At 45.2% G+C, this 72,089-nt stretch overlaps 1 protein-coding gene across 1 annotated transcript; it reads left to right on the forward strand.

The window, feature by feature from the left end:
* Positions 1–38,734: 38,734 nt before the first annotated feature.
* On the forward strand, positions 38,735–47,745 carry galr2b (galanin receptor 2b). Its single transcript, XM_041207182.1, has 3 exons — positions 38,735–38,815; positions 44,733–45,124; positions 46,995–47,745. Exons 2-3 carry the CDS (start codon positions 44,757–44,759, stop codon positions 47,743–47,745), a joined length of 1,119 nt encoding a protein of 372 aa, XP_041063116.1. The 5' UTR covers positions 38,735–38,815; positions 44,733–44,756.
* The last annotated feature ends 24,344 nt before the right edge of the window (positions 47,746–72,089 follow it).

Raw genomic sequence — 72,089 nt, forward strand, 5'->3', positions numbered from 1 at the left:
ACAACATGGATGTAAAAATGCATGTTGCCAGAGCAACTTGGACTCCCTGAGAGAACTGTAACGCACACCACCATATCCTTCATTATCTTAAAAATTTTCTTTAAAAATGAGCACCTCCCCATTCCCTCATCTTACTCCTACCTAGACTTGAATGAAATAGTTTACTTTGTCCCTCATGGTATCACAGAATTTCATTGTTCCACCATTATCAGTCATGCCTTCAGCTACCTAGATCCTAATCTCAGCAATTCCCTTATTCAACCTTTCTTCCTCTTTCTATTCCTTTAAGACACTCCTTAAAAACTTTGACTAAGTTTTTGGCCACCTGCCTCCAGATGTCCCTGTGAGGCTTGGTGTAAAACTTTGCTTCAAATCACACCAATGAAGCACTTTTGGGACATTTTATGACATTAAAGACGCTGCGGAGTTCAATTTGTTGGTTGATGAGTCAAATTTTCTGAAATTCATGCTGTTAGTTAGTGGTTTGTGGTTTTTAACCAGTTCTCTGAATATCACAAACCAATAGCATTAGAAGGCTGTGAAATGACCATGACATATATATTGTGCTGCTAAGGGTTTGCAGTGCAGTTTGATACAATATACACTATGGGGCACTCTGCCACCACTTTGACTGCTTAATTTCCCCCCTCTGCAAGTTACACCACAACAGTGCATGAACAGTTGCTGCTGATTTAGTTTATGGTCTTTCAACCATCAAATAATATGCAATAATTGAGAATACTTTTAAGGGCTGACATCACCTGTGTAGTGTTGTTAACCAAGGATTGGAATCTGTTTATAAGGGTGATATAATTTGAAATATGTTGCCATCCACAAGCCTTCCTGCCCCTGGACTTAATCAGGGTGGAGGCAGGAAGGCACAAAGGTCTCTACCCGTTACCCTCCCACCCAATTTAAATGCTCCCCCCACCCACCACCACCAAGCTCACCTCAGGGGAGGGTATTAAATTGCAGCCAAGATTTCAACTTATTGACCTTTCATCAAAACCAGTTTTAAGCAGATGCAGAGGCAGGGCAAGTGTGGGAGGGGGAGGAAAGGTCCAGATGTTATGATATGGGAGCTGATGTGTGCCAGCTGGACCAAACCCACGGGGAAACTTGGCCACAACAGTTTTTGCCATTTGTAATTATTGAGAGATTTGCGCACTGAATTCAGAAGTAGTGAATCTTTAGAGATTAAAAAAAATTAAATGAAACATTTATTAACAAAAGAAAAAAAAGCTGAAAAATAAACACACACACGGGGGGGGGAGAATTTTCTCCCTGTCGGGCGGGCTGGTCGGAATTGGGCGTGGGTGGGTGAGGAGCTGATCGCCGCCCGTGATTGGTTCCGCGCCGCCATTTTACCTGGACGGGCCAATTAAGGTCCGCCCAGTGTGACACATGGCCGGTAGCGCTCAGCGCTATTTGTGCGTGCATGGGAAAGAGGAAGAGTCGGGACCTGCGCTCTTTCGCGCATGCACAGAAATCTCCCTGAGGCACAGAACTGCCTCGGGGAGATTAAGTACATATTGAGACTTTTCAATAAAGAAGCACTAAAATTATTTACACATGTCTCCTCATGTGGCAGTGTCACGTGAGCTGGGACATGTTTATGAAATGCGAAAAAAATGAGCTATTAATTTAATAAAAGCCTTCAGGAAACCTCATCCCGCCCGTGGATGAGGTTTCCTGAAAAACGCTTGGGCCTGGGCTCTTTGCCTGCCCGCCAATCTTAAGGTTGGATGGGCAGCCCTGCTAATTATCTGAATTGGTTTTTTATTGGCCTTAACAGGCCTTTGACAGTCCGGCGCTTGTGCAGCTGCATCCAGTGCGTGCCTGCCGAATGAAAGATCTGAATGACGAGCAGTAACATTGGGCAGTAACATGGACATTGGCCCATCCCCGCACACTGACATGAAAACTCTGACCATGATTACAGTTACATGGTTATTCAGTCTTAACGGTTGCCAAAGCTCTTAATTAAACAGGCTGCCAACTACACACCCCCTCTAAGGCAACAGTCCAAAATAGATTTTAGATTTAAATAAAAAAATCCAGCAAGGTTACTACAGCACCCACTCGACAGTGGAATCCCAAAGGCTTTTAGCACAACTTCATTTACTGGTCACAGCAGACTTCTGCAAAAAATGGCTAGAGGCTTTTCCCCAAGGGTGCATTACATGGTGTACTTTTCAAGGTGTTACTTGGCCACACGCGTGCCTGCCCGCGGGATGTAAAATCCTGGCCTATGTTTCTCTCTCTCTCTAAGTCTGTAAATCCCATTGTTCCACATGTCTTGGGAAATTTATTTTCCGCATGGTATATAGTCGTCAATGTGGTGCTTTTCCCTTTTGGAAAAGATAAACATCGGCCGGAACTTCATTGTCGGCGTGCGGGGCCCCGCATAAAGTGACGCGCAGTGACCTTGGGCGAGGGTCCTGACATCACCGCGCGCCATCGTGATATTTCGGAGGGCGGGCACGTGATGATCTCCGAAGCTCGCCCGCCATTAATTAAACGGGCCACTTAGGGCCCTTGAGGCACCAGTTGATGGCGATTTTTCGGGGCCCGTGTGATCTTCAGGTTGTCACCCGGGTGCAACGGTCAGGCAGGTAGGACACACTTGTATAAACCTCATCCGCGGGCGGGATAAGAAGGGTGAGTGGGGCTGCGAGTGTTATTCGTCAGACATTTAGCAATTAAACTTACTGCCACCTGCCTGTGTGAGCAGGAATACTTCAGAACAGCTGTTTGGACAGCCTTCAGGTCAGAACTCTGAGTAAACATCATTTCTGGGGCCTTGCTGGTTTCAGGAAGCCTTCCCTTAGCCAGGGAATGGGAGTTGTGCTCTCCACTGGAGGCAGCTCCTCTGAGGAGGACAGGAGAGCCAGAAGGGGGAGGAGGCCAGGAGTCCACATTCAGCCTCCAGGGGAGCCACCTGTCGGAGGAGAGGCCCAGGCACAAGGGGCGCAGGGTCAACAGGAAGTCCAAGGTGGAAGGGGCCACAGAAGACGCCACTATCCTGCTGCCAGGGTTTACAGGCGGCGAAGCAGCTATCTCAATATGTCTGAGGTGCAGTGCCGAAGGAGGCTCCGTCTCTCAAGGGAGACAGTGACCTCCATTTGTCAGAGGATTGGCCCTGATATCTGCACCAACTGCATGGATGAGCAGCCCATGCCAGTGGTGTTGAACTTCTGGCTGCCCTCAACTTCTATGCCTCCGGCTCTTTCCAGGGATCTTTGCAGAGTCTCCCAATCAACTGTCCACACTTGTGTCAAGCAGGTGACAGACGCTCTGTTCAGACGGGCATTGACTTTCATCCACTACCACTGGGATGAGGCCAGCCAGACAAAGCCAGAGGCTTCGCAGCCATTGCTGGCTTCCCCCGTGTCCAGGGTGCTATAGACTGTACACATGTGGCTATCAAGGCACCAGCAGGTGAGCCCGGTGCCCTTGTCAACAGGAAGGGCTTCCACTCCATGAACGTGCAGATAGTGTGTGATCACAGGATGCAGATTCTACAAGTCTGTGCAAGGTACCCAGGCAGCTCCCACGACGCCTACATCCTCAGACACTCCCAGGTGCCGGGACTCTTCAGTGCTCCAGCCCAGCTGGATGGATGGCTGCTGGGTGACAAGGGCTATCCCCTCAGAAGGTGGCTCATGATGTCTCTCCGCCATCCAAGAGCAGAAGCTGAGCAGCGGTACAATAGGAGCCACGGCTCCACAAGGGCCGTGGTAGAGAGAACCGTTGCTCTTCTCAAGATGCACTTCCGATCCCCGGACCGTTCAGGGGGCGCACTCCAGTACCCCCCAGACCATGTCTCGGTGATAGTGGTTGCATGCTGCACTCTCCACAATCTGGCGCTGGAAAGGGGGGACGCAGTAGAGGAAGAAGATGTAGATGCAGATGCTCTGGCTGCAGACGATGAGTCCAGTAGTGAGTCTGAGGATGAGCACGCACAGGAGAATGCTGTGGGGATAGACGCTGACCCGGGCATCCTTCAGAGAAGCAGGGACACTCGGGAGGCTTTAATCCAATGATCCTTCAGCCAGCCCACCACAAAATGGACCTCCAACACACGAGTGCAAAATCTGCCTGGGTAGGAATATTAACTACGTGCCTCGTCAGTAAAGCTGAATGTCAAACAAATCACTCAATACATCATGAGTTCCTTTCCAATCACCCTGAGCCACATGCAGATTAAAATTTAATGATTCAACAAAATGAAGCAGAAAATAAAATGAATGCAAAGTTGTTCAGCATCAAACTGCGTGGTCATCAACTAATAGTTTCATAAACTTGGCTTCCATTCTATTTTTTAATATTGCTGAAGAAAGACACACGTTATTGAAGCTTTTCATTTGCACTCATCAGGACAATTCACAGGAATATCAAATGTGAAGGGAGCAATAATTTATACTGAACAAGAACAAAAATACCTGGAAAAACTCAGCAGGTCTGGCAGCCTCTGCGGAGAGGAACACAGTCAACATTTCGAGTCCAAATGACCCTTCAACAGAACTAAGTAAAAATAGAAGAGAGGTGAAATATAATCTGGTTTAAAGGGGGGCGGGGGGTGGTGGGACAGGAGCTGCATAGAGGGCCAGTGATAGGTGGAGATAACCAAAAGCTGTCACAGACAAAAGGACAAAGAGGTGTTGAAGGTGGTGATATTATCTAAAGGAATGTGCTTATTAAGGGTAGAAAGCAGGACAAGCAAGGTACAGATAGCCCTAGTGGGGGTGGGGTGGGGGGAAGGGATCGAAATAGGCTAAAAGGTAGAGATAAAACAACGGATGGAAATACACTTAAAAATAATGGAAATAGGTGGAAAAAGAAAAATCTATATAAATTATTGGACAAAACAAAAAGGAGGGGGAAAATCAGAAAGGGGGTGGGGATGGAGGAGAGAGCTCATGATCTAAAGTTGTTGAACTCAATATTCAGTCCGGAAGGCTGTAAAGTGCCTAGTCGGAAGATGAGGTGCTGTTCCTCCAGTTTGCGTTGAGCTTCACTGGAACATTGCAGCAGGCCAAGGACGGACATGTGGGCATGAGAGCAGGGTGGAGTGTTGAAATGGCAAGTGACAGGGAGGTCTGGGTAATACTTATGGGCAGACATATCTGTACCTTGCTCGTCCTGCTTTCTACCCTTAATTAGCACATTCCTTTAGATAATATCACCACCTTCAACACCTCTTTGTCCTTTTGTCTGTGACATCTTTTGGTTATCTCCATCTTTCACTGGCCCTCTATCCAGCTCTACTTGTCCCACCCCCTCTTAAACCAGCTTATATTTCACCTCTCTTCTATTTTTACTTAGTTCTGTTGAAGGGTCATTTGGACTCGAAACATTAACTGTATCTCTCTCTGCAGATGCTGTCAGACCTGCTGAGTTTTTCCAGGTATTTTCGTTTTTGTTTTGTATTTCCAGCATCCGCAGTTTTTTGATTTTACAATAATTTATACTACATCAGAAGAGAGTGCAGTATAAATTATTATTCCCTTTACATTTGGTATCTTGCGATCATATTGTCCTGATGAGTGCAAGACAAAAAGCTTCGCCAAGTGTCTTTTTTCAGCAATACTCAAGCTCAATATTTCTAAATGACTGTTCCATTTAAAAAAAAAAATCATGGGATGTGGCTGGGCATCAATGGCATGGGCAGCATTTTTTGCCCACCACTAATTGTCCTTGGAAAGGTAAGGTTGAGCCACCTTCTTGAACTGCTGCAGTCCATCGAAATTCTAAGGTTTTATCGGGGATCTAATTGAGAAGAGTAAAATGACAAAGAGAGCAGAGAGAAACTATCTCCTCTGGTGGAGGAATTCAGAATGGGGGACGCGATCCCGAAATTAGACCTAGGCCATTCAGGGGCAAAATCAGGAAGTGTGTCCCCACATAATGGAGAGAGGAAAGCTGGAATTCTCTCCCACAAAAGGCTAATGGATATTGGACCAAATGAAAGTTCCATGACTGAGGTCAAAAGATTTTTTGGCAGGTAAGGGCAATAAGGGAAATGAAGTAAAAGCTGATAAATGGAGTTAAACTACAGATTGGCCTTGAAATAGTAGAATGGTGAAGCAGGCACTCGGGAGTGAATGGCCTATTCCTGCTCCGATGTAAAGGCCTTTTCCAAATTTTTGAAGTAATGAACGGTGTGATTTCCTGAGAAATGGTTGCACGTGCGAAGCTCCATTGCTGTACAGCTTTCCATTTGCAACAGAATCGCCGTCATGTTCCTGGGTTGTAATTTTGGAAATTGATTGGACAGTCAGCCAAGCGCAAGGGCTCACTCTTCCATCTGTTTGCTCACCTTCAGGTATCTTCCTCTGCGGATCTCAGGGCGTGACCGGGGAGAGTCTGCTGAGATTGCTTAGGCAGACCTGTGTAGCAATTGGAGTGATGTACAGCCCTCCTCAGAGGCTGAGCGTGTGCAGGATCCTTGGACTAATTCCAGCTCCCAACATTAAACAATTCATTTCTAAGAATTCTTTAATGGGATGTGGGGGTGTCACTGGCTAGGCCAGCATTTATTGCCCAATCCCTCACTGCCCCTGTTCTGAGGGCATTTAAAGAGTCAATCACATTGCTGTGGATCTGGAGTCACATGTAGGCCAGACCAGGTAAGGATGGCAGATTTCCTTCCCGAAAGGACATTAGTGAACCAGGTGGGTTTTTATGTCAGTCAGCTATGGTTTCATCAGACTTTTAATTCCAGGTTTTTATTGAATTCAAGTTTCACCATCTGTCATGGTTGGATTTGAACACAGAGTCCCGAAATCATTACCCTGGGTGTGTGGAATACTGGTCCAGTGACAATACCACTATGCCACCAGCCTCCCCCATCATTCTTTTCCTGGAGGTTACAAAAGTAATAATTAGCACCAAACTACCAGCCTTTTATTTTTGCTATGCAACTGTATTACTGCAAATTTCTAACTGCCTGAAGCAAAGCCTGTTATACAAAACCTAAGAGGGTGAAGTGTCTCATGCACTGCATTTTCTGGAGTCTGCGTAGGCAATGGCTTTGAATTCTTGTCAATAATTAATTCCCGTTTCCTCGAGCAGAATCTAAACTCCAGCAAAAAAACAATTGGGTTTGGTTTGTGTCTGGAGTTAAAATCCCCAAAATTTGGAAGCCGCATGGAACCTTCTGGAGTCCGGTTTTCACAGAGGCGGGGTCAGGGCCTGGTCAGCAACCCACTCGCAGGAAGAAGGTTGGTCATTTAACTACGATACTGAGGCTTCATTTTGACAGTGATTCTATTTTTAACCACAGGGAGTGGGTCCTTTCCCAGCCTCAGGAGACTTAGCGGCTTAAAAGATGTGAGATGGGCTGAATCCATGTGGTGAGCGCTTTTACAGAACTGCCAAGAGGAGCAGGCGTGTTTTGTCCAGACCCAACAAGCTATCAAGTAAAAATTCCCAATATGTGCTCGCTCCACCGGCTAGCATCGAACCACACCCCCATTTCACCCCCCGGCCCTCCTACCCACCACTGACCACCATCAAATCCTCGCCCATAATTGCTCAGCACCCTCCACCCCTCCAAACCATCATAGAACCTTCCTGGACCCCCACGGGACCCCTGTAATCCAGATCCCTTGCAATCCAGCCATTCCAGCATAATCTGGGTCCCATCCCATGGTCTCCCACTCTTCCTGTACGCAATAGGCTTCCTACCCAAAATACACCCAGCCTGTCAATCAGGCTGCCTGGGGGTGGGAATCCCACTTAAAGGAGACCCGCAGTTAAAATCTGCACAACAATTGGGGACGATTTCTTGACTCTGCAACACAGCAACCCCACCCTGCCCCACCCCACCCCCAATTTATGCAGTACTCACCTCTAGGTGAAAATTCAGGCTCTGGAGTCCACTTTCTATTCAAAGTGGGTATTGTTTCTCAAAGTCGATATAATGATAAAATTCAAGGGAGGATTTGAAAGACGTAACCCATTTAATGTCCTAAGACTCCTCCGTAAAATATTTTTAACAAAGTATTTGTTCAACTGTGGCAGTCAGAACCTCACATTTGATGTGTCATCAGATGTATGTTTACTGCACAAAGGCACAGGCAGTCTGTTCTCATCTATTTATTGTTTTAATCGCATTGCTCAATCCATTATGGCTGCATTTAATTCAACGAAATAAAAGTGAAGTCATGCTAAATAATAATTGTGCTCATATCTTTTCAAGATAGTGGCCAGAAAGGTGACAAATGGATGATTCGAGATGTACGTTGATAAAAAGCTGCTGATGTTGACAGTCTTTTAAGCACCCTGGCATTCTTTCTCGCTTTTATTCTGACTGTGGATGTTTCTCGTGGAGCACAGTTACAGCCTTTTCCCACGTTATTGTGACGATCAGGTTCACTTATATACATACAATGCGCCTCCACTGCTGGGCTTATCTGACCAACACTTGATCCCATTTGCAGGTTTCACAATAAGGGAGCAGTGCGAAGGTGTTAACATTCACGTTGGAAGGTGAATGTTTATTGGTGCAGGCTCATGCCAACATTTCTTTCTCCTTATTGTTTCATGGGATGTGGGCATTGCTGGCAAGGCCAGCATTTGTTGCCCATCCCTAATTGCCCTCGAACTGAGTGGCTCACTAGGCCATTTCAGAGGGGCAGTCACTTGTAGGCCAGACCAGGTAAAGATGGTAAGGAGGCCAGATTTCCTTCCTTAAAGGACCATAGTGAACCAGATTTTTTTTTAACAACAATCGATGATACTGTCACCAGCTTTATAAATTAAATTTAAATTCCACCAGCTGCTGTGGTGGGATTTGAACCTGTGTCCCCACAGAATTAGCCTGGGCCTCTGGATTACTAGTCCAGTGACATTATCATTACCCCGTCATCTCCCCTGAATGAGGGTCAGGTGCATTTGTGTTCTTTTTATCAGACTTGGTTCAGGGTGATGAGGTACCATTGTGCAAACAGTGATTTAAAATGTATAATTTTAATCGAAAATGAATAATGCGCATATTACAGCATCATAGGGTCATTATGACACAGAAGGAGGCTATTCAGCCCATCGAGTTTGTTCCACCATTCAATGAGATCATGGCTGACCTGATAATCCTCAACTCCACTTCCCTGTCTTTTCCCCATAACCCTTGATTCCCTTACTGATTAAAAATCTGTCCATTTCAGCCTTGAATATACTTAAGGACCCAGCATCTACAGCCCTTTGCGGGAAAGAATTCCACAGATCCTCCTCATCTCTGATTTAAATGGGTGAGCCCTTACTCTGAAATTATGTCCCCTGGTCCTAGGCTCTCCCACAAGGGGAAACAACCTCTCAGCATCTACCCTGTCAAGCCCCTTAAGATTCTTACAAGTTTCAATAAGGTCACCTCTCATTTTTCTAAACTCCAATGAGTAGAGGCCCAACCTACTCAACCTCTCTTCATAAGAAAATCACTCCATACCCGGAATCAACCAGTGAACCTTCTCTGGACTGCCTCCAATGCCAGTATATCTTTCCTTAGATAAGGGGACCACAACTGTTCACAGTATTCTAGGTATAGTCTAATTAGTGCCTTATATAGTTTTAGCAAGACTTCCCTATTTTTATACTCCATTCCCTTTGAAATAAAGGCCAACATTCCATTTGCCTTCCCTATTACCTGCTGAACTTGTATGTTGGGTTTTTGGGATTCATGCATGAGGACCCCCAAATCCCTCTGTGCTGCAGTTTTCTGCAGTCTTTCTCCATGTAAATAATATTCAGCTCCTCTATTCTTTCTGCCAAAGTGTATAACCTCACAATTTTCCACGTTATAGTCCATCTGCCAAGTTTTTGCCCACTCATTTAACCTGTCTATGTCCCTCTAGACTCATTGTGCCATCCTCACCACTTGCCTTCCCATCTATTTTTGTGTCATCTGCAAACTTGATGAAAGTACATTAACTTCCCTCATCCAAGGCATTAATATATATTGTAAATAATTGTGGCCCCAGCACTGATCCCTGTGGCACCCCACTACTTAGAGGTTGCCACCCTGAAAGTACCCCCCTTATCCCAACGCTTTGTCTCCTATAGTTAGCCAATCCTCTATCCATGCTAATATACTACCACCAACATCATGGGCTCTTATCTTATTAAGTAGCCTTATCTGTGGAACCTTATCAAACAGCTTTTGGAAATCCAAATATATTACATCTACTGGTTCCCCTTTATCTGTCCTACTTGTTACCTCTTCAAAGAATTCTAATAAATTTGTCAGCATGACTTCCCCTTCATGAAGCCATTCTGACTCTGCTTGATTATATTATACATTTCTAAATGCTTTGCTATTACATCCTTTATAATAACTCCAACATTTTCCTAACAATGGATATTAAGCCAATTGCCCTATAGTTACTTGTTTTTGTCTTCCTCCCTTTTTCAATAAGGATGTTACATTGGGCAGTTTTCCAATCTTCTGGAACTTTTCCATAATCTATGGATTCTTGTAAGAGTACTAACAGTGCATCCACTATCTCTGTAGCTACTCCCTTTAATATCCTAGGATGTAACCTATCAGATCCAGGGGACTTATTGGCCTTTAGCCCCATTAGTTTCCCTAGTATTTTTTCTCTACTCCCCCACCCCTTTTCCCCTTGATTATTTAGTATTTTTGGAATGCTACTACTGTCTTCTATCACGAAGATTGATGCAAAGTATTTATTCAACTCCTTTGCCATTTCCTGGTTCCCCATTATTAATTCCCCAGCCTTATTCTCTGAGGGGCCTATGTTCACTTTGGCTTCTCTCTTCCTTTTTATATATTTAAAGAAGCTCTTATTGTCTGTTTTTATATTACTTGCCAGTTTACCCTCAAAGTTTAATTTCTCCCTCTTTATTTTTTTATCATCTTTTGTTGGTTTTTAAAACTTTCCCAATCCTCTGCTCACCATAATCTCTGCAACATTGTATGTTTTTTCTTTTAATTTGATACTATCCTTAACTTCCTTGGTTAACCATGGTTGGATTATCCCCTTCCTAGAATCCTTCTTCCTCACTGGGATATATCTTTGTTGTGAGTCATGAACTACTTTCTTAAATGTCTGTCATTGTTCATCAACCTTTTTTTCTGTGAAGCTCCTTTCCCAGTCCACTCAAGCCAACTCCACGCTCGTTCCTTTGTAATTACCCTTATTTAAGTTTAGCACAGTTGTTTCCGGCCCAAGTTTCTCACTCTCAAACTGAATGCTAAATTCTACCATGTTATGGTCACTGTTTCCTAGGGGATCTTTTTCTCTGAGATCATTTATTAAACCTGCCTCATTACACATTACCAGATCCAAAATAGCCTGATCCCTGGTTGGATCCACAACATATTGTTCTAGGAAACTGTCCCTTCTATGAACTCTATGGATTCCTGCTCATGACTACCTCTGCCAATTTGATTTCCCCAATCTATTTGAAGATTAATATCACATGCCCTCATTATCTCCTGATTTATTCTCTGTTCTACAGTATAGCTACTATTAGGGGGCCTATAGACTACTCCCACTAGTGTCTTCTGCCCCTTGTTATTTCTTACTTCTACCCATATGGATTCTCCATCCTCTGATTCAAGATCATTTCTTGCTATCATACTTATTCCATCTCGTACTAACAAAGCTACCCCACCACCCTTTCCTTCCTGCCTGTTCTTTCGAAAAGTCACATACCCCTGAATATTTAGTTCCCAGCTTTGATCTCCTTGTAACCACCTGTAATGGATATAAGATCATACCCATTAACCTCTATTTGTGCCTTGAATTCATTTATTTTGTTCCAAATACTACGTGCATTTAAGTTAAAAAGCCATTAATTTTGCCTTTTTACCATTTTTTCCACCTTTGACCCTATTTGCTGCTTTAGTTTATGTTTGTACACTCTGTCCTTTCCTGTCACACTCTGGGTATCATTACCTAAATAGCTGCCCTGCAATGCTGCCATATCATTTTGCTTTGTAAGCCTACGTATCCCCTTTCCAGAATCCCACAAACTGAAATCCATTCCTCCCACACCAATCTATGCATTTAACTCCTTGACTTTATTTACCCTAAGCCAATTTGCCTGTGGCTCAAGTAATAATCCTGAGATTATTACCTTGGAGGTTCTGCTTTTTAATTTAGACCCTAACTGTTCAAATTCTTTCAGCAGAGCTTCCTTTCTAGTCCTATCAATGTCGTTGGTACCAAAGTGGACGACGGCAACTGGATCCCTCTCCTCCCACTTCAAGTTCTTCTCCAGCCGAGGAGATGTCCTTAACCCTGGCACTGGGCAGGCAACACAGCCTTCGGAACTCATGCTCCCAGCTGCAAAGAACAGCATCTATCCCCCTAATTATACTGTCTCCTACCAATACTATATTGCTATTTCCTCCCCCCACTTTAATGGCTTCCTGTACCATGGTGTCATGGTCAGTTTGCTCATTCTCCCTGCAGTCCCTGCTCTCGTCCACACAGCTTGCAAGAACCTTGTAATTATTGGACAATTGCAGGGGCTTAGGCTACCTCCTGGGTCCCCATACCTGCCTCACCTGCAAATCACACCCTCCTGTCCCTGATCACAGACCAAATTTGAATTACCTAATCTGAGGGCTGTGACCACCTCCTGGAGCAAAGTGTCCAGGTAACTTTCCCCCTCCCTGATGTGGTGCAATGTCTGCAGCTCGGACTCCAGCTCCTTAACTCAGATCTGAAGTTCCTTGAGTGCAAACACTTGGTGCAGATATGTTCACTCTGGATCACCTTGGTGTCCAGCAGCTCCCACATGCTGCAGCAGCAACACATCACCTGTCCTGCCATCGCTATCGTATTTTAATTAATTAATTACCCAATTAACTAATTAATTACTCTAGTATACTTGCTCTTTGCACTTGAAGATTCCCCCCTTCTTTACACTTCATTGTAATGCATTTTTTTCACACACCAGTACCGATCTTATGCTTAACAAACTATTTTTAAGAAAGAGAAAATAAAGACTAGAGATCTGAATGCAAACTAAAGTCCTTAATTTTTACTTTAAAGACCAGAAATACTCACCAATCCTACACACCAATCAGATGCTTTCCCTGCTCTTTTTTAAAATGAAGTCTCCACACTCTCCCCGCTCGTTTTTTTTTTAAATAGAGTCTTCACACTCTCAACTTGCCTGCCAATTTAGGTAGCATTGATTGCTCATCCCTAGTTGCCCTTGAGAAGGTGGTGGTGAGTTGCCTTCTTGAACCGTTGCAGTCCATGTGGTGTAGGTACACCCACAGTGCTGTTAGGGAGGGAGTTCCAGGATTTTGACCCAGTGACAGTGAAGGAACGGCGATATATTTCCAAGTCAGGATGGTGAGTGAGTTGGAGGGGAACTTCAAGGTGATGGTGTTCCCATGTATCTGCTGCCCATACCTTTCTAGGTGGTAGAGATCACGGGTTTGGAAGGTGCTGTCTAAGAAGCCTTTGTGAGTTGCTGCAGTGCACCAGGTAGATAGTACACAGCAACACATCACCTGTCCTGCCATCGCTATCGTATTTTAATTAATTAATTAACTAATTAATTACTCTAGTATACTTGCTCTTTGCACTTGAAGATTCCCCCCTTCTTTACACTTCATTGTAATGCATTTTTTCACACACCAGTACCGATCTTATGCTTAACAAACTATTTTTAAGAAAGAGAAAATAAAGACTAGAGATCTGAATGCAAACTAAAGACCTTAATAACACTGTGCATTGGTGGTGGAGAGACTGAATGGTTCAGTTGGTGAATAGGGTGCCAATCAAACACTGCTTTTCCTGGATGGTGTCCAGCTTCTTGAGTGTTGTGGGAGCTGCACTCATCCAGACAAGTGGGGAGTATTCCATCACACTCCTGACTTGTGCCTTGTTGATGGTGGACAGGCTTTGGGGAGTCAGGAGGTGAGTTACCCCCAACAGAATTGCCACCCTCTTACCTAGTACTCATATGGCTGGTCCTGTTCAGTTTCTGGCTAATGGTAACCCCAGGATGTTGATGGTGGGGGATTCAGCAATGGTGATGCAATTGAACGTCAAGGAGAGATGGTTAGATTCTCTCTTGCTAGAGATGGCCATTGTGTGATGCGAATGTTACTTGCCATTTATCAACTGAAGGGACTATTTGGGGGCCAGATAGCTGTTCCCTGGTGTTCTATTCATGGGCCAACTGCTGTTCCTTCCACATATCAGGCAGCTGACTGACAGCGTGCACACAAGGCTCAGGAATTAAAATTAGTGGGGGGGTGGATGGGAGAAGGTGGGTTTGAATGTTCCTAGGCCTCCATCTTCCCGATCTCCACATCGAATAGAAATCAACAATAAGATCCCTTTTAAGGAGTAAGTATTAACATTCATCTTCCACCATCATGCTCATTGATAAAATTGCATCCTTTTTTATGCAGAGGGTGGTTAAGGTCTGGAATGCACCTCCTGAGAAGTGTGATGGGGCAGATTCAATCGAGGCCTTTGGAAGAGAATTGAATAATTATTTAGAAAAGAAAACACTTGCAGGAACCTGGAGAAAATTTGGGGGAGTGGCGTTAGGTGAATTGTTCTTGCACAGAGCAGGCACAGATATGATGGGTCGAATAGCCTCCTTCCGGCCTGTGATGACTCTGAGTTCGATGAGTCTCCTGCCCTGAGGCTGATGGGATATTGGCAGAGTGGCCACGGGGCCAATGTTTCGAACTAAAGAATGGAAAGACAGAAATAAACAGCATGTCAAAGCGAGCAATGATTTAGTATTAACTTAATTTTCTTAGAAGAGGTTTTAATTGTGAACATTTAAGAACCACAATAGATAATGGTACATTATGGCCAGGATTTTTTAGTCAGGGTGAGGGGGGTAGGCTTGGCACGCCAGCGAGTAAAATGACCCACGATGATGTCAGGCGTGCATCCCGACATCATTGCGCTGTCTCGCGATGTTTTGTTCGGCAGGCACGCACTGGAGTCGGCTGCGCACCCGCCGATATTTAAGAGACCTTTTAAGGCCATTAATGAAGTAATTAATGTCATGGTTGGCGGGCAGGCGAAAAGGCCAAGCGGCCTCTACATCTTTTAAGAAATCCTCATCCACGAGCGGGATAAGGTTTCCTGAAGCTTTTACAACGTAACTAAAAAGTTTCTACGAAAAATAAAAACGTGCCCCATCTCATGTGACACTGTCATACAAGGGGGGACATGTTTCATTACATTTTCATTGTTTTTATTTATTTGTTTGACGATCGCTTCGCTATCCCTGAGGCAGCTTCATGTCTTGGGGAGATTGAAGCGCTCTTTCACGCGCATGTGAGAAGGAACGCTGGACCCGACTCTCCCTCCTCCCCCCCCCCCCACCCCGGCCAGCACAGCGCTACTGCTCGTGTATTACGCCGGGTGGGCCTTAATTGCCCAGCCTGCGAAAAGCGGCAGCGAGGAGCCGATCGCAGGGGGCAGTTAGCTCCACAACCTCCCCTGCCAATCCTGCCCGAGGCAGGTAAAGTTCTGCCCTAAGTCCTTTAAATGATAGATTGCACTGTTTAGGAGTGGTTAGAGTCACACCTTTGACAATAGTACTAAAGCGCTTTTTCTTGCTTTTATTGTCATACACTCACAGAGCTTCACAAAATCTCAAAACAATATTCTCTTCTCACATTATTGACTGGGGAAAAATAAAATTAAATTACTGTGACCATTTCTATCTTAAAAGACAAAGAATAAAATGAATCTCCTTGAAATGTGATTTATTCTTGTAAACCCATCCTGGCTACGAAAATAGGTTTTGACAACACAAGTGCATTTTTAAAAATTTATTCACCGGATGTGGGCGTCACTGACTGGGCCAGCATTTATTTCCCATCCCTAACTGCCCTTGAGAAGGTGTCAGTGAGCTGCCTTCTTGAACCACAGCAGCCGCTGCATGTGACAATTGATATAGAAACAGCCTCCATACTTTTGCTTCCGCAACTGTAGCCAAAGGCAATATTGATCTGAGGTGTTATCAAAGGGACCTCCTTGCTTGTTCAATGTTCAGAATAAAAACGTTTCAAACTCAGGAAGACCAATGAATGTCCTGGTGAAAACTTTGTTTTGTTTCAATGGGGTTGATAATTGACAATGGCACCCAAATTGCTGCATCATATTGGGTCCTCTCCACTTCACGTTACTGGTTACTGTGGCCTGAGGCTTGAGGCCTAATTGGCACCAGATGAGCATATTGCGGCATTGTGCAGTTTAAAAATGCTGTCAGTGCTTAGAGCTTTGACAGAAAATGCTCTGGCATCAGATGCTATGCAAATTAGGGAAGTCCCATGTGTGTCTGAAATGTCTGAACATCACACCAGATATATAGCGTCTGTTTGAAAGGGGTACAGGCCCCATGTCCACATGTAGGCACATGGGGACACATCTGTCAAGTAAGTATCTGCCACTACAGACTAGCTTGCCCAAGGATTTTTTCATGCCGCACATCTTATGTATTAATTTCTTCCACTGTTTTTCCAATTTTCCAGGTTTAATAGGAGGGGATGAGAGGAGACAGGAGGCAGGTATGTTGAAGCATTCTCTGTATCTGGTTGATTCATTACGTAAGAACATAACAAATAGGAGCAGGAGTAGGCCATTCAGCCCACATGAGCTGTCTGTCTATGTGGAATTTTGTTGCCAAATAAGAAAAATTGTGACATTTACATTTAAATAAAATATAGTCGATTGCAGGTTTCTACAAATGGAGGAATGGGGATCTAATTGTGGAAATGCGAAATGTGCTATCTATCACTGAGTGGTTGGAGCGAATAGCATAGGTGCATTCAAGGAGAAGCTTAGATAAGCACGAGGGAGGAAGAGTATGGTTAGATGGCGATGGTGGTGTAGTAATGTCACTGGACTGATAATCAGGCTAATGGTCTGGGGACATGGACTCAGGTCTCACCATGGCAGCTGGTGGAAATTGAATTTCGTTAATAATCCTGGAACTATTAAAACTAGCCTCAGTAATAGTGACCGTGAAGCTAATTGTCATAAAAACACATCTGGTTCACTAATGCCCTTTAGGGAAGGAAATCTGTTGTCCTTACCTGGTCTGGCCCACATGTGACTCCAGATCCACATCAATGTGGTTGATCTAAAGTGCCCTCTGAAATGGCCCAGCAAGCCACTCAGTTCAAGGGCAATGAAGAATGGGCAACAAATACTGGCCTTTCCACTGGTGACCACACTCTATAAAAGAATAAAAACAAAGTTGAACGATAGTGGGAGGAGCCTCCTGTGGAACATGAACGTTGGAGTAGAGCAGTCTTGCTGTAACTTCTATGGCCAGGATATTGGTGAAGTTTCCCTAACCTGCCATCTGAGGAGTTGGTGAGAAATATATTCCTGCCCATACTACTGCCCCATGGCCATTTAAAGTTCCAACGGGCATTAATTGGCAGGAGGTGGGACTTCAACCCCTCAGTCAGGAGGAAGTTCCGCCTCAGACAGCTGCCAGCCAATCTGGTTCCTTCAGCACCAGATGCTGCAGTGGACAGGACTAGGGCTGTGAGAAGTCCAGGACCAGATAAGTTTTGGGGGTCTCAGGCCAGGAAGGGTCGGTGGGGCTGGGGGTGGGTAGACAGGGGTTGGGGGTGTCCGTGGGGAGGCCGGGCAGTAGAAGGAACCCCCCCCCCAGTGGGGTCAGACCTTTTGGGGGAGCATCCAATGTTAAGAGGAGGCTGCTGATGGAGGCACACCCACCCCACTTCCCACCAGAAGCCTGAACAGGGTTAATTTTTGGGCTTCCCCTCATCCTCTCCCTGAACATCTCCCCACAATCTGAAAATTGAGGCTGGGTGGGAAATGGCCCTTAAGTGGTCAATAATCGGCCCTCTGAGAAATTTTACAGTCACCCTCCTGCTTACAAACCCACCAGCAGAGAAACATAATATTCTGCCCCATGTAATTGTCCGGCATCAGAAAAGATGAAGCTAGAAAATCTGACGTTGGCCGCCAAGAATGTTGTGCTTTAAATACTTGAAAGGAAATAAGTTTACAGGGCTATGGGGAAAAAGCAGGTGGGTGGCTCTACCAAAGAGCTGGTGCAGCCACAATGGGCCTCAGTGCTCTCTTCTCATGCAGTATAAATTGTTGTTCCCTTTGAGGTTTGGTATTCCTGCGATTCTGTCCTGATGAGTGCAAGGTGAAAAGCTTAAACAGCGTGTCTCTTTCTTCAGCAATACTTAATATATGTAGCTTTTTAAAATTAATTTTCTCCCAGCAAAAGGCAACTGAGAGTAAAAGAAAGTAAATGCAATGATTCTACCAAAGAGCACAATCTAAGCAAAAGTCAGAAAACACATAACCAAAGAGGTGATTGAAGGCTTTGGCTTTGAGGAGATTTTTAAAGGTGAAAGTGGAGGGGAGAGGAGGCAGTGTTTGGAAGGGAGTTCCAGTGAGAAGGACCGAGATCAGTGAAGGGCCAATGACATTCAATGGAAGGGTGAAGGGAGCTTTAGACACACAAAAGGTCAAAGTTAGGCATCAAAGGGAGGGGATATATTGCTGGAGGAGATTCCAGAGGTACAGTGGGACACAGCAATGGAGAATGAAGGTGAGGATGTTGAAATTTACTGTGCCGGGGAATAGGGAGTAGGTCACTAAGGACTAGGTGATGGATCAGCAGAAAGTAGTTCTGTCCAAGCTTATCAACATAATCATCACCTGTAGATACAATAGGGATGATGCATAGATACTGGCAAATGGGCAAGGTGCAAAGAATAGCAAAGGCTGATAAAACAGTTAGTAAGAGCTACAGAAAGATAGGTTGAAGAGAAAATTGAAAGGCAAATAAAAATCAATACAAAAAATTATAATTACATTAGGGTAAAGGAAACTGGTCAGAAGCAGTGTGGACCCCTTGAAAACTGATAACCTTGATGTTATCAATGAATATAAGGGAATGGCAGACAATGCTAAATAATTACTTAGCTTCAGTATTTACAATTGAGGCAGAGGTCAGCATGCCAGACATCCCAAGGAAGCTAATGTTGAATGAGGGATAGAGATTCAATTGAATTAACATATAGTCATTTGGCGGTACAGAACTTGAGTATTGCTGAAAAAAGACATGTTGTTGAAGCTGTTCGTAATTCGCAAGAATACCAAATGTAAAGGGAACACAAATTTATACTTCATGGAGAAGAGAGTGATAATTGGTTGGCAAGTGGACTCAGATTGGTAGAGACATTGCTATGGAAAATTAACATAAGCAAGATAATGGTAATGGAGAGATTAATAGCCCCAAAGCTTGACAAGTTCCTAGGACTGGATGGTTTCTTTGACAGGATTTTAAAGAGGAGGCGAGAACGTTGCAGGTGCCCTAACTATAAACTTCCAGGAACAGCCCTTTAGATTGGGAGGTTGCCCGTGGCACTCTTGCATTTGAGAAAGATGAGAGAGGAAAACCAGTGACCAGTTAGCCTAACATCTGTTATTGCTAGATTCTGGCATTTCATTTTCATTCCTTTACCCTGTTTCAATTTTCTTATCCAAAACTGTATCTGAACCTAATATTAAATGCCAATTGTGGCAACAGAACAGTTTCTCTCTCAATCACAGCTGTTGAGGTTATTAATCATACATTAACTGGCTAGACTGAGGGATTTCTATTTCCATCCAATTTGTTTTTCTGAATTTTAAGACATCTCTTGAAATCCACTCGGGAAGCTCAGGTCCCATAGGAACTCTGATTCCACAGGATTTTGTTATGGGAACAAGTATTTGTCAGAGCAGCTATTACCACAGAATGGTTACAACACAAAAAGAGTCCATTCGGCCCATTGTTTCTATGCTGGCTCTCCAAACGAGCAATTTACAATATTAATTCGAATGCTTTGCATTGGTTGCTGCTTGATTGGAACAAGTAACTACATGGAGATGGGAATTTACTCAAAAGCTACCACAAGAGCTCCAATAAAATTTCAAGGTTTTTTAAAATTAATTATTCATGGGACGTGGGTGTTCCTGACTCAGCCAACATTTATTACCCTTCCTCAATTGCCCTCTTTCAGAGGGCATTTAAGAATCAACCACATCGCTGTGGGCCTGGAATCACATGTAGGGCAGACCAGGTAAGCACAACAGATTTCCTTCCCTAACAGACATTAGTGAACCAGATGGGTTTTTTATGACAATTGGCAATAGCTTCACAGTCATCATTAGACTTTTAATTCCAGGTTTTTAATTGGATTCAAATTCCACTATATTACAATGAGGGCCCCACGTGGTGGGATTTGAACACAGGTCCCCAGAGCGTTACCCCTGGGTTTCTGGAGTTAATGTTTCGAGTCTGTATGACCCTTCTTCAGAGCTGAAAAAGAGCCATGCAGACTCGAAACGTTAACTCTGTTTCTCTCTCCATAGATGCTGCCAGACCTGCTGAGTTTTTCCAGCATTTTCTGTTTTTATTTCAGATTTCCATTATCTGTGGTGTTTTGCTTTCACCTGATAAAAGATCATCGACATGGAACATTAACACTGTTTCCCTCTCCACAGATACTGCATGACCTGCTGAGTATTATTTCCAGCGTTTTATGTTGTTTTTTTTTAAATTTAATTTGAGATTTTTAGCATCTGCAGTATTTTGCTTTTGTACCTAAAATGTCGTCTTCTGCTCTGAAAGAGATTATGCTACGCAAAATGTGGCCTGTCCTTTTAAGGCCATAAAACATTATTGCTAAAGTTACTGGCATCCTGAGTATTATGACACAGCCAATGGTAAATACCGAGCTGTTCAAATCCCAGAGGGAAACTTGAAACAACTGTCATAACCCTATTTTTGCAATTTGTATGTTTAGCGATGCAGGCTTTGAAATCAGTAGTAATAAGACCACCAAGTCTCAAGAGGTTTTTTTATAAAACTAAACTAAACATTTATTAATACCAGAAAGATTGTAAGCACATACATATGTCTACAAAATTACTACTATAATAACTACAAAAATCCCCTAATTAATCTGACTCCTAGTTACACATCCTTTCAGGCAACAGTAAAGCACTTAGGGTGGAATTTTCCATGCCCGCTAGCAGCAGGCATGATAGGTGGTATGTGCGGACAATATGGCATGATCAGTTTCACAATGGTGGGAAGGCAGGTTGCGATCGTCTGCTCAGCCCGCCAATGGCGGGCTGCAGTTCCCGCTAACAATCGGCTGGGAACTCATAGTAATAAATCAGCATATTGTTAAAAGGCCATTCTACCAGGCTCTTGCACCCCTGCCGGATCATCCGACCACACCAGCGGGAAAGCACGTCGAGGTGTTTGACAATAGCACACAGGCGACATGAACTTGGCGGCCTTCACTTTGGGGGAACAGGTGAGTGAACAGCATCGTTCTGCTGAGCTTGCCAGTGTTGCCTGTTGCTTGGCAGGCTTCAGACGCGCAGGAGGGCCAAGGTGAAGTGTCGCCCTGCCATGGAGGCGACTGTTGTCAGGGGTGGGGGGAGTCCAGGGGTAACTGCTGCTCAGGTTCAGAGGCGACTGTTGTCAGTGGGGGTGGGAGTGGGGCGGCAACAGCTACCCAAGAAATCGAGGTGGGGGCAGGGTAGGTGAGGGAAGTGGCCACGCAGTAGGGACACCTGTGTAGCTGACCATTCCTCTGCAACTGAGATAGTTCAGGCACAGACACAGTGATATGATTGGGGTCGGGATCATAGATTGCCCACCCATGCAAGCAACGAGGAGGCACCAAAGTGCCACCTGGTGATACCCACGGTCTATAGATGCCACCTGTCATTTCTGCAGATGACCAAGAACCAGTGTCATTGACGACTGTGCATGTCTAGGGGCCTGGTCACTCACACCTACCACTTACTGTAGGACTTGGTGCCAAGGGGACATGGAGGGCATCCACTGCCAGTGGCTGTGAAAGTGACTGCAATGCTCAATTTCTACACCAGTGGTTCTTTTCAGGGCTCCACAGGTGACCTCTGTGGGATATCACAAGCCTGCACCCACAAATGCATCCATGAGGTCACGGATGCCATCTTCTCGAGGGCACACAACTTGTGCATTTCGACTGGTACCGGCACAGCCAGGATGCAAGGGCCATTGGATTCTCCCAGATCTCAGGATCCCCACAGGTGCAGGGTGCAATTGACTGCACCCATGTGGCGCTCAGGTCTCCATCGCTACACATGGTGGACTATATCAACCACAAGGGATTCCACTCACTGAATGTGTAGCTAGTGTGCGACCATTAGAAATGCATCCTGCAGGTGTGCGCACGGTTTCCGGGGACTATGTACGACTCCTACATCCTCAGTCGGTCACAGATCCCTGGAGTCTTCCAGGGTCCACAAATGCTGCAGAGATGGCTCCTCGGGGACAAGGGGCCATGGTTGATGCCACCCATGTGACGGCCTCAGGCTGTAGCAGAGCAACAGTATAATGAGTCTCAGGTTGCAGCTCACAACTTGGTGGAGCAAACCATCGGGATGCTGAAGATGAGGTTCCGGTGCCTAGACCAGTCTGGTGAAGCCCAGCAATACAGTCCACAGAGAGTGTCACACATCGTTGTTGTCTGCTGTGCCCTTTACAACCTGGCGCTGCAATGGGGAGACGAGCTGGCTGAGGAGGAGATGGAGGAACTGGAGCTCTCCTCCATTGAGGAGGACACTGACAGGGATGTGGGTGAGGAGGTCCTTGGAGGCAACGATGACGGGGACGAGGGACACGCACCTTGGGAGGCCCTCATAGCTGCTAGATTTGTGGAGGATGATGATGACATGCAGTGAGGTGACCCCCATAGACCCTCACATCACATTTGTGAACATTTGACTCCAGTCTGGCTTATAGCAGCATGATTAATCTCTGTGAGAATGCTCCTGTCATGGAGACGCAGTGGAGGCTGTAATAGTCGCTCGATTGCAGGAGGATGATGACAACATGCAGTGAGGACACTCCATAAATATTCACACAGCCTCTGAGAATGCCTGATTCTTGTCTGGCTGAGGGCAGTTCACTTGCGCTCTGTGATCAGGGTCATATCATAGAGACGCAGTCATGAAGCTTTAGAAGCATCTAAAGCTTTATCCACATTCAGCACCTGAGTCCTTCAGGAGCTGGAGCACAGCATCACTGGTCACAGATGCTGAAGAGATGGGGGTCAGCCCCCTGTAAAGGTGCTGAGAGCACACAGAGAGAATGATGGAACTCTGTGGTGCCTGCCCACTACATTCTGGCAGCAATGACCAGCACCATCGAGGTGCAGGCATCAGTAATGTGTCCAGGGAGTGTGAGGCTGGACCATTACTTTGGTCTGAAGGCTGCACAAAGCACAGGGAAAAGGCCCTGGACTGAGACACCTGCCTTTATCTTGTGCAGAAAGGTTTCACATCTGAGTGACAAGAACACTGCTCATCGGAACAAGGAGCCACAGGCAGGGAGACATTCTTGGGAGTCTATTGACAATAGTGAACAATATGTACAAGTGATTAACATCCGTGAACAGGCTGTTCAACTAATTCTCCTTAACTTTCCTAACCCAGCTGCCACATCTTGTTGCTCTCTGGACATCCACAGCGGAGGTGGAGACAGCCTGCTGACTGCGATGTCCTGTCTGTGTTGACCTTGGCCGGTGTCCTCTGGAGGGCCGAAACCAGGAGGGCCCCGGCCTGCTTTCAGGGTCCTGCTGTGTGGCAGTGGCACCCTCCTCGGCCTGTGGAGCTGGAGCTGCTGAGGTCACAAGAAGAGGGGAGTCGGATGGGCTGGTCACTCTCGGAGTCACCCAGATGGATGGGCCTGGAGTGTGTACCTGGCTGATCCTCCTCCCTATGGGTACCTGGGAGCCCCTGGTTGACTCCTTGAGGAGCAGGGGTAGCTGGAGTGAGATTGAGCTGCCCAGCACCCCTCTCGCATACACACTGTTGGAGACCAACTATGGTGTCAGCGATAGAGTTGAGCCTGTGCAGCAGTGCGGGAGCGAAGTCCTGGACCAGGGTCTCCATGTTGGCCACCATCCTACCAGTGTTGATCTTGGTGTGCTGACATGCCGGCGCTATCACCTGAAGGCGGATGGACTCCTCCATCGTGTCCTGCAATCTGAGGAGTGCAGTGAACATCCCTTCCTGATGTTCCTGAGCTTGCCTTTGACATGACCAAGTCCAGAGGCTCCTCATCTGGATCGGACTTACCAACGTTCTGGCCTCCAGCAGTCCTCTGAACGCTGGAAACCTGTGAAGTCCCTGCTGCTGCCAGCTGTGCTCGCCAGATTGTGATCTCAGGGCTATTCTAAAGCTAGGACCCACTAAGATGTGTGTCTCTGCGCTGGTGGAGGGTGTGGGTGAGCGCTGTGACAGGTCTCCAAGGAGGGTACCTCCAGATTCCTCTCCAGAGGTTTCTTTGGGGTTTGATTGGAGGCCCTGGGTCATGGACTCTGTCAGCTATTTGGCAGATGTGCCTGTGAAAGCAGGGAGAGATAATTAGTACATGGCAGTGGCCTGTGAAAGAGGACACATCACTCACAGCATGGTTGTCTGATGGATGTTGCACTGTTGGATCCTCACTTGGTAGAGCAGCGCCAACCTCACTGTCAGCACAGGACCAGTTCAGATCGTGGTCGGCCAGCTGGGTGGCTCTGTTTTCAAAGTCATGAGGACCTTGATTTCAGGCATTCCATCACCGGTCTGCGACCTCACCCTCTTGTTGTGTGCCAGCTTGTCCTGCATGGATAGAGATGGAGAAAGAATAAGCAAGACACCTACCAGGCCAGATGATAAGTATGCCTGGCCGGTGTGGGTGCTGATTGGGCCCATTGATGGGATGAGGACAATGACGATGAGTGTGAGAGAGTGAATGGTGATGTCCTTTGAACTGGCAGTGAGTGAGCGAGGGCCCTGTGGATGTGTGATGGGTTTGTGAGTTGAGAGTGATGAGGAGTGACTCACCCTGACGGAACGGAGGGGATCATTCATCCTCTTGTGGCACTGGGTGGCTGTCCTCTTCTGAAGGGCATTGGTGCTGACCACCGCTGCCACCGCTCCCAGGCTGGATTGGTCACGTTGCTGCCCATCCTGTGGCCAGAGCGGGGGGGGGGTACAGGACATCCCAGTGGGCATCCACAGCATCCAGCAGTCGCTCAAGGGATCTGTCATTGAAGTGGTGGGGGGGGGAGCTGTGTTGGCCATGTCTTCTGTGCAGCAGTGGTGAGCTGGAAACAGTGAGCGCTGTGCTTGACTTTAAACATGGCGCCCAGCATGATGCGGCATCGGGGCGATGACAGTCCGCCCACCATGGTAATGGCGTGTTTCCCAGGAATGCATCAGTAATGAGGCGGTTTTGGGATGATACAGCGTGAAAACCCACCATCACGGCCAGCGGGTAAAACGTCTTTGCCCCGCCTGCTACCTCACTTAGAGCAAATCTGGAAAACTTCCGCCCATAGATTTAAACTGACCCCTGGCCAAGCACACTCTGGACAGCCACATTCTTTCAGCTCGGGGTCCTTGCAGACAGCGACTTGAGGCTTACAGGCTAGAAGGCTTTAGGTCTTAGAAACCCTCTCCTTTTTACCAATAGCCTTCTCTTCCTTTATACGTATTTTCCTCTTTGAATGCAAATTCTTATTGTGCCATTATGACTTTTGAAATTTACCTCCTCCAATAATAAGACACTTTCATAATACCCACTTTATTAGTGATCCTTGGGAAAAATAAGCAAACACACTGTTTCTGAGCTTCACTTGATTAGGTGTATTATTTCACTCCCTGTCTTTGAATCCAAGCTGCAATAGTTTGCTTAGAGAAAAATGCAAATTGCCCCCATGTTTACCTAATTAATATTTAAAACCATTCCCCTTCCATACATCAAAGCCTCTAAACCAGCTGGCTTTAATCCAGTTAAAACACACACACATAGACATGGACAGCACTAAACTCTATTTTGAAATAATTTCCAATAACATTATAGATATTATTAATCTTCTTGACATCCTCTCCTTATTGAAAAATGAACTGTCATAATTCTAAAAGATGGCTTCATTTTTATTAACCCATCTTACACTATCTCCTATACTTATCTATATACTTACACTATTACATTAGCAGATGCATGCACAATGTATACACAAATCTCCTTGGTATCAGCAGAAATCATGCAAGTTCAGTGTCCAGGTTTGAAATGTCCAATCTTCCCTTTAAGATTCAAACTCTGGATAAAGCATCTGCAATCAGATTTTCTCTACCAGCAACATGTGTAATCTGTAGATTAAATGGTTGCAGTAATAATAAACTCCATCTGAATAGCCTTGCACTTCTATCTCGAAATTTCTCCAGAAATTTTACAGGATTGTGTCCTGTATCAACGATTGTTTCTGACGAATTGTTTGCCACATAGATTTCAAAATACTGCAATGCTAACACCAAACCCAACGCCTCCTTTTCGATCGTTGAATATCTTCTCTGTTGTGTATTCAGCTTCCATGAAAAATACCCAACGGTTTTTCAATTCCAGTGTCTTCCTGTAACAGTACGGCCCCAATGCCTATATCGCTTGCACCAATGCTTGGTGTAATTGGGTACTGCCAACACTGGTGTCATAGTTAATACAGTTTTAAATCTGTTAAACGCCTCCTGACACTCCTGTGCCCATTGAAGCTTCTTGTTCTTTTTTAATAGTTCAGTCAGTGGAGCAACCACTTGGCTAAAATTTGGTACAAATTTCTGGTAAAACCCACTCACGCCCAGAAATCTCAAAACTTCCCGTTTTGTTGCAGGCACTGGGAAATCCAGGAAATCCTTGACTTTCACATCTCTTGGAGCCACCTTACCATGCCCAATAGCATGGCCCAGATTCGTAACTTGCGCTTTTGCAAATTCACTTTTAGCCTGGTTCATCACCAAATTAGCTTCTTGTAATCGGATAAATAATTCTTCCAGATGTTGTAAATGCTCCTCCTACGTCTGACTGAAAATTATTAAGTCATCAATATAAACAGCACGATTGCTCAGACCTGCAATTACTTTGTTTGCCAGTCTTTTAAATGACGCAGGTGCATTTTTCATACCAAATGGCATGGCTTTAAACTGATATAGTCCATCTGGTGTCACAAAAACCAATATCTCCTTTGCTCTCCCTGATAACAATACTTGCCAATACCGGTTTCGGTGCCAGCACAATAGGTGAACTCCAGTTACTGCAACTAGACTCAATGATATCATTTTGAAGCATGAATTCAATTTCTTTCTGCACATGTGATAACTTTGCCAGATTTAATCTATAAGAATGTTGCCTTATTGAAGATGAAACTTCTACACATAACTCATATATAGCTAAATTTGTCATTCCCAGCTTATTCCCAAAAATAGCTTTTTGTGACCGCAATAGCTTCTCCAAATCACTTTGACACTTGTCTGGAAGGTAACTCAATATTACATTTAAATTAAGTTCCCCCTCATTATCCAATTTGATTAGAGGAAAATCAATTTCAGAATGCTGCATTTCTACTTCTTCCTCATAATCTACCACCACTAACACCACCTTTTGGCCGTCTTCCCTGTCAAAGTATGTTTTAAGCATACTTACATGACACACCCTCTGCTTCTTTTTCCTGTCGGGAGTGTTTATTAAGTAATCTACTTCACTCAGTTTCCTTTCAATCCTGTAAGGCCCACTAAACCTTGCCTTCAATGAATCACTCAGCACTGTTAACTGAACCGGCACTTTCTCCCCAGCAACCAAACCGCCTGCCTTCACTTTCATCACTTGCTGTGATCTCTTTAAACGTTTCCCAGCCAACGCGCATGCTCTGTCCAACCCTTCTCTGAAATTTGATACATAATCCAGGAGAGAAGTGACGGCGACTCCCAGCAGAGCCTTTGCCTCCACCAGTGACTACAGGGGCAGTCGGCTGAGGGGCCGACCCACACATGGCCTCAGCAACTACCAGCTGAAGCCGCAGAGTCCAAAGGGAACCAGGTGGCAGCCCCAATGCAGACGCTACTCAACAACAGGGAGCCACCTCTACACTCTTCTTCCATCCACAGGACGGCTCTCCCTCAACCCCAGAGGCCAGAAAAGGTGAAAGAAGAAGAGGAAGGAACACAACTGCCAGCGGACGGACACCACTCCTGCCCGCCCAGAAAGAAACAAACGCCACTCATGGTGCCAAACCACTTCCGCGGCACATCCAGCCGAGGCGGGCGCGGTGCAGCCCTTGCACATCCAGCCACGCCGGCGCCCAGCTCCAACCAACGATCCACCACCAAGATCAACAGCCCCGGATCCTGACACGTCCGACAGGATGGCAAATGGGCCATGCCAGGGGTAACAAGACCTCTAGATGGGCTCAAAATCCGAATTCAGAGACTTAAAGGGAGATATGGGGGCAGATGAACTTTGCTAATGCGTGCTGTTCAGGTTGTCAATGTTAGTCACAAAGTAGTTTCGAGTTGGAGTAGTTATAGTTGTGGCACTGAGGTCAACTACACCAGCACCAGCCGTGTGACAACACAAGATTTGAATCAAATTGTAAGTAACTATTGTCAGTCTACGTCCAGGGGATAAAGACTTAGGGGGAGGTGTAGTAAAAGGATCTGGAACATGGTTAACCTGGGATTGAGTACAGGACCGAGTGATGTAAGAAGGCACATGACCTAGAGTTTAGGTCAGTAGTGTAGAGCTAGGTAGCAACATGTAAGGATGTGCCAGGAAGTCCTCTCCACACCTGTACCCTCCACTGTCAATATGTACATAGTTCAATAAGGTTAATAAAGACCTCTTGGTAACTTCCACAAGACTGCTTAATGGCGTCTAAGCAACTCTCACCAGGGGTAGCGACAACTGAACAAAACAGGGGAGGGGACAGGAGGGGGGGATGGAGGAGAGAGGGGGAGGGAGAGAGAGGGAGAGGGGATTCAGAAGGGAGAGGAGGAAGGGGAGGGAGGAGAAGGAGGGAGGGGAGGGGGTAGACAGAGGGGGAAGGAAGGGAGAGGGGGAGAGAGGAGGGTGGGGAAGGGGGAGAGAGGGGATAAAAGGGTGAGGAGGAGGCGGAGGGAGGAGAAGGTGGGAGGGCAGGGAAAAGAGAGAGGGGGAAGGAGGGGAGGGGGTGGGGGAGGGAGGAGAGGGGGTGAATGTGACTGAGTGAAAGTGATGACAAACTGACTGAAAATACCAAGAACCGGGGTGTGTAAATGGGGTCTGAGCAGGTCTGCACTTTTCTACAGAAAAGTTTGCCAGTTGGAGGTCAGAAGAGAATATCACAGCTTTTAAATCCTAGTCATTTGGCAGAGATTATTGGGATTGGTGGGGAATACATTACAATGTGACACTGGTGTAAATTTTGAGTCGAAAAGAATTATGTGACTGGAAGGCGTATTCAGTAGAAATCACACATCTGTGTGTGTAGGTGTGTGTATGTGTGTGTGTGTATGTATGTGTATGTGAGTGTGCATATGTGTGTGTGCGTATATGTGTATGTCTGTGTGTGTATGTGTGTGTATGTGTGTGTGTGTATTTGTGTGTGTATGTTTGTGTATGTGTGTGTGTATGTGCGTGTGTATGTGTGTGTGTGTGTATGTCTGTATGTGTATGTGTGTGTGGATTTGTATATGTGTGTGTGTATGTGTGTGTCTGTGTGTATGTGCGTGTGTATGTGTGTGCGTGTGTATGTCTGTATATGTATGTGTGCGTGTATTTGTATGTGTGTGTGTGCGTGTGTGTGTCTGTGTGTGTATGTGTGTGTATATGTGTGTGTGTGTATGTGTGTGTGCGTGTGTATGTCTGTATGTGTATGTGTGTGTGGATTTGTATATGTGTGTGTCTGTGTGTGTATGTGTGTGTGTATGTGTGTGCGTGTGTATGTGTGTGTGTGTATGTGTGTGTGTGTGTATATGTGTGTGTGCATGTGTATGTGTGTGTGGGTGTGTGTGCGTGTGTGTGTCTGTGTGTATGTGCGTGTGTATGTGTGTGCGTGTGTATGTCTGTATATGTATGTGTGCGTGTATTTGTATGTGTGTGTGTGTGCGTGCGTGTGTCTGTGTGTGTATGTGTGTGTTTATGTGTGTGTGTGTATGTGTGTGTGCGTGTGTATGTCTGTATGTGTATGTGTGTGTGGATTTGTATATGTGTGTGTGTCTGTGTGTGTATGTGTGTGTGTATGTGTGTGCGTGTGTATGTGTGTGCGTGTATGTGTGTGCATGTGTATGTGTGTGTGGGTGTGTGTGCGTGTGTGTGTCTGTGTGTGTATATGTGTGTGTGCATGTATATGTGTGTGTGGGTGTGTGTGTGGGTGTGTGTCTGTGTGTGTATATGTGTGTGTGCATGTATATGTGTGTGTGGGTGTGTGTGTGTGTGTGTGTCTGTGTGTGTATGTGTGTGTGTGTGTGTGTATATGTGTGTGTGCATGTGTATGTGTGTGTGGGGGGTGGGGTGTGTGAGGATGGGGATGGATGTGTGTGTGTGGGGGGGATGTGTGTGTGGGGGGTGTATGTGGGGGGAAGTGGGGGTGTGGGGGTGTGTGTGGGGGTGGGTGTGTGTGTGGGGGTGTGTGTGGGGGGGATGTGGAGGTGGTGGTGTGTGTGGGGGGGTGTGCGTGTGTGGGGGTGTGTGTGTGGGGATGTGGGGGTGGTGGTGTGTGTGGGGGGGGTGTGTGTGTGGGGGGGTGTTTGTGGGGGGGATGTGGAGGTGGTGGTGTGTGTGTGGAGGGAGATGTGTGGGGGGTGGGGACCCACAACACGGAGACAGAGCGGTGTCAGAGGATAGATGAGAAAGTGTCTGGTCTGTAAGATGCTCCTGCTGTTCCCCTCCCAGCTCCTGACTATGAAATCACCTTCGTCAAGTTGCCCCATCCCGAATTAGCGGGGAACGGGTGGGGGGGGGGTAGAAAGTGTCAGGGGCATACCTGCGAGCTGACAGACAGGCCAGCGAGAATAAATATGTGGGAGTGGGTGCGGAGAAGACAAAATTAAAGAGAAATGAACAAAATTGAGAGGGGGAAGAGCAAAGGAAAAGTACAAAGAAAAGGAGGGTAACTATAGCTGAATGAGAAATATCCAGCGGGGATAAGAGCAGAGTGCAGAGGAAGAAACCTGCAGCTGTCGGTATCTAAAACCCTCTTAAGGTAGAGGGTGAGATGAAGAGAAGAAACGATAAGTAAGATCAGATATCATCATCATTTTGTAGTTTGATATTTTACAGGCTTTTGTCCTGTTTCTCTTTAACTGGACATAATTTGAGGTGGCGGCTGTAACAGTTGGTGTGGTTCAAAGATGAGTGTGTGTGTGAGAGAGGCTGAGGGTATGTGTGTGTGAGGCGTGTGTGAGTGTGAGGATGTGTGAGTGTATGAATGTGGGCATGAGAGCGTGCGTGAGGGTGTTTGTTAGTGTGAGGATGTGTGTGTGAATGTGAAGTTGTGTGTGAGGGTGTGTGTGTGTGTGTGAGGGTGTGTGGGCGGGTATATGTAAGTGCATATGAATGTGTGTGAGGGTGTGTTTAAGAGAGGGTGAACGTGAGGGCATGTGTGTGTGAGGGTGTGTGTGAGGGTGTCTGTATGTGTGAGGGTATGTGTGAGATTGTGTGCGCGCGAGGGTGCTTGTGGGAAGGGTTCTGAAGGTGTGTGTGAGGATGTGTACGCGGGTGTGTGCATGTGTGTGAGAGAAAGAAAGGGTGTGTGTGGGTGTGTGTGTTTATGAGGGTATCTGTGAGAGAGAGGATGTGTGTGAGTGTGTACGTGTGTGTGAGGATGTCTGTGAGTGTGTGCGTGAGAGGAAGAGGGTGTGTGTGTGTGTGTGTGTGAGGATGTCTGTGTGTGTGAGAGAGTCTGTGTGAGAGTGGTTGTGAAGGTGTGTGTGAGGTTGTCTGTGTGAGTGTGTGTGTGAGAGAGAGGGGTTGTGAAGGTGTGTATGTGAGGATGTGCGTGTGTGTATGAGGATGTATGTGCAAGAGAGAGGGGCTGTGAAGGTGTGTGAGGATGTGTGTGTGTGTGAGGGGTTGTGAAGGAGTGTGTGAGGATGTGTGTGGGTGAGGATGTGTATGTGTGAGGATGTGTGTGTGAGGGGTTGTGAAGGCGTGTGTGAGGATGTGTGTGTGTGTGTGAGGGGTTGTGAAGGTGTGTGTGAGAATGTATGTGTGTGTGAGGGGTTGTGAAGGTGTGTGTGAGGATGTGTGTGTGTGTGTGAGGGGTTGTGAAGGTGTGTGTGAGAATGTGTGTGTGTGTGAGGGGTTGTGAAGGTGTGTGTGAGGATGTGTGTGTGTGTGAGGGGTTGTGAAGGTGTGTGTGAGAATGTGTGTGTGTGAGGGGTTGTGAAGGTGTGTGTGAGAATGTGTGTGTGTGAGGGGTTGTGAAGGTGTGTGTGAGGATGTATGTGTGTGTGAGGGGTTGTGAAGGTGTGTGAGGATGTGTGTGTATGTGTGAGGGGTTGTGAAGGTGTGTGTGAGGATGTGTGTGTGTGAGGGGTTGTGAGGGTGTGTGTGAGGATGTGTGTGTGAGGGGTTGTGAAGGTGTGTGTGAGGATGTGTGTGTGTGTGAGGGGTTGTGAAGGTGTGTGTGAGGATGTGTGTGTGTGAGGATGTGTGTGTGTGTGAGGGGTTGTGAAGGTGTGTGTGAGGATGTGTGTGTGTATGTGTGGGGGGTTGTGAAGGTGTGTGTGAGGATGTGTGTGTGTGAGGGGTTGTGAAGGTGTGTGAGGATGTGTGTTTGTCAGGGGTTGTGAAGGTGTGTGTGAGGATGTATGTGTGTGAGGATGTGTGTGTGAGGGGTTGTGAAGGTGTGTGTGTGTTTGTGTGTGTGTGTGAGGATGTGTGTGTGTGTGTGTGAGGGGTTGTGAAGGTGTGTATGAGGATGTGTGTGTGAGGGGTTGTGAAGGTGTGTGTGAGAATGTGTGTGTGTGTGAGGGGTTGTGAAGGTGTGTGTGAGGATGTGTGTGTGTGTGAGGGGTTGTGAAGGTGTGTGTGAGGATGTAAGTGTGTGTGTGAGGGGTTGTGAAGGTGTGTGTGAGGATGTGTGTGTGAGGGGTTGTGAAGGTGTGTGTGAGAATGTGTGTGTGTGAGAATGTGTGTGTGTGTGAGGGGTTGTGAAGGTGTGTGTGAGGATGTGTGTGTGTGAGGGGTTGTGAAGGTGTGTGTGAGAATGTGTGTGTGTGTGAGGGGTTGTGAAGGTGTGTGTGAGAATGTGTGTGTGTGTGTGTGTGAGGGGTTGTGAAGGTGTGTGTGAGGATGTGTGTGTGTGTGAGGGGTTGTGAAGGTGTGTGTGAGAATGTGTGTGTGTGTGAGGGGTTGTGAAGGTGTGTGTGAGGATGTGTGTGTGTATGTGTGAGGGGTTGTGAAGGTGTGTGTGAGGATGTGTGTGTGTGTGTGAGGGGTTGTGAAGGTGTGTGTGAGGATGTGTGTGTGTGTGTGAGGGGTTGTGAAGGTGTGTGAGGATGTGTGTTTGTCAGGGGTTGTGAAGGTGTGTGTGAGGATGTGTGTGTGTGTGTGAGGGGTTGTGAAGGTGTGTGAGGATGTGTGTTTGTCAGGGGTTGTGAAGGTGTGTGTGAGGATGTGTGTGTGAGGATGTATGTGTGTGTGTGAGCGGTTGTGAAGGTGTGTGTGAGGATGTGTGTGTGTGAGGGGTTGTGAAGGTGTGTGTGAGGATGTATGTGTGTGAGGATGTATGTGTGTGTGAGGGGTTGTGAAGGTGTGTGTGAGGATGTGTGTGTGTGAGGATGTGTGTGTGTGTGTGTGTGTGTGAGGGGTTGTGAAGGTGTGTGTGAGGATGTATGTGTGTGTGTGAGGGGTTGTGAAGGTGTGTGTGAGGATGTGTGTGTGAGGGGTTGTGAAGGTGTGTGTGAGGATGTGTGTGTGTGTGTGAGGGGTTGTGAAGGTGTGTGTGAGAATGTGTGTGTGTGTGAGGGGTTGTGAAGGTGTGTGTGAGGGGTTGTGAAGGTGTGTGTGAGGATGTGTGTGTGTGTGAGGGGTTGTGAAGGTGTGTGTGAGGATGTGTGTGTGTGTGTGAGGGGTTGTGAAGGTGTGTGTGAGGGGTTGTGAAGGTGTGTGTGAGGATGTGTATGTGTGAGGGGTTGTGAAGGTGTGTGTGAGGATGTGTGTGTGTGAGGATGTGTGTGTGTGAGGGGTTGTGACGGTGTGTGTGAGGATGTGTGTGTGTGAGGGGTTGTGACGGTGTGTGTGAGGATGTGTGTGTGTGAGGGGTTGTGAATGTGTGTGAGGATGTATGTGTGTTTGTGAGGGGTTGTGAAGGTGTTTGTGAGGATGTGTGTGTGTGTGAGGGGTTGTGAAGGTGTGTGTGAGGATGTGTGTGTGTGTAAGGGGTTGTGAAGTTGTGTGTGAGGATGTATGTGTGTGAGGATGTGTGTGTGAGGGGTTGTGAAGGCATGTGTGAGGAGGTGTGTGTGTGAGAATGTGTATGTGTGTGAGGCGTTGTGAAGCTGTGTGTGAGGATGTGTGTGTGTGTGAGGGGTTGTGAAGGTGTGTGAGGATGTGTGTGAGGGGTTGTGAAGGTGTATGTGAGAATGTGTGTGTGTGGGGTTGTGAAGGTCTGTGTGAGGATGTGTGTGTGTGTGTGTGTGAGGGGTTGTGAAGGTGTGTGAGGATGTGTGTGTGTGTGAGGGGTTGTGAAGGTGTATGTGAGGATGTGTGTGTGTGTGTGAGGGGTTGTGAAGGTATGTGTGAGGATGTGTGTGTGTGAGGATGTGTGTGTGTGTGAGGGGTTGTGAAGGTGTGTGTGAGAATGTGTGTGTGTAAGGGGTTGTGAAGGTGTGTGTGAGGATGTATGTGTGTGTGTGAGGGGTTGTGAAGGTGTGTGTGAGGATGTGTGTGTGTGTGAGGGGTTGTGAAGGTGTGTGTGAGGATGTATGTGTGTGTGTGAGGGGTTGTGAAGGTGTGTGTGAGGATTTGTGTGTGAGGGGTTGTGAAGGTGTGTGTGAGAATGTGTGTGTGTGAGAATGTGTGTGTGTGTGAGGGGTTGTGAAGGTGTGTGTGAGAATGTATGTGTGTGAGGGGTTGTGAAGGTGTGTGTGAGGATGTGTGTGTGTGTGAGGGGTTGTGAAGGTGTGTGTGAGGATGTGTGTGTGAGGGGTTGTGAAGGTGTGTGTGAGGATGTGTGTGTGAGGGGTTGTGAAGGTGTGTGTGAGGATGTGTGTGTGAGGGGTTGTGAAGGTATGTGTGAGGATGTGTGTGTGTGTGAGGGGTTGTGAAGGTGTGTGTGAGGATGTGTGTGTGTGTGAGGGGTTGTGAAGGTGTGTGTGAGGATGTGTGTGTGAGGGGTTGTGAAGGTGTGTGTGAGCATGTCTGTTTGAGGGTGTGTGTGTGTGTTTATATGTGAGGCAGAATGTATGAATGTGGAGACTGCGCATTGTACCTTAGATCTGAGAAGCGAGTGGAAATGTGAACAGACAGTAAGATCAACCCTCCAACACACACCGTTTGAGCAGCACTTTGGGAGCTGGATCTTAAGAAGGGAAGAGAAGGAACGCCACAGACTCCCGCATCCGAATTCAGCAAGAATGGGACAATCAGATCGGAAATTCTCTGTTTAACTTGAACTAAAGTACCCCGAGATATCCAGTTATATTTAAAACGCATCGGTACGTGTGGTTTATAGTATCGAACATATCTAGTAATGTGATCATGTTGTAATGTCCATTGAAAATAGTAAATCTGTGTGAACTATAAATGTATAGAATTGTTGTGATCGCAGATTCTTATAATGCCGGTAATTTAGTGGTGTTTGGTGTGGTAGTGTTTGGTATATATTTAGTGGTGTTTGGTGTGGTAGTGTTTGGTGTATATTTAGTGGTGTTTGGTGTGGTAGTGTTTGGTGTATATTTAGTGGTGTTTGGTGTGGTAGTGTTTGGTGTATATTTAGTAGTGTTTGGTGTGGTTGTGTTTGGTGTATATTTAGTGTTGTTTGGTGTGGTAGTGTTGTTTGGTGTATATTTAGTGGTGTTTGGTGTGGTAGTGTTTGGTGTATATTTAGTGGTGTTTGGTGTGGTAGTGTTCGGTGTATATTTAGTGGTGTTTGGTGTGGTAGTGTTGTTTGGTGTATATTTAGTGGTGTTTGGTGTGGTAGTGTTTGGTGTATATATAGTGGTGTTTGGTGTGGTGGTGTTGTTTGGTGTATATTTAGTGGTGTTTGGTGTGGTAGTGTTTGGTGTATATTTAGTGGTGTTTGGTGTGGTAGTGTTTGGTGTATATTTAGTGGTGTTTGGTGTGGTAGTGTTTGGTGTATATTTAGTGGTGTTTGGTGTGGTAGTGTTGTTTGCTGTATATTTAGTGGTGTTTGGTGTGGTAGTGTTTGGTGTATATTTAGTGGTGTTTGGTGTGGTAGTGTTCGGTGTATATTTAGTGGTGTTTGGTGTGGTAGTGTTGTTTGGTGTATAGTTAGTGGTGTTTGGTGTGGTAGTGTTTGGTGTATATTGAGTGGTGTTTGGTGTGGTGGTGTTGTTTGGTGTATATTTAGTGGTGTTTGGTGTGGTAGTGTTGTTTGGTGTATATTTAGTGGTGTTTGGTGTGGTAGTGTTTGGTGTATATTTAGTGGTGTTTGGTGTGGTGGTGTTGTTTGGTGTATATTTAGTGGTGTTTGGTGTGGTAGTGTTTGGTGTATATTTAGTGGTGTTTGGTGTGGTAGTGTTTGGTATATATTTAGTGGTGGTTGGTGTGGTAGTGTTGTTCGGTGTATACTTAGTGGTGTTTGGTGTGGTAGTGTTGTTTGGTGTATATTTAGTGGTGTTTGGTGTGGTAGTGTTTGGTGTATATTTAGTGGTGTTTGGTGTGGTAGTGTTCGGTGTATATTTAGTGGTGTTTGGTGTGGTAGTGTTGTTTGGTGTATATTTAGTGGTGTTTGGTGTGGTAGTGTTTGGTGTATATTTAGTGGTGTTTGGTGTGGTGGTGTTGTTTGGTGTATATTTAGTGGTGTTTGGTGTGGTAGTGTTGGGTGTATATTTAGTGGTGTTTGGTGTGGTAGTGTTTGGTATATATTTAGTGGTGTTTGGTGTGGTAGTGTTGTTCGGTGTATATTTAGTGGTGTTTGGTGTGGTAGTGTTGTTTGGTGTATATTTAGTGGTGTTTGGTGTGGTAGTGTTTGGTGTATATTTAGTAGTGTTTGGTGTGGTAGTGTTTGGTGTATATTTAGTGGTGTTTGGTGTGGTGGTGTTGTTTGGTGTATATTTAGTGGTGTTTGGTGTGGTAGTGTTGGGTGTATATTTAGTGGTGTTTGGTGTGGTAGTGTTTGGTATATATTTAGTGGTGTTTGGTGTGGTAGTGTTGTTCGGTGTATATTTAGTGGTGTTTGGTGTGGTAGTGTTGTTTGGTGTATATTTAGTGGTGTTTGGTGTGGAAGTGTTTGGTGTATATTTAGTGGTGTTTGGTGTGGTAGTGTTTGGTGTATATTTAGTGGTGTTTGGTGTGGTAGTGTTTGGTGTATATTTAGTGGTGTTTGGTGTGGTAGTGTTTGGTGTATATTTAGTGGTGTTTGGTGTGGTAGTGTTGTTCGGTGTATATTTAGTGGTGTTTGGTGTGGTAGTGTTGTTCAGTGTATATTTAGTGGTGTTTGGTGTGGTAGTGTTTGGTGTATATTTAGTGGTGTTTGGTGTGGTAGTGTTGTTTGGTGTATATTTAGTGGTGTTTGGTGTGGTAGTGTTTGGTGTATATTTAGTGGTGTTTGGTGTGGTAGTGTTCGGTGTATATTTAGTGGTGTTTGGTGTGGTAGTGTTCGGTGTATATTTAGTGGTGTTTGGTGTGGTAGTGTTTGGTGTATATTTAGTGGTGTTTGGTGTGGTAGTGTTCGGTGTATATTTAGTGGTGTTTGGTGTGGTAGTGTTGTTCGGTAAAGCATTACTGTTTGCTGATGTGACAACCAGGAATTAAACTGAAATGGACAAGGAATAATAAATACATTATTTATATAATAAATAAATAAATAATAATAAATCTTTAAATACAAAGTGCAGGTATAGGGGTGAAAGTTACGGATGTGCCCGAATTAATCAAAGCTAGCAGGTTAACGGCAGTATTGAAAATGTTTCTGTGATCACTGGGACTATTTACAAGAGCTCTGTATGCGGACACACACACACACACACATAAATGTATACTGGAATGCCCATAAACATATATATATATATACACACACACTTAAACACACCCATCTGTATAAATCCCGGCCAACAGGCTCCGTGTACAAATTACATCGTGGGGGAATGTTTGAATGCCGATGAATTAAAAACGATATTTATTCCAGATATTTCACTGAAAGCTGATTCGGCAGCTCGACTTGTCACTCGGTTTCAATTCCACTTTCCGTGTTATCCAAGAAAGTCGTCAGTGACCAAAATGCTGTAAGGGGGTTAATCTGCCCACCCAGGGCAGGTCACACAAAGACCATTGGCGGTTCTCTGACAATGTCAGCAGCAACAAGCAACGTTCTCATTCAAATAACGGCTTCCAAGTAATAAGATGTGGGTAAAACCTGCCGGTATGAACACTTAAGGGAGAGTCCCTGCCAATTTACTGCAGCGAGAAGTTTGTTGAGTACAGTAACAGGCTCCTGCAACGAGAAGACATTCAGACACCATTTCGAGCTACTTGGGAGAAGGAAAGACAAGGTCTCAGTGCTCTAGTTTCTAAATGAATAAAAAGGACAGATTGGTTTTCAAATCTTCATGATATAGTGTGTGCTGGATGGTCACAGCGCAGGGGGGAGGAAGGGGGAGGTTTCCAGTCCCACCCCCGCTTCCCTTTGCCCATTTTATTTTGTTCTCACAATGGGGACAGAGAGGATTAGCGGCGGTGGGGGCTCGGTAACTTGCTGTTTTCTATCGAAACCTCCTTCCGGGTTCCGAGCGGAATCCTGGGGACCTCTGATGTTAATGTGAGTAACCAAGAGGCGGCGGGTGTGACACGAGCAACATAAAAATAAATCACCTCATTTCTGAATTATTGAGATGCCTCGCCCTTCTGAACGCGGGATTGTCTACATCTGGCCTTTTGGCCCATCGGGGCTATGCTAGCTCCAGGGCCGAGCTTTACTTTTAGCTGTTAAGTATGTCTCCCCGCCACACACACACACACAAGACATGCTCCATTATCATCAGAGGGCTACCAGAGTGTCCGCCTACCTCTGTGAAAACTGAGCCCGGCTGTTCCTGCAGGTGACTGGTTCTGTCTGTGTCCGTCAGGTTGTGTGGGTCGGCGATGGTGGGGTGGTGGTGGTGAGATTCCTGTTATGACCCAGCGGTTGGTACAGCTGAGTTATTTTTAAAAATCCCAGAGGGGAACTATAAACAACTCTCATAACCTGTAATTTTAAGTGGTTATGTTTGAGATACAACTTTAAATTCAGGAATCAGGCCACCAGTTCTCCAGAGGTTTCATATTAAACTAAATTAAACATTTTATTAATTTACACAAGTTAAATATATACACATGGCTACAAATTACTGTTATCATAACTTTTAACAAATTCCCAAACTAATCTCCATTTAGGCAACAGCAGCCCATAGAATTAACCAGACATCAGGCAAAGCATTTTCACCTTACAAATTCAAAATGAGGTTCTTTTCACTTTGGTTCCTGTGGAGACAGTTAGAGGCCTACAACTACTTTGATCTTGCATCACCTCTGCTCTGCTCACACAAAACTGCTATCAGTTATATCCAGCACCATCCCATTGAATGTAAATTCTCATTGTATCACCAGCCTCTTTGAACTCCACCTCTTCTAACAATAAAACCCCTTTCATAGTACCAATTTTATTAGTAATATAAACATTGCTTAGTCTCTGCTAGCTGGGTGCCAGATTTCACCGCACTTCTTGAATGCTCTATTCATCAAAATGCAAATGCACCTCTACTTCTCAAACCTAGTACACATCAAAGCACCCAGACTAGCTGGCTTTAATCCCATTAAAACACACCCACAGACTAAACCTCCATTTTAAAAGAAAAATATTCTCCGATACTATATACATTAATAGCTTCATGACAATTCCCCAGTTGAAATCATGCTGGCATCACATTTTGGGCACTCACCTGTAGAAGCTCCTCCAAATCTTTCTAAAATGAAGATTCCGTGTTATTGTGGTGCGGCTACAGCCGCTGGGAGGCAGTGATTCACAGCGAGTTTAGTTTGCCGACTTTCCCAATGCCTCATGGGTAAAATTACTTTGGAACAGTCCTCACCTTTGTTACTAACCCACTATACTTTCCTTGCCACGATGGTAAACTTTTTAATTGGCTGAAAAGTTCTTAGGAGATGGCCTGCGCTGCTGAAGGACATTACAGCAATAAATGCAAGGCTTTCCTCCCCCTTTCAAATCCCAAAGGTAAGATCAATTTAAAAAAGAACAGCTCTTACTCCAGCCGTGAGCAGTTTATGTCCCTGGCCTTTTTCTTTATTGTCTCATGGGATCGTGGGTGTCACTGGCAAAGCCAGCATTTGTTGCCCATCCCTAATTAGCCTTGAACTGAATGGCTTGCTCAGCCACTGGAGAGGGCAGTGAAGACTCAACTATGCAGAGCCACATGTAGGCCAGACCAGGTAAAGATGGCTGATTTTACTCCCTAAAGGACATTAGTAAACAAGGTGGGCTTTTACAATGACCATTTCAAGGTCGTTATTACTGAGACCATCATTCAGTTCAGATTTTTTTTGAGGAACCGAAGTTAGATTCCATCAGTTGTGACAGTGGGATTTGAATCAATTTCCCCAGTGCCTTAGCCTCAGCATCTGGAGGGCAAGATGCATAAGATTACCATTACACCACCACCTCCCCTACTGAAATTCAGGAAACAGTGGCTCATATCACAAGGTAAACTAATTAAACTTTAACACTAAAGAACAAGGGGGTATTCACTACAGAATATCAATCCAATAACAGCACATGGACATTTATAGGGTTAGATGGACATGGGTGGGAGGAAGCTGGTGCTGAGTGTAACTGGGAAAGACTGAATGTCATGTTTCTGTGTTCTGTACCCTATAATGTAACTGTATGTCTGTCTTTTACACTCTTTTAATAAAGCAAAAATCAATAAATTAAAGTAGGTGGGAAAAGAAAAATCTATATAAATGATTGGAAAAAACAAAAAGGAGGGGGAAACTCGGAAAGGGGGTGGGTTGCTGCACCTTAAATGTTCTGCTGTGTGGGTGGTGGGGGGTGGTGTGGGGGTGGGGTGGCTGCGGAAACAATCCTCTTTCCTTTCAGGCCAGTCCTGAGGTTGTTCCTCCTCCCGTCCCGCAGTGTTTATGTGTGTGCATATGTGTGTGTGTGTGTGTGTGTGTGTGCACGATGTGTGTATGTACATTTATGTGTATGCATATGTACATGCATCGGCATCGGCAGGTGTGTGTACACATGTGCATGTGCATAGATATGTGTGCATGCACATTGTGCATATGTGTGCATGTATATTTGTGTGTGCATATGTGTATATGTGTGAATGCTTTTGCTTGTAAATGTGCATCTGTGTTTGTGCATGTCAATGCATGGGAATGTTTGTGCATGTATGTAGGTGTGTGTATGTGCTTGTGTGTGTGTGTGTGCATGCGTTCAAGTATGTATATGTGAATATGTGCACATGTGTGTTTATGTGGGTGGGTGTGTTTTGAAGTAAAATTAAATATTGTACTTCTGGGCAATTTCCATAATTACAATTCAATGGAACCATGATCTGTGGAGATGAACTGGGAGGAGGAAAGAGCTTTGCCTCTGAAAGAATAAAACCTTGAAGTTACTTTTGTTAATATTCATACATAAAAATACTTAGCATATTTGCATGACATTCTTCAGCCTAATGTTTTAATACTGGCATGAATCTGCTCATTTTAAATGGGCAAAGCCTCTGTTAAAATAGCAGAGAAGAATGTCATATGAATTTGCTTTGCCTGTTTATATTGACAAACTAATTTCTAGGATTAAGAAAAAAGACAGAGTAGGATTTTTGGTGCAAGACTCCCCATGCTGCTGTTTCCTGGTCTCCACTGTTCACCAACATCCACCTCCAGGTACCATGCCCTAACAGGACATTGGCAACAATAGACTTCATTAAATTGGTCCATGATTATGCTTGGCAAAGTACTGCAGTGGTTTTCCATTGCCTTCTACAGTATGGCTGCCCAGGAAACTCTTCCACTCTTACCGCCTGCCATGTTAGAAAGATTTACAGGCTGATAATCAACCTGTTTGGCCACATTGTGAAAGCACCTTCCGTGACCATCAAATCCTGAGGTGGGTCTTGGACCCAGAGCTTTTAGTCTAGAGTTAGGAACACTACCACTGCATCACAAGACCTCACAGTCACCAAGGTACCCTAACCAAACTTGATAATAACATTTAACAGATTTGTGCAGCTTTCTGAGGTTTGTTCATGATGCCTTTAGAGAGAATTGCCATCCGCCAATGTGCCTTTAATGGCTCTTTGCCAGGTTTGGTGATGAGTATATCATACACCATGGCAAGAGTGTGATGTCATTAAGGCACTTAGCTCATCTGCTGCTATTGGTTTCATCTTCAACAAGAATCTTATGATATTGAAAGTTTAATATTTTTCTCATTTGTTAGTGGAATGTGGGCTATCCTTTCAGGGCATGTTTAATATCTACTCCATTCCTAGTTGTCCTGCTAGTCCTATTTACATCCTGAGTGTGCAGTGGTAAGCCTACAACAGTCCTTGTGGTGCTGGTACTCCCATGGTGTGTGAGGTTAGGATTCAGCAATGGTTGGGGGCGTGGGGATGTTTGGGGCGGGGGGGGGGGGTGGGGAAACAGTGTTTAAAGTCAGGAAATTGATTGGGCCATTTCATGTCAGAGCTAATCATTACCAGGCACAGATGTCACTGGCTACTTGTCTGTCCAAGTGTGGATGTTATCTAGATCCTAATGTAGGCTGGCATGGGTTACTTCATTATCAGAGGAGTTGTTACTGAAGCTGAACATAATAAAATCATCAGCAAACAGTTTTACCCCTGACCTTATGACTGAGAGAGAGATACTGATAGTGCATCTGAAAATGCTATGCTGAGGAATTCCTACAGCCCATGTTTTGAGGCTGCAGTGATTGACCTCTGACAATCCTGGCCTTCTAACTTCCTGTCGGGTATGATTCCAGTCACTAGATGATTTTCCTATTGACTCCTATTGACCTTGGTTTTGTTCAGGCCCTTTAGAGCCATGCTCAAGTCAAATACTGCCTGAAAGGGTGATGAAAGCAGATTCAATAGTAACTTTCTAAAAGGGATTAAATATAAACTTGAAAGGTGAAAATTTACAGTGCTTTAGGGAAAGGGCAGGGGAGAATGGCTTACTGGATACCTCCACCAAAGAGCTGGCACGGATATGATGGGCCAAAAGTCCTCTTTCTGTGCTGTGTCATGATTCGATGTCAAGGATAGATAGTCTCATCTCTCCATGGGCACTCAGCCCTCTATCCATGCCTGGATCACTGCGGAGTTGTGAAAACCCACACTTCAGCTTTGTCTGTCCCAGGATTAATTAAAAACGTGGGTCACTGCATTAAGAGTAGCCAAAGAAGGCAACGTCTGCCTGAAATGGGGATAAACCCTGCCCAAAAATAAATGCTTACAAAATGACAATGGTTCTTTGAATCCAACTCAAGACTCTCTTGCTGCTCTGTACGATCTGGGCTGCAGGCAACGTAGGCAAGTCTGAGCTGTGCACCTGCTAACATTGGATGCAGATTACAACATACCGAGAGAGACTAACCAGTCAAAGAGCTAGCTGAGGAGAAATCAGAGGCAAGGATAGCATAGAATAGCAGAAATGCGGTGGTTTTTATAGTGATTAATCTAAGGGGAAATTACATATTTTTGTAGCCAAATTATAAATTTGGGTAAAATGGTCCAGAAGCTGCTGTCAAAATAATAGGGTTAATGGTGCCTTTTTTTATGGGCAAAAGGCACAGCAATTTCAGTCGTCCAAAAGATGCTCTCAGGTGTGCCACTCACTCATTAGTTTTTGTAAAAATGGCATCTTTCCATTAGCCTCTCCATTTTAAAAAAACTTGCTGTATTTTCCCACCGAACTCTCCATAGAAAATTAAATCTTGTCATAGCAAGTGTGAGCAGCGTTTTACTGGTGTGATCTATTAACCTCTCTGGCAACGGGAATTAACTTTTACAATAAGTGTGGAATCTCATTCCTTCAAGTTTTATGTTTCTTGGGGCAATTTAAAGAATGCCAAGTTTAATTTGTTTTTTACTTTTCCTTTGTGTCTCTTTTTTTTCTCTCTCTCTTAATCCAATCTTTCATTCCCTCTCTATTTCTCTTCCCATACCTGATTTGACATTAGATTCACCCCTTTTAACTCACCCTCCTTTTCAATCCTGTCTGTATTTCTTTCTCAATCCTCTATCTTTCTGGTTAAAGAGATACCCTAGTGATTGTCCCATTCAGTCAGATCCCTGATGCCCTCCATGTACCATTATCGACTTGCACTTTCAGTATCCTAGTGGATAAAGATATTTTTAACTGAAGGGCATGGAGCAAGTCTAGCTCATGGCAGATGTTATTAGATGCACTGCTACAGCAAATTTTGGCTAAATATATTTAGTTATTCAATACGTTTTAAAAGAGATTTTTATCTTGATTCTAAAGGTTCGCTACACTGCACAAAATTGAGGAGTATAGTGGCAGAAAAAGGGAGAAATGGGCATGGGGAAGCCTACACCATATCTTCATTCCAACCACGAGCCAGAGTGATTATAATTGATGCTAGTGTACGGGAGGCAAATGATCATTGATTTACCTAATACGAACTCTTTTTCTTCCAGATCCTGCTCACTACACCTGCCTATATGACTGATGATGACAGCATGATGTCTGGGCACTGGAATTCCTCTGAAAACTATCAGCTGAACCCGGCCAGTGTCATCGTGCCCATTGTATTCTCCCTAATCTTCCTGCTAGGGACAGTTGGGAACAGCCTGGTCCTCGCCGTGTTGTTCAGAAATGGCCAGATGGGGCACAACACAACCAACTTATTCATCCTCAACCTGAGCGTGGCCGATTTCTTCTTCATCATATTTTGTGTCCCGTTTCAAGCCACTATCTACACACTGGAAGGCTGGGTCTTTGGGTCTTTCATGTGCAAGGCTGTCCATTTCTTCATTTACCTGGCAATGTATGCGAGCAGCTTCACCCTGGCCGCCGTTTCAGTCGACAGGTACAGTAAGTGAAGGTTCACGGAATCAACACAATTCCTGTACAGTATTCCATTATTTGACATACGAAATGTGGGAAGTGTAGTATGCCTGAGAGGGAAATTGGTGATTGCTGGGCATATGTTTCCCAAAGTTCTGCACCACTGGAGCAGGGGGGGTGGATGAGGTGGGGGGGTGGGCTTCCTCATCTCATGTCTGGGTCTGTTCAGGATCACTTAATGAATACAGCGCAGAAGGAGGCCACTCGGTCCACCACCTCTGTGCTGGATCTCCAAAGGAGCTGGTGTATAATTGAGAGAGATGAATTTCAATGATTATGCAATGGCTCTAATTGGATCACAGGTAAACTGAGATGGTGGACGGTTAGTAACATAAGAACGTAAGAAATAAGAGCAGGGATAGGCCATTCAGCCCTTCGAGCCTGCTCCACCATTCAATGAGATCATGGCTGATGCTCTACTTCAACACCATTTACTCAGTGAGGTCTAGTTTTGCCCAGCAATTCTTACATGCCGTTGGGGAATGGCTAGAAACAAATAGGTTCACTTCCCCCCTGCAACATTTCTCTCTCGGATCCAGTCTCAGTCCTGCAGCTGCAGGAACCCTTATCTGCACAGTAATCATGTCTAGACTCAATGGAGCTGATTATCACAAAGATCAAATCAGTTGCAACTTACATGTAAAAAGCAAAATATTTCAGCAGATGCTGGAAATCGGAAACAAGCTAAAAATTGTCAGAAATCCACAGCAGGCCAGTCAGCATCTGCAGAGAGAACAGCAAGTGCTTTTGAAGAAAAATCATTTTTTGACTATTAACAAACATGTGAAGTTCCAAATGACATCCAGTGCCCCACAGGGTTAAACTGCACTGTTTTATTTGAGTGATTGTGTGTCAGTGGCAAAACGCTTGCTTTTAATGTTTTCTTTTCCTTGCCGTTCACCACGCTTGGGACATATTTGCTTTTGAACATTCCACACCCAAACTAGTCATTTGCTTGCTCTCTGCACGGGGACCACCTTGTGCGTATTCAAATTTTCCGGTTTTGTTTTGTTTCTAGCTTAAGCGGTTTTGCAGCCTGCGATGCAAAATCCTTCATTTCACTTGTCAAAGTAATTCACACTTTGGCCTCTTGCTTTTTTTTTAAAAGAGCCCCTTTGTCGAAGTACTTTAAAACATCCCTGCGCTTTTCACAAATTGCGTATGGGCAGATGTCCTGTGAGCTGAATCAACTCGATGATTCCTGTAACCTTATTGTGAAGATAAACTGATGGGTGCAATACCTCTTTCCCTTGAGACAGATGCTAAAATTAATTTTCCAGGTCCTGAGACTGAAGTCTCATTAACTACTCAGCAATGACATGGTTTAATTAACTTTGCTGAGTGTAAGATTGTCGGTTGAGGGCACTCTATTATCATATTTTATCAGTTTTGTATATCTCTCTTTCTGTAATTTTATCCCCTACGTCCATCTAATCTGACACTTCTGCAAAGCGACACAATGCACGGTCATTCTTGAAAACTGATTTCCAGCAGTCACTCCCAAGGTATGACTCTCCCCGCTAATTTTCGTTCTCACAGTGGCTACAGCTTCCAGCCAACCTCTCATCCAATGCCATTCAGAAATGGAACTGAAGCAGGATTTAGACACTCCCCACAGCACTGAGAGTTAATGTGTTCACACCTCTAGCACCCTGATAGGCCCACTGGCCATTGTGGGCCTCCACATCTGGTAATGTTTTGCTGCTTCTGTGAATTCCCCCGTGAATCGGGTGCAACTTTCCGATCATGATCGAGGACTGGTGTATAGAGCAAACTCTTGCGACGAATAATTATGCATTTTATCAGCTTCACATCTTTATTGTATCATTTAGATACCTGGCCATCCGATATCCTCTCCGATCACGGGAGCTTCGGACTCCCTGCAACGCAATTACAGTCATGGTGGTGATATGGGGACTCTCCATCGTCTTTGCTGGGCCCTACCTGAGCTACTATGACCTCATCCCATACGAGTGGTTTTACATCTGCATGCCAGCGTGGCAGGAGCCAAAGAGGAAAATCATGGACACGTCCACTTTCATATTTGGATATATAGTCCCGGTTGCAGTTATAAGCTTGTCCTATGCCAGGACGATCAAGTTTCTCTGGACAGCAGTGGACCCAATAGAGGACATATCTGAGTCCAAAAAATCCAAGAGGAAGGTGACGAAGATGATTATCATTGTGACTGTGCTGTTCTGCCTCTGCTGGCTCCCTCACCATGTGCTCATTTTGTGTTTCCACTATGGCCACTTCCCCTTCAATCAGGCCACCTATGCCCTCAGGCTCCTGTCCCACTGCATGGCCTATACCAACTCCTGCCTCAACCCCATCGTCTACGCCCTGGTTTCCAAGCACTTCCGGAAAGGCTTCAAGAAGGTGTTCAGCTGCTTGCTGAGCAAGAAGGGCAAGAACAAGGTGCACGTGGTTCACGTAGTGAATGTGGTTAGCGGCTCCACAGAGGTTACACACCTGAACGGTGAAAATGAGAGACAGCATGGCTGTGAGCTGAGGGATAGGCAACATTCTAAACCTCAGGGTACAGCAATGACCATCACAATGCCGTACCAGCGGACATCTTGAAAACACAAAAGAACTAATTCGCTTCCAGTCTCTCCACGAATTCAGTGTAATTTTCTTCTTTGTGTGTATGTATATATATGTATATATATATGTATATATGTATGTGTATACACACACACACAAACACCTATATATTACTTAGTCCCTAGGTTAGTTCTTGCTGTGGGTGAATGTAGGCTTCTATCTAAACAAAAACTAAAGTAATGAACGATTTAATTATTGGGAGCACTTTACTGAATTTTCACCTATAAAAGTCACCGCCAAAAGAAAAACCTTAACTCACCAGGCACCTTAGAAATTTTACATGTTAGAAACTGGGAGAAAGTTCGGGAGGTGCTGATTGAAGACAAAGTCACAAATGAAAGAAGAACTCACGTTTATAAAGCACCTTTTGTGATATCCCTTTACTTCACAGCCATTGAAGTACTTTTGAAGTGGGTGTTCTGTTGTAATGTAGGGAAATGCAGCAACTAATTTGTGCACAGCAAGCTCCCACAAACAGCAACAAGATAAACAAATAGGCTATCTGTTTTAGGTTAAGGATAAATGTTGGTCAAGGCACATCACCTGCTCTTCATACAGGATCTTTCGGAGCCACTGAAAAGGGCAGATGTGGGCTGAGTTTAACAACTCATCAGAAAGACAGCATCTACAACAGGGCAGCACCTCCCTGTGACTGCACTGGAGTGTCAGCCTAGATTGCATCTCTGGACTGGGGTTCAAACCCACACCCTCTGACTCAGAGGCAAGATTGCTGCCACTGAGCCAAGGCTTAGGTTGAAGATAAGCTTGGGGGGAAAAAAACTCTTAGAAATTGGCAATGGTGGCAGCAAAGGGCAAGACTTTTAAAAGAGAATTCCAGGGGCCAGGAATGGGAAGGTCCTGCCACCAGTGGAGGAAGAGGCAGAATGGAAGTTACGGGCTGGGAAACAGGCTGAGAGAGCATTGGAGAGATACACAATGTAGAATTTGTAAACCAGCGCACAAATTTTAGACTCGATGTGCATGGGGAGCAGGAGTTGGTAAAGACCTGGGGGTGGTGGGTGAGTTGGTCTAGAGGGAAAGGGCAGGACTTCCCTGTTCAAACTTACCGTCCATTTTGGAAGGGTCGGACTTGATTTTTGAAGGTTAAGTTTTCCACCGCTAACTGCTCTCACTCGTTGTTAGGTTTCTGTCACTGACCTACTGTTCCAGTTGGGTGGAAAAAGCACAAAACATTAGGAAATAAAAAAACATTTAGCACAAATCTACCTTATACAAATCTGGATAATGATGAACTGTGACATTTAAAAGATCCCAGCACGCCCACTCCAAGTAGTCTCCTTCGCCCTCCCTATTTTAATAACCTGTTTTATTTTCTCCTTTTGGCTCCACGCGTCTCACATCCATTTCTTAACTAAGACACATGGGTGCTGACACTTGGTCTAATTTGTTTTTTAAAAATTATTCATGCTCCTCAGCCTGCTGCTATTTTCAACCGGAGCAAATTATTCAGTGGCTAACAGGACATTCAGGGGCTAAATTCACCCCCAAAAACGGACATGGGGATTGTGACCCGTGTCCATTGATTGTGATGCAGGCAGTAAACCAACTTCATGCTGCTGTCTCATTTCAATGATTTCAGCATCCAGCCAGCACCAACTGCACTGCAGGTTCAATGTATCAGTGAGAGGTTAATTTGTGACTGGCTATTACCGCTTAGCATGCACTGCTTAAAGCTAGCCTGCAGCTCTTAAAGGCTGGAGCTGAATGGAGCAGACTGTGGCAGTCACACAGAAGTCACTCTGGCCTAAGAAATATTGAAGAATGGCACAACATGGAAAGAATTCAGGTTCTTAGGTTTTTGGATGGTGCACTGGATGCCTTTGTAAAGGAGGTGGAAAGGAAAAGAAGTGCCCTGTATCCACGGGGTGCCTGCGGGAGGTCAGACAGACAGACTGACAAGGCAATGGGAGCAGATAGCTGAGGAGGTATAAGCCCTGAACATTTGGATGCAATGGCACAAGAAGTTCAATGACCTCACAAATTGGTAAAGGTAAGTGAATGCATCTTCAAATGTCATATCCTGCCAGTTGTACCAACAGTATCCGACACTGCTCAGTTCAGCACCTTCACTCACATACCCCAACAATCCCCATCAATCAGGACTCATACCTGCCATTCATATGCTCCAACACAACCTCACTCACTGAGCACTGCTGAAATCCTCACACTCACAGCTCAGACACACTGCCAGCTATTCAACCACGACAGGCATGTCAACCAAACAGATTAAGCCACACTCACTACACACTCTTGTAGGACAAGGTGGTGCACAACTGGAGGCAGCAGGAGCTTACTGGAGAGAATCGGGATTATTTGCATGTTTTAATCCGAGGGAGAAAATGGCATTGGCAATTATTGGGATGGTCATTGCTGAGGCTGTAGCCAGAGGTGGCTCTGAAACGATCAGAGATGATGGTATCTTCATACCTAATCCTCTTTCTTACATCCCCTCAGCTCACACATGCTCCGGATTTACAACTGCAGATAGTGTAATCGTGCACCTTTCATTTCTAGTGTCTTCACACACCTTTTACTTCAGCCCCGCTGTCCGCAAACAACATTATCCTAGTGTCTTTTTCCTTTCAGATACCCAGGTAGCGCAACCTGGTCAGGCAGCAGAAGACAGCAATGCAGAAGACGCAGCATCACTCGATTTTCCACAGGTACTGATACAGTATAGCATAGCGAAGACATGGGAAGGCTGGATCTGCACGTGGTGAGATACTGGGCACAATTAGCCACCAGGCAGACATGGCGGGGTGGGGTGGGGGGGTGGTGGGTGGGTGGCAGGGGGCAAGGATACAACAGGTGCCAGCTCACTGGTGGCTGAGGGCGCATACCCGTTCCACTGCAGAGAACGGGGCAGCCTACAGCAGAACACAGTAGGCCTGCACAACAAATGCATGTGCATTGAGAGAGCTGCCAGAAAGCCTGAGGTCAATGCTAAGGAACATTTTGGCACCAAGTTGGCGCAGGGCTTTGTGTAGAGCTTGGAGCCCATTGCTTTTGGCAAGGAAATGCTGATCAACTCCAGTCACACACGTGTGGACCCGAGAGTAATGATTTTGCAGTTTCCATTGCAGCACAAGCAGCAACGTCTGAGTGCTGCAGGGGAAACTCAGACAGAGCTCATGCAAGATCAGTTTGCTGTGTACGTAAGCTCGGAAAGCTGCCATCATGGTTGTGGATTGCAGTGTGTAAAGGGACGTGCAGCCCAGCAAGCAGTTTCTAGAATTATTGAGGCCCCGCTCTTGGGGGTAGCGGCAGTGGCTCCATGGAACACCAACCTACTGGTTCTCTCTCGGGCAGAGAGCATTCACCCTCTCAATGCTGCCCTTGCTGTTTCCGGTCAGCTAGACAGCCCAGGCTGCTGTCCATGCCAAGATGGTGCAGGCCAAAGCCAAGACCTCTAGAGCCGGAGCTGCACGAGGCTGCCCTGCAAGTCCACAAACAGCCTTCCTCCAGTGAAAGCCAGCAGATATCCCAGAGCCATCTGAAGCCACTGGGGCAGCATTTTGCAGGAACACCAGGCCAGGCAAGTACGGCTGGAGCACAGGCACAAAGGGAGCGCATAAGATCGATTAGTTGGCTTTTGCATTGAATATGGGATGGTTTGATTTATGCATCTGGTTTAGAATGATTACTTTGTGGTCACTTTTATTTCTGCATTGTGGCCCGACAGACGCTGTGATGGTCAGTGCCAAAGGAAGGATAAGGTATGGGGCTGTTGCTAACTGGGGAATCGGGGTTCTGGTTTCATAGTCGGATGAGTGGATCAGGGAAAGACCGGCTGCTGTGGGGATGTAGTGGTATTCTTCCTCCTTCTCCTGGTGCTCCTGCTCCTCAGCTCCTCACTGTACAGCTGCTGACAGGAGCTGTCCCTCATGATGGCAAGGTAATACAGACCAACATGAATTTTAACGTCTGCTCCAACAAGTTCTGCAGGGCTCCTGGAGAACGTTCTAGGCAGCAGAAGTGTTGTTTCAGCATGCCTCTGGTCTTTTCTATCATATTTTGTGTGACTTTATTTGCATCCATGCTGTGCATGGGTTTCACACCAGAGTCATCAGCCATGTAGTCAGTGAGCAGCCCTTGTCAGCCAGTAGCCATCTTTTTGTTTTCTGGGGCTTTTGTTTTTCTGCAGCTGGCATGGCGGACATTACCACAAAATAGGGGCATCTTTACTGCTTCCAGGATACCAAGCAGTGAGCTGCATGGTTTTCTGCCCAGGGGCATATATCAGCTGGACATTGAGGTAATGAAATCACTTTCAATTCTTGTATGGAATAGAGTTGACGTGGTGCCTGCAAAATGATGGGCGGGCAGTCATTAGTGCTCTAAGCCTTGAGGAATCCTGCAATTTTAGTGAAACAATCTGTTCTCTCTGCTTATCTCTGCCAAGAGCCTCAATGACTGCCCTAAAGCAACAGCAGATGGTAGACTGTTATGTTACCAATGTCTCCAACTCTAGCTTGGAAGGAGCCAGGCACATAAAAATCCATTGTCACCAGCAATGTCCTTACCCTGCTCTGGGATTGCAGCTGTGGGTGCTGCACAGGACAGATTTTCTCACACACTGCTCCTCGCTGAGGCTCAGGTAGGAGAATTGCTCCCTGAAAAACCCGAGTAGTTACGGTGTCCTGCTGTCCTGCTCAGAGCCCTTCTCCTCCTCCTCCTCCTTCCAGCAGTTTGTCCTGCTCTACATGACCTCTATGCATTCTCCAAGTCTGTATTCCGAAGGGATTGCCTTTTGGTGCACCCATGTCTGGGAGTAAATGGTTTGTGCAGAAGCCTTGAATTCAGCCAAAACCCCTTGAGCATCAGCCACACTACTCCCTGCAGCCCTTTGCAACTTTAAATGGCCGTAGAAAGTGCTAAACATTTGTAGAATTATTGCAACAGCCAGAAAAAAGTTAATCAGCAACTAACTTGTAAGTAGTTATTGATCTCTTTAAGCGGCAGTGGTGGGGGATTGTGGGTAGGTGGGGAGGTGGGGGCGGGGAGGGGGGAGGGGGGGAGGGGGGAGGGGGGCAGTGCAGTGGTGACGGAATCGTTCCTGCTGCTGAACGTGTGTTCAGCTGTGTGAAGTTAAGTTAGCTGAAGCATGGAACTCCAAAATGGCACGGCTGATGTCAAATCAGTATTGCATGCTGATTGATGTCACAATCTGCCTACTCTATCCTCCTAGCAGCCACTCACTACGCACACTAATGCCTTCACCAATTTGACATCATGCGCGATTTGCCCCCAAAATGTGTGTACACGCCTTGGTTGCCACTTGGAGCTCTAAGGGTGCTCATAACTGCTAAAAAAAAAAGGCAGGTGTAAAGGATCCCTATTTGCCAACCCCAAGCACTGAACAAGAATCTAAGTACTTTTCAATGCATAACTAGCCTGTTCTCCCTTTGCTGGATAAGCATTATCATTATAATGTTCTCATTGACCCTTGTCAAATGTTTCCCACTAACAGTCTGACAGAGATCACCATAATAATGAGAGAAGCAGTGAGAAAAGATAACTAGAATGAAAAATACTGAGCAAAAGAAATAGGCTTGTCGATCTCTTCCATGTGGCTCCACCTGTTACAACGGTATTAGTTCATGCTCCATCTTCGTCATAACTGATCTTTTTCCATATACCCTCTGGTAGGAGAGTGGAGTTCCTGTGAATTTTGAGAAACAGGACTGTGTCAATACTATAAAGTTTCTATAAAGTCTGATAAATGTCAACACAGACCTTAAAAAAGCTGGGGAACAGTTTTACCCTGAAATGCTGTCTTTACCCTTAAATGTTGTCTTTACTTTAAGAAACGCATGATTGAAAAGAAAGATATTGTATGCTTCGGTGTATAATTTATTGATCTTATGTGTGCTTTTGTGTTTTAATGTATATTGGATCATTGTATTAATGCAGATTTTCTATTATCCTAGGATTATAGCACTGAAGTATAGTGTTACATTTTCTGAATTGTGTCAGGAACTTGTATGAATATGATGTACTGTACTCTGTTGTGAACATTTCACCATTTATTAAATATTGTGGTATTGCTAATAAAGAATGTCTGCTGTTGAGCTCTCCTCTGCAATCCTATCTGCGTACGAATTTTTCTTCAAAGTTCTCAGTGAATCATTAGCAGTTTCCTCAGCACCTTGGAGTGAGCATTATGTCTGCTTGAAGTTTACGGACAGCTCATCCATGTACTTTCCCCCAAACATGCCCCCAAATGAAATGAAGTCAACAATGAAAGGAGTGGGAGGGTGCAGTGGAAGAAGACACCAATTAGCCTATGAATAGCACCCGCCCTTGTGCCCCCCACCCACCCTGACCCATGCAATTTGTCGAGTAGCTTAAGATAGGTGAAACTGTGGCAGATTCAGGCTCTGACGCAAATTTATTCCTCCCTCTCTCGAAATTGTTCAAAAATGACAGCAATTTCTGGGCTCCAATTTATATTTAATAAGTCAGCTACCTTTATTTGTAAAACACCAGCAACAAAAACCAATAAAAAAATATGTTGCAGTACTGGTGCCAAATGAAGGACAATAACAAAGATTAAATATTCCTGTAATTTATAAGCAGTTTCACGGTGTTTTTGATCTTAATGTCTTTTTATGAGCTGGTTAATCATTTAAATTTGAGTGCATGGCTGCTGAACTGGATATTATCCACATCCTGTATGTGTGCTTGGAAATGGCATTCAGTATAATAGAAGGAGACTAAGTAGCTTCAGTATGCATCTTAATTGCGAAGACATCCACTTTGATACACTAGAGCTGATCAGTGATAATGTTCTGGTTTAAAAACAAAAAACTGCGGATGATGGAAATCCAAAACAAAAACAGAAACAGAAATACCTGGAAAAACTCAGCAGGTCTGGAAGCATCGGCGGAGAAGAGCACAGCTGACATCTCGAGTCCCCATGACCCTTCAACAGAACTAAGTAAAAATAGGAGAGGGGTGAAATATAAGCTGGTTTAAGGTGGTGGGGGTGGTGGGGTGGGGGGGGGGGGGGGGGGGGGGGGGTGTGTGGAGAGAAGGGGCGGGGGTGGTTGTTGGGACAAGCAAGCAGTGATAGGAGGAGATAACCAAAAGATGTCACAGACAAAAGAACAAAGAGGTGTTGAAGGTGGTGATATTATCTAAAAGAATGTGCTAATTAAGAGTGGATAGCAGGACTAGCAAGGTACAGATAGCTCTAGTGGGGGTGGGGTGAAATAAGACTAAAAGGGCATAACAAGTATAGATAAATGATGGGTGGAATACACTTAAAAATAATGGAAATAGGTGGGAAAAGAAAAATCTATATAAATTATTGGAAAAAACAAAAAGAAGGGGGAAGAAACAGAAAGGGGGTGGGGATGAAGGAAAGAGTTCATGATCTAAAATTGTTGAATTCAATATTCAGTCCGGAAGGCTGTAAAGTGCCTAGTCGGAAGATGAGGTTTGCGTTGAGCTTCACTGGAACAATGCAGAAAGCCAAGGACAGACATGTGGGCAAGAGAGCAAGGTGGAGTGTTAAAATGGCAAGCGACAGGGAGGTCTGGGTAATGCTTGCGCACAGACCGAAGGTGTTCTGCAAAGCGGTCACCCAATCTGCGTTTGGTCTCTCCAATGTAGAGGAAACCGCATTGGGAGCAACGAATGCGGTAGACTAAGTTGAGGGAAGTGCAAGTGAAATGCTGCTTCACTTGAAAGGAGTGTTTGGACCCTTGGATGATGAGGAGAGAGGAAGTGAAGGGGCAGGTGTTGCATATTTTGCGTTTGCATGGGGAGGTGCCATAGGTGGGGGTTGAGGAGTAGGGGGTGATGGAGGAGTGGACCAGGGTGTCCCGGAGGGAAAGATCCTTATGGAATGCTGCCGGGGGGGTGAAGGGAAGATGTGTTTGGTGGTGGCATCATGCTAGAGTTGGTGGAAATGGCGGAGGATGATTCCTTGAATGCGGAGGCTGGTGGGGTGATAAGTGAGGACAAGGGGGACCTTATCATGTTTCTGGGAGGGAGGAGAAGGCGTGAGGGCGGATGCGCGGGAGATGGGCCGGACACGGTTGAGGGCCCTGTCAACGACCGTGGGTGGAAAACCTCAGTTAAGGAAGAAGGAAGACATGTCAGAGGAACTGTGTTTGAAAGTGGCATCATCAGAACAGATGCAACGGAGGCGAAGCAACTGAGAGAATGGGATGGAGTCCTTACAGGAAGCGGGGTGTGAGGAGCTGTAGTTGAGGTAGCTGTGGGAGTCGATATGCTTGTAATGGATATTGGTGGACAGTCTATCACCAGAAATTGAGACAGAGAGGTCAAGGAAGGGAAGGGAAGTGTCAGAGATGGACCATGTGAAAATGATGGAGGAGTGGAGATTGGAAGCAAAATTAATAAATTTTTCCAGGTCCCGACGAGAGCATGAAGCAGCTCCAAAGTAATCATCGATGTACCGGAGAAAGAGTTGTGGGGGGGTGCTGGAGTAGGACTGGAACAAGGAATGTTCCACATACCCCATAAAGAGACAGGCATATCTGAGGCTCATGCGGGTACCCATAGCCACACCTTTTATTTGGAGGAAGTGAGAGGAGTTAAAGGAGAAATTGTTCAGTGTGAGAACAAGTTCAGCCAGACGGAGGAGAGTAGTGGTGGATGGGGATTGTTCGGGCCTCTGCTCGAGGAAGAAGCAGAGAGCCCTCGGACCATCCCGGTGGACCATGACCCCACCACTGAACATCAAGCCATTGTTTCCAGGACTGTCACTGACCTCATCTCCTCTGGGGATCTTCCTCCCACAGCTTCCAACCTGATAGTCACCCAACCTCGGACTGCCCGCTTCCACCTCCTACCCAAAATCCACAAACAGGACTGTCCCGGCAGACTGATCATGTCAGCCTGTTCCTGCCCCACAGAACTCATTTCTCGTTATCTTGACTCCCTTCTCTCTCCCCTTGTCCAGTCCCTTCCCACCTACATCCGTGATTCCTCTGACACCTTACGTCACATCAACAATTTCCAGTTCCCTGGCCCCAACCACTTCCTCTTCACCATGGATGTCCAATCCCTCTACACCTCCATCCCACCTATTTCCATTATTTTTAAATGTATTCCACCCATCATTTATCTATACCTTTTATGCCCTTTCAGTCTTATTTCACCCCACCCCCACTAGAGCTATCTGTATCTTGCTTGTCCTGCTATCCATTCTTAATTAGCACATTCTGTTATATAATATCACCACCTTCAAAACCTCTTTGTCCTTCTGTCTGTGAAATCTTTTGGTTATCTCCTCCTATCATTGCTTGCTTGTCCCAACAACACCCCCCGCCCCCCACCGCCTTCAACCAGCTTATATTTCACCCCAATCCTACTTCTGTTTAAGAGTCATGAGGACTCGAAACGTCAACTGTACTCTTCTCCGCCGATGCTGCCAGACCTGCTGAGTTCTTCCAGGTATTTCTGGTTTTGTTTTTGATAATAATGTTCTGGTTAATTGTCAACTGCACTGTTTTCAGAATACTGATTGATTGGGAAGGCAGGCCCTTTGCCTTTGAATCCAAATGGGACCGAAAGCTGTATTTTTTTTCGTGTAAACACCATTTTGATTCTCTTTGGTCTGGGAACACTCAAGTGATCGAGCTAGCTCAGCATTGCCTCTCGGTCGGAGGCATAGGGTTGATTGACAGGTCCATGTCGAAAGTGAATTATATCTTGGGCCAACCCCCTTAGCTTCCTAGTTCTAGCTCATAAGACATTGATTTCCTAGGCCCCTCTGAGCAATTATGAATTTCCACACACAGGGTTACACTACGGACTCCATCCCAGCTTTAGTGTTATTGGGTTAGCCATGTACCCATTATGAATCCAGTCAGGGAGGGAGTGCAATCATGCTGATTTCCCAACAAGGAACAGACTCTTCCTTAAACCGCTCACCTTTCCGCTCAACAAGGAACCGGATGGAGTTTCGTGCCCAGCTTTAGCTCCATGAGTGATGCCTCAGTGAGCTCGCCAAACAATCCTTCCGTTAACCTGTTCAGATTAAATATAAATGTTAGCTTTTATTTAATTAGTTATTCTTTCACGAGACAATGGGCATCACTAGCAAGGCCAGCATTCGTTGCCCATTCCTAAATGCTCTTGAACTGACTGGCTTGCCACCCCATTAAGAGTTAACCACATTGCTGTGGGCCAGGAGTCACTTGTAGGCCAGACCAGGTACAGATAGCCTTCCATAAGAACATTTGTGAACCAGATGGATTTTTACAACTATTTCATGGTCACTATTACTGAGGCTAGCTTACAATTCCAGATTTATTAATTGAACTTAAATTCCACTAGCTGCTGTGGTGGGATTTGAATCCTTGTTCCCAGGGCATTAGCCTGGGCTTACTGGTCCAGTGACATTACCCCTACAACACTATCTCCCCCACAAGTCTCCAATCCTAAATTAGAACATCGACACACTACTGAATAAGTTAATTCTTTCTTGCTAAATCGCTTTAGACTGAGTAAATCATTAAAGACTAATCAAACACGAATACCTATTTTTGGTTACACAATTCCAACATAAGGGAACATTTTAATTGTGTGATAAATGTTCTCAGAGTTGTCTAGCCATTTGAGCAGCAAATCAGTAATGGGCAGTTACTTAATAAATTGAGGTCACACAAGCAATTCAGTGCCTCACTGTAGATCAGTATGATTGTGTTAATAGTATGTTAATTATATTGTTTATATTGTTAAGATACACAGATGAAGGGCATTGTTTAATTAGGTACTTTGAGCACATATAAGTAGGGGACAAGGCAGCCCCTCATTAGTATAGTGGCCAGTATCCCGCCTGAGATGCGGGACACAGTTCAATTCCCCTACTGGGAGAAGCCGTTGCCTCAATAATTACCAGCCAAAAAAGTTGATGTGCTTTTGTGCAGCTCCTTGTTAGTGTCATTGTTATTATATCTGCCTGTCACTCGGGAGATAGGTGTTCAATTCCCCTCTGGGGAACCGTTGTTGCCTAAATAATTATAGTTAAGGGACAGCTGGGACACAAGGGGTGAGAGGAGAGCTATGAGACTAAACATAGACAGTAAACTCTTTCAATTGAGAAATGCTCTGTGTCTTGGTTTGACTTGGATTCTATTAACAGAATGGATACTGCCTATTAATTATAGAAGGGATCAGAGTTTGTTATTACTAATTGGTAAGACTACTCTAAAAGTCGCTCTTTAGATAACTTTGAATAGCCAGTTTATTGAATATACTGTGATATTGACTGAATATTAATGATGAGCAATGTTTCAGAACTTACACCATCCTGCAACTTATACAACAATACTTATGGGTGGTGTAGTTCAGTGAATCCTTCCCTGGGTTGAGTGATTAGATTCTGCAGTGACAAGTCAATGAACGCTTTTGTGCACATTTCCTATTCAATAAACAAAATGCAGTATCAAGGGTTTTGTTCAAACTCTTGACACTGCTACATTACCAGATAGTGTGCATGTGATGTAGGGAGTCAGGTGTCATTATGGGAGTATTCTTAGCACTCATCCATTGAGAAATATCCAACCAAAATTTACAACCGTGAGCACAGATAAACGTTTAGGATATTTTTCAACTCTTTATCACCCTGTTTCTGCTACTGTCCTACATCGATACCATCATATACCTAGCCAAGTGAGATGAGTGGTCTATAGCCTACAGGCTCCTCATCCAGCCCAACTGCACTGATATTATGTGATAATTATCAGCAAAATGGCAACATGGAACATTTGATGGGAAAATATAAGTTTTGCACATAAACCATCAGTGAAACGGTACATTCAGGATAGCCAAGGATTTCAGGTACAGTTTAATAATATGCTTTTTGAGCTCATTTGGAATTTGCCTCTTACGAAAGTGATGATCTTCTTAAAACAAGAGAGAAATAAATCCAACTAAGGCCATGGAAACATATTGATAGCTCTTCTCATGCTCATGCAGTAAGTTGCTTTTTTAACTTGTTCATCAAACCAGTACAATTCAAAGATTGTAGAATCTCAGGTCAGACAATTGCTATTCACCATGCAGGTACTGTCATAGTAGCTATTTGAGCTCAGTGCTGATGGTCTCTTGTTGCCAGTGATGCTGTCTGATTGAGTAATCATTTGTGGCTACAGGATCAGAAGTGTTTGTACTGTTAAATAAACAACCAAAAGTCAGCTTGACTTTCTAAAAAGGTGTCTTTGCAACAAGACAGAATGAATAGTTCATTGTGTACTGCAGTCATACCTGGGCTGTGTGTCAGTGACACATGAGAGCACTAGAGAAATTTCATCATAAATGCCTTTGCTACAAGTTCTAGGTTCAATGAGGGGACGTATAGTCAAACAAACACGACTGTCCTCCTCGAAGCCAGCTCCAAAAGCATTCAGGCAAAACTCCTGCAAAATCACCTTCGATGCATTGGCCATTGATTGTGTCCGGATGGCCAAAAAGCGACTCCCCTACCAGGCCCTGTTTCCCCAACCCTCAAATGGCTAACCTTCCAGGGAAGGACAAAGAAAATGCTTCAAGGATACTCTGAAGTTCTCCTTGAAGTGTGGCAGCATTGATAGTAGTGACTGGAAAGAGCTTGCTACCAATAATCGTTTAACATGGTGTCAACTTGTCCACTAAGCTGCATCACACTCCAAGTTCCAGTGCCATAATACATCCGAACATATATACTAGGAGCAGGAGTAGGCCATTCGGCTCTTGGAACCTGCTCCACCATTCAATAAGGTCATGGCTGATCTGGCTGTAACATCCTGCCTACTCCTGCTAACCTTTCACCATCTTGTTAATCAAGAATCTATACAGCTCTGCCTTAATAATATTTAAACATCCTGCTTCCACTGATTTTTGGGGAAAAGAGCTCCAAAGACTCATGACACTCGGAGAAAAAAATTCTCCTCAACTCAGTCTTAAATGAGCGAACCATTATTTGTAAACCATGACCCCTAGTTCTAGATTCTCCCACAGGAGAAAACATCGTCTCCACATCCAACCTGTCAAGACCCCTCAGGATCTTAAAGGTTTGATCAAGTCATCTCTACTCTCCTAAACTCCATAGGATACAAGCCTAACCTGTCCAACCTTTCCTCATAAGACAACTGGCCCATGCTTGGAATTAGCCGAGTAAACCTTTGCTGAACTGCTTCTAACGCATGTACATCTTTCCTTAAATAAGGAGACCAATACTGTACATAGAATTCCAGATATGGTCTCACTGGTGCTCTGCACAACTGAAGCATAACCTCTCTACTTACATATTCAATTTCCCTCACAATAAACAATAACATTCTATTCACTTTCCTAATTACTTGCTGGACCTGCATATTAGCCTTTTGTAATTCATTCACTAGGACACCCAGATCCCTCTGAATCTCAGAGCTCTGCAATCTCTCACCATTTAGATAATAAGCTTCTATCCTTCCTGCCAAAGAGGACAATTTTACATTTGCCCATTTTGCCAGGTCTTTGCCCATTCACTTAACCTATCTATGTCACTTTGTAGCCCCCCCATACATCCTCCTCACAACTTACTGTCCCATCCATCTTAGTGTCATCAGCAAATTTACCAACACACCATCTGTCCCTTAATTCAAGTCATTTATATAAATTGTAAAAAATTGAGGTCCCAGCATTGATCCCTGTGGCACACCGCTCGTTACATCCCGCCGACCAGAAAAAGACCCATTTTTGGCTACTCTCTATTCCCTGTTAGCTAGCCAATCTTCTACCCATGCCAATATATTACCCCCTGCACCATGAGCTTTTATTTTCCACAATAACCTTTGACGTGACACCTTATCAGAAGCCTTCTGGAAATCTAAGTTCCCCTTTATCCACAGCGCATGTGCAGGTGCAATGAGGCAGAGCAGCAGCAGAGAAGGAAAGAAAAGGAAGCAAATCCCATACTCCAGATCCCACCAGCTCATGGGATGTCCTGCCCCATGTGTCCAAAGATCCGTGGGGTGAGAATCAGCCCGTTCAGTCACATGAAGACCCAAGGCATAAACTCACGGCCCCGAGTAACATCATCCTCGAATCGAGGGAAGACCGATGACAGTGCTGTGATAACCACAAGATGGTAAGACAGGAAAAGCTACCTGATGACCATTGGTTTAGCAGCGCTGCAGAATCCAGTCTTTCTCAGCGTTCAGGCTGCAAACTGTCTATTCGATATTTTCCCTTTATTCAGACCCAGTCAATAATGAATCCAGTTGGGTGAGGAGAAGACCAGGGGCCATGCTTTTCATGGCCAAGGAGCCTGCAAATACCCACAGAGCCACATTCTACACATGGTACATACATGGTACATACACGCCATGCTTCACGTGGACAGTTGCACTTATATAGCACTTTTCACCATCTCGAAACTGGCCTCCCTCTGAGGGGGTTCTGTCAGTCAACTGGTCTGGACTCCACCTATGGAGCAGCAATGCAAACATTGCAATTAATATATAAAGAGGGGTGGAAAAGTGCGGCAGATGGGATCGAGTAAGAAAAGAGAAGAGGGAGTGAAATAGGAGTGAAAGGAGGGGTAGAAAGAGAGAGTCTCACACACACACACACACACACACTTGCACGTGTGAGTGAGAGGAACACACAATAACAGTGCACATTTTACACGCTCAGTTTTGGGATCGCTTGGGATCTTTGCAAGGTAACTGGTCATGTCAACACATTGGTAGGCAGTGTGGGATGACAATGTTACAAAGATCTGAACCATTTTCCCTGTCATTGCCTCTGAATAACTCGTTGAGTAATAGGTAATAAGAGTGGCAAGCATACTGAATATTTATGTCTTTAATAAACATCTCAATTGTAATTCAGTAACCCTGGCTCAAAATACTGAATCCCCTAGAAACAAAACCCAACAAAACCTAGACTCATTTAAATATGTGTTTTTCTTGGGTTTTGAATATTATTCACTTCTTAAAAAAAGGAAAATAGCTTTTGTGACCTGGGTCAAATCATTCCTCAGTTAAAGGTGAAGGAAACGGCTGAAGCCATTTCCTCTAACATCACTTCAAAGGTTCCAGTGTCTGAGGATGAAATACAGGGCGGGATCTTGTGCCCTGCCTCGCAGTGAGTTTGGTGGTGGTCGGGGGGGGGCGTTTAATCAGGCGGGAGGGAGGGGTGGGGGGTGGACCTTGCTGCCTTCATGCCACTGCCCCAAGTCTGTGGTGGGAAGGCTCGTGGATAGCCTCCTGCCCCCATCGCCAATTGAGGCCATTAATTGGGCAATTAATTCACAATTATGATTAACCCACTGGTGGGCAGGGGGCTTTCCATGTGTGAAGCACAACAAGAAGATCCTGGTGTGTTTGCTTGTGGGTTCCTGGGGATGGGGAGTGGGGCGGTGGGGATGGGGGTGGGGTGATGGGATGTGTGGGGGGGTGGGGGCGCTGTAGAGGGGGTGTCCCATGCTCAAAGGCCTCATTGAGGGGCCCTGGCATCGGGAAGGAGGGGCCCGCTGAGAACTCCCCGGCCTTGCTGCCGCCCACCTTCCTTGCCCCCACCTCACAAACCCCTTCCTGCCATCACTCACCTGTGCCTGGGTCCCACCTCAATCTGAGGCCTCAGTCTGATGGCCTTGAAAACACCCAATTCTAAACCTTTTAACGAATTGATAGACCTTGGGAAGACACATTTTCAGCTGAAGCCATCGGTAATAATGCAGAGGTTCAAGTTTAACTCCAGAGTAAGGGCCCCGGGAGAGTCCATCGCAACTTACATAGTGAAGCTGAAGCAATTGACCGAGCACTGCGACTTTGGAGATACAGTCAGTGCCAAGTTGCGGATGGTGTGTGGCATTCACAACGACGCCATTCAGCGCCCTTCGCTCGCAGAAGTTAACATCGATTTGAAGCACGCCATGGAAATAGTGCTGGGGCTGGCAATGGAGAGCGCTAAGAGGTATTCGCAGGCTTCGCAGAGTGTGCTACATGGTGCTGCGCTTCATTTAGGGCAGGAACTTACCACCAGGCATGGTGCACAAACCAGAGAGACAGCCGTGAGACAGTCTCTGTTGCTCGAAAAATGAAAAGGCCTAGTGGAAGCAGCGATTCAGAAATTAATCTGTTAATGATGTGGGGGTGACTATGTACCAGAAACCTGCAGATTCAAGGAGGCAGAATGCCAATGCTGCCACAAAAAAGGGCACTTAAAAAAAGCAATTCAGGCTGAAATCGAGATAGCCTATCAGACAGTGGACCAAGATGATAGAAGTGCACAATATAACAGAACCAGAAGCTGCTGATACTGATATCTATTCCCTATACAATGTTAAAGCAATAAAAGCTGAACTAATAACTGTCACCCTTCAAGTGAATGGAAAGCCTCTAGTTATTGAGGTAGACACGGAAGCCTCAACCAAAGTGGTCTAACACCACCACCACCACCACAACAACAACAACAACTCAGCAGGTCTGGCAGCATCTGTGGAGAGGAACACAGTTAACGTTTCGAGTCCCAATGACCCTTCAACAGAACTAAGTAAAGATAGAAAAGAGTTGAAATATAAGTTAGCTTAAGGCGGTTGGTGGGGGTGGGGGTGGGACAAGAAGAGCTGGATAGAGGCTAGTGATAGGTGGAGATAACCAAAAGACGTCACAGACAAAAGGACAAAGAGGTGTTGAAGGTGGTGATATTATCTAAAGGAATGTGCTAATTAAGGGTAGAAAGCAGGACGAGCAAGGTATAGATAGCCCTAGTGGGGGTGGGGTGGGGGGAAGGGATTGAAATAGGCTAAAAGGTAGAGATAAAACAATGGATGGAAATACACTTAAAAATAATGGAAGTAGGTGGGAAAAGAAAAATCTATATAAATTATTGGAAAAAACAAAAAGGAGGGGGAAAATCGGAAAGGGGGTGGTCTAACACACATTTGATTACCTAAATGAAGATACCCAGTCCCTGAATCTGGAGCAAACCACGGCTCAATTGAAGACACACATTGGAGAGTCAATACAGGTAAAGGGCATCGCCAAAGTACCTGTGTCCAATAGGCAACAGACAGCCCAGCTTCCAATGATCATAGTGACAGGTGAAGGACTTAGTCTTCTGGGTTGTGATTGATTACAAAAAATTAAGTGCAACTGGTCAGAAATCTTTCAAGTGAGAACCAGAGGAATTCCTGAGCTGTTAAGGAAGTACCACAGTGTATTTCGTGACAAATTGGGAGAGATAAAAGGCTTACAAGCAAAAATATAGGTAGATTCGGAGGCAACACCTCGGTTTTTTAAGGCCAGACCTGTGCCTTATGCCCTAAAGGAGAAAGCGAAGCTAGGCATCATTAGAGAAGCTAGGCATCATCCAACCAGTCCCATTTTCAGAATGGGCAGAGCCCATAGTCCCTGTGATGAAGCCTGATCAAACTATTCGCATCTGTAGAGACTATAAATTAACCATGAGCAAGGCAACTAAACTAGATAAATATTCTATCCTGAGGATAGACGACTTGTACACTAAACTAGCTGCAGGAAATCCTACACCAAACTGGGCATGAGCACACATACCAACAGCTAGAGCTGGACAGCATATCTACAGGGTATGTAACCATCAACATGCACAAGGACCTGTACCAATATACACACATACCCTTTGGAGTATCATCTGTATGTGCAATCTTCCAAAGGACCATGGACAGTCTAATGCAATTACTTCCCAGAGTTGTAGTGTTCCTGGATGATGTTCTGATCACTGGATCCATGGAAGCCGAACATTTGGCCAACCTAGAAGCGATCTTAAGAAAATTTTTGGAAGCTGGTGTACGATTGAAAAAGGAGAAATGTACATTCAAAGTGCCAGAAGTTACTTACCTGTGTCACTGAGTGGTTGCCAAAGGGTTGCATCCAGTAGAGGAGAATGTCAGGGTGATCAAAGAGGAATCTTCTCCTCCCAGTGTCACTGAATCAAGTCTTTTTTGGGCATGATTAATTATTATAATCGCTTCTTGCCTAACTTGTCAATAGTGTTAGCACCATTGCACTTACTATTGATAAAGAACGGGATTCGCAACAAGAAGCCTTTGTAAAAGCCAACGAGCTACTACATTCATCATGTCTACTGCTACATTATGACCCTTCCAAAGAATTAATATTAACCTGTGATACTTTTCCTTACAGTGTGGGAACTGTGTTGAAACAGAGGATGAGGGATGGTTCTGAAATGCCAATCAGCTGTGCCTCCAGCCAAGAAGGGCTATTCCCAACTTTAAAAGGAAGGTTTATCAGTGATAGTTGGAGTGAAGAAATTCCACCGGAATTGCTTGGTTGACATCTCACCAGAGTATCAAACCATAAACCATTAATGGGTTTATTCAGTGAGGATAAAGCCATTCTGTCAATAGCATCAGCAAGAATTCAACGTTGGGCTTTGGTATTATTGGTATAAGTATGCCTTTATGCACAGCCCTGGTGTGCATATTGAAAATGCAGATACAATCACCTTCCTTTACCAGATAGCGTTGTACATATTCCAGTGCCACAAGAATTTGTGCTTGCGCTGAATTTCTTGGATTCTTTGCCTGTGTGTGCAAAGCAAATAAGGAATTGGACAAACAGGGATCCAATTCTGTCAAAAGTCCGAGACCAGGTATTGCAAGGATGGTCAAATTAATCAGTGTCTGAAGCGATAAGACTATTCCATGCCCATAAAATAGAGTTAAGTTGTCAAGATGGAATCTTGTTGTTGGGACCAAGGGCAAGGAAGAGAACCACTCTTGACAGAGCTTCACAGTCTGCATCCTGGCATTTCGGAGATGAAAATGCTTGCGCAAAGCTATGTCTGGTGGCCAGGCATAGACAGCATGGTCAGGCACTGTCTCCAGTGTCAGCAACAACAGTAGTTGCCTGTTTCAGCTCCACTGCACCCATGGGACTGGCCTGGTCAATCCTGGATTGGACTACATATAAACCACGTAAGACCATTCTTAGGTACCATGTATTTATTAGTCATTGATGTGCATTCTAAGTGGATGGATGTGTATGAAGTTAGATCACCAACATCTTGTGCAACTATTGAAAAGCTGCGCCAATGTTTTAGTGTACATGGACCTACCGGAAGTCATTGTACCAGATAATGGTACAGTCTTCACCGGTGCAGAATTTCAGAGATTCATGAGTTTAAATGGAATCAAACATATTAAAACAGCACCATATCATCCCTCATCAAATGGGTTAGCAGAAAGAGCAGTACAAACTTTCAAATCAGGAATGAAGAGGTTGTCTGTGGGTATGTTAGAAACTTGACTTTCACCTTTTCTTCTCACTTATCGTCCAACTCCCCATGTAACTACGGGTCAACACCATCGGAATTACTGATGAAACGCCACCTTTGTACAGGGTTAAGTCTGGTGTTTCCAAACTTAGAGGTGAAGGTAGAAAAGAATCAGGGTAGTCAGAAATTGAATCATGATATTCATAGCAAAGCTCCAAGATGTACTGTGGGAGATACAGTTTACGTGCGGAATTTTGGAAATGGTCCTAGTTGGATTCCTCGTATAATTGTCTCTGAACCTGGACCCTTGCCATTCCAAGTGGAAGTGGAAGACCGAATTGTTCAAGAACATGTGGATCATCTAAGGAGTACAGGAACATTCTAACAGCCAACTATTCTGCCTGTAATTGATGTCGAACCTTTAATCCCTGAGGTGCCTGATCGATCTAGAATAGACATACCTGATGTCTCTGTTGAATTGCCTAATCCTGAACTGCCATTTTCTAAGGATGTCCTTGATGCTGCAGTTCCTGATCATGTCGATCCAGCGGGAGAATCTCAAGTGATAGAGCTATGTCTCTTTAACCAAATTAGAAAACCACCTCAGAGACTTAATCTTTAATCACATGGCCTGTCTATATATGCATATGTTGTGGATTAAAATATTCATTGTAAATAAGAAATGTAAAAAAAACTAAAGGAGTAGGAAATGTATTGATTGTAGGTATCACCTTTCCTACTGCCTTTAGGGGTCACATGATTGTACTGACGAATGAGCCCTAAGCGTGGGTAATCCTGGGGTGGAGCATTCTAGTCATGAACCTGGTTCAAGCATGTAGCTTCTAAAAGAGCTCTGTAATAAAGTTACCTGTTTCAAGTAAGAAACCTGTCCAGTACATCAAGTTTATTACACTCAGTTTAACCTTTCATTTAAGAAACAATACTGGTGACAATGCAGTTATCAGCTTAGATTTCATATTTAAGTCACCTGGCGTGGGACTTGAACGCAGAACCTTCTGACTCAGAGACGAGAGTGTCACTAATTGAACTACAGCCATTAACACCGGGTCACCCAGTTAGTCATCAGGAACTGCTCAGTGGGATGGTAGTCAGTGAAAATAGGAATGTGGTACAAGGCTGGCTGCAATATGGAGAGGATATTATCTTCATATCCATTTTAAAGACACAGCTGATTTTGTAACTATGGGTTCTCTGCCAGTGTCCTGTGGTGCTCTGTGATACACATCCTGTGTTGTTTGCACCCAGTTCAATTCTACAGCAAAAGTAAGTTCAGCAACAGATTTGTTTGTGTTTTTGTGTTGGGAGCTCTTTACCTACTGTGCAGTAACCATCCACGTCAGAGCAAAAAGTATCCACAGGGAAATGTGAAGATTTTAGTACAAGCTTTGTTGGAGAAGCTAGGCTTGTTCTCCTTGGAGCAAAAGGGATTGAAGGCAGATCTGATAGAGGTGGACAAGATTATGACAGGATTAGATAAGGCAGACACAGAAAAACTGTTCCCAATGGCTGATGGTACAAGGACTAGGAGACACAGAATTAAATTTTTGGGCAAGAGAGACAGATCGGAGATGCGAGTAAGGACATTTTTATGCGGTGGGTGATAATGACCTGGAACTTGCTGCCCATGAGAGTGATGAGAGAGGAGTCGATGACTGATTTCAAGGGAAATTGGATGGGTACTTGAGGGAAATAAACTTTCAGGGTCATAGGGATAGAGTAGGGGAATGGGACTGACTGGATTACTCTACAGAGAACTGGCATGGACTTGATGGGCTGAATGGTCTCCTTCTATGCTGTAATGACTCTATGGGCTGAATTTTATGCAGGGGCAGAGCGTAAAAGTTGGGGGCGAGCCACCTGCGCTTGGCCAGCCCACATTGTGGGCATTTGGTGATCGTCAGGCCTTTACTTGTCTTGAAGCATGGCTTCTACCCCCATCGGAGGGGAAGTCCCGCCTCCGAGAGCTGCTGGCCAATCAAATGGCAAATCAACCAAATCAGGAGGAGAGGCGGACTCTGCTGGGACAGCAGGGAGTGCCCTGAAGAAGAGGAGCCAGGAGACCGAACGAAAGTAAGTCTGGAGTCTCAGCAGGCCCTTCCAGCCTTGGGTGTTGGCTGGACTCAGGGGTGGGGGAGGAGAAACATGGAGGGGGTTGAATATCTTCAGGGGTTTGGTGGGGGGGGGGGGCACAGAGTGCCCCAACAGGAAGCACCCTTCTCGGTGTAGCCATGATGCCACCTGGTGGCTTAGACATTTGGCCTTGGCCTCCCCGGCTTGGGTCAAAATCCCACTAATGGGTCACTTAAGGGCTTCAGTTGACTCATGGGCGAGCGGGCTGCCCACCCCCTCCCCTGGTATGAGGAAAATACCTGTGTGGGTGGGCAGGCGATGGGCATGTCACCGCTGCCACGGTGCCCAATTTTGCGACACCCCCCTCCCCCGCCCCTCAGTCTGCCCTGGGGTGGAGTGTAAAAATTCAGTCCTATGACTCTATGACTGAAGAACAATAAAGTCCAGCAGATGAAGGTATGGTACGTGCCCAGCTGGTGAATGAGTTGGCTGCAGGGCTGCAGCATTGACCCCACAACGTTCTCACCATCATCAGAGGAACAGGTTGATTAACAATTAGTAATAAGAAATGGTCTTCTCCTTAACCAATACCTTCTATTGATATGTGCACAATGAGAAAGGACATGGTTAATAACTCATTCACTTTTGGTTTTCTTTCTGAAAAACACTTTAGACCCTTTGCCAGTCCGAGCTTCTGGGTGTAGGAGGATGTAAATATGACAGGGGTAAAGAGTTGGCGGGGAGATGTAGAGGAAAGGGTTAACATCAGAAACAGACATGATGCTTATGTAACAATGATGTCAGATCACATGACTGAGAAGTAAGCGAGATCTGGAGGGAGGAGAAGCTCCAACCTCGTGTAGAGGTCCAAGTGTGTAAACACTTGCTGTAAATAAAGAGTAATGGTTTTGAGAAACTACAGACCTGAGCAGGATAGTTTGGGAGAATAGACAATCCCCAAAACTCCTGTCAGGACCCGGAGCACACAACAAAACACTGGGGGCGACTGCCAAAAGGTTCCATCAGGTTTTTGTGGTACATCAGCCACAAAAGGATCTGAAATCGCCCTGCAGGTCTCAGTGCACTAGCAAGGATTGACATTCCCCGGAACAGGACACGGTTATGGACGGTGGGGGAATGCAGCCAGAAGTTTGTTAAATTCATGCATGGGATGTGGGCATTGCTGGCCAGGCCAGCATTTGTTGCCCATCCCCTAATTGCCCCTTGAGAAGGTGGTGGTGAGCTGCCTTCGTGAACCGGTGCAGTCCATGTGGTGTAGGTACACCCACAGTGCTGTTAGGGAGGAAGTTTCAGGGTTTTGACCAAGTGACAGTGAAGGAACAGCGACATAGTTCCAAGTCAGGGTGGTGAGTGGCTATGTTGAGTGATCCAACAACAACAACTTGCATTAAAAAGCACCCTCAACAGAGTAAATCACCCCAAGGCATGTTAACAAACAACATTTAACACTGAGCTAAGGAACTATGAGATCAAAGAGGTAAGTTTTAAGGAATGTCTTAAAGGAGGAGAGGTAAAGAGGTTACTTGACTATTTAGCTCTAGATAATGTGCATATTGTGGTGAAAGGTTTAACGTCTTTTACTAATGACATGAATTTTGGTGTTTCTCCTTATCATAACAATGTCATATAAACAAAAGATTAAAATGTTTCTCTAATTTCAAAATTACCCAATTATTTTAAACATGCACGTCTGCAAACAAGGAGTACTGACAATAAATATTCATTTACTGATTTCAATACCCAGACAAAAATGACATAAAAATACTGAGATACGCCATATGAATTTTAAACTGTGCTCACACCTACATTGTCTATGAGGCTAAGTCAGGTCACAAAACACAATTAACCCATGGGATAGGCGATGTCCGGGGATCCAATTAGAGGAACAGTATCATTGACCTTTTCCAAACTCACAATGAATTTTATAATGGATTTTGAATTTACGTATTTGCATAGGCTTCTGTGACATAATGGAGGCCACCCCACCCCCCCCCCATCCCACCACAATGCCCAATCCCACCACAATGCCCAATCCCACCACAATGCCCAAACTTCTCTGGCCTATCCTCATTACTTCCTCTCTTTACTTACAGGGTTGAGTCAGTTTAGTGCCTCAAGGGAATTGTGATTGGTACGCTATCAGCGCTCATTTAACCCTGGGGCTCAGTAAGGCATTGGGACATGCTGTGCCTTCCGATGTATGGGTGTGGTGAAGGAGAGAGGAATGTTAGATTAACTGCAGAAAATGCAAGCTTTCGATTCTTGTTCAGGTCACCACCAGAATGGCCATTATGCTATAAAGAGGAATGAACCATAACATGAAATAACAATTCCTTTCCACGATAGATACTAACTAATGCTACACTTAAAAATGGTTTTATATTGTTCACTGATGAGTGAAAAAAATGATTGTACTCATTTAATTTAATGCTGTCAAAGTGAGGGCACAGTTAACTTCTGTAGCTTGAGATCTGCATCAGCAAATTACTTAATCCTGATTGAAGTTTTATTCCATCTCATCTCTTTAGATGACTCTCTTGAAGGTTTCAAGCAGGTTGAGTATCAACTGTAAATCCTTCCAACACATGCCAATGGCAGGCGGTAAGAGTGGGAGCGGTTCCTGGTCGGCCATGTGATGGAAAGAACATTGGAGCCTCTACCATCACTATCCCGAGCTCCAGACTGCAACATACGTGGAAAAGTGTATGTTGCCATAGCAACCCAGACCCCCTGAGTGATCTGTACCACATCGCCATCGCCTGATGGTTTATACATATCTAGTTAGTAACTAACAAAGGAAGGAAAGCAAAGAGTTCCAACAGTGTCATACAACCACATGACCCACAAAGAAGGCTTTCTAATGGGTTAAATAGATGTAGCTGCATGATTCTCATGATTTAATACAGGGTCCCATGGAGTATAAAGGCTCAGTCTGGCAAATGGCCTATTTCTTTGTTGTAGAC

This window comes from Carcharodon carcharias, chromosome 15 (assembly GCF_017639515.1).
Source record: "Carcharodon carcharias isolate sCarCar2 chromosome 15, sCarCar2.pri, whole genome shotgun sequence".
Classification (NCBI taxonomy): domain Eukaryota; kingdom Metazoa; phylum Chordata; class Chondrichthyes; order Lamniformes; family Lamnidae; genus Carcharodon; species Carcharodon carcharias.

What these genes read in the sequence shown, in the direction of transcription:
- galr2b (XM_041207182.1), top strand. Translation starts at nt 44,757, where the DNA reads ATGACTGATGATGACAGCATGATGTCTGGGCACTGGAATTCCTCTGAA. An exon ending in GCCGCCGTTTCAGTCGACAG is followed by an intron (nt 45,125 to 46,994) that starts GTACAGTAAGTG and finishes TGTATCATTTAG; the next exon opens with ATACCTGGCCATCCGATATC.